Source organism: Hyperolius riggenbachi, chromosome 10, assembly GCF_040937935.1.
Source record: "Hyperolius riggenbachi isolate aHypRig1 chromosome 10, aHypRig1.pri, whole genome shotgun sequence".
NCBI lineage: Eukaryota > Metazoa > Chordata > Amphibia > Anura > Hyperoliidae > Hyperolius > Hyperolius riggenbachi.
The window spans coordinates 214,440,906-214,512,994 of NC_090655.1; the positions used below are offsets into that span (position 1 = coordinate 214,440,906).

At 46.5% G+C, this 72,089-nt stretch overlaps 1 protein-coding gene across 5 annotated transcripts; it reads right to left on the reverse strand.

Annotated features, from left to right (window-relative positions):
• Window positions 1-29,661: 29,661 nt before the first annotated feature.
• LOC137534452 (zinc finger protein 84-like) lies at window positions 29,662-53,346 on the reverse strand. 5 transcript variants are annotated; one of them, XM_068255947.1, is made up of 8 exons: window positions 53,262-53,315; window positions 49,240-49,392; window positions 48,051-48,173; window positions 46,739-46,806; window positions 44,309-44,420; window positions 37,151-37,239; window positions 35,302-35,365; window positions 29,662-32,902 (listed from the first exon to the last, which is right to left on the reverse strand). In XM_068255947.1, the coding sequence occupies exons 3-8, from the start codon at window positions 48,082-48,084 to the stop codon at window positions 31,701-31,703; spliced, it is 1,569 nt and encodes a 522-aa protein (XP_068112048.1). In that variant the 5' UTR covers window positions 48,085-48,173; window positions 49,240-49,392; window positions 53,262-53,315; the 3' UTR covers window positions 29,662-31,700. The 5 variants fall into 5 exon arrangements, with proteins under 5 accessions (XP_068112048.1, XP_068112049.1, XP_068112047.1 ...); XM_068255948.1 differs by lacking the exon at window positions 53,262-53,315 and adding an exon at window positions 53,186-53,218; XM_068255946.1 differs by lacking the exon at window positions 49,240-49,392 and having other exon boundaries at window positions 53,262-53,346.
• Between the last annotated feature and the right edge of the window lie 18,743 nt (window positions 53,347-72,089).

The following is a 72,089-nucleotide window of genomic DNA, read 5'->3' on the forward strand; positions in this document are numbered from 1 at the left end:
AAAATCTTCTATGAACTCGTCATACACCTAACAGAATACATTGGGGTGTCTTTTTTCTAAAATGGGGTCAGTTTGTTGGGTTCCTATACCGCCCTGGCATTTTACGGGCCCAAAACCGTGAGTAGTCTGGAAACCAAATGTCTAAAAATGACTGTTCAGGGGTATAAGCATCTGCAGGGTGGCCTTTTAGATGACAGGTTGTATTGGGCCTGATCTGATGGATAGGAGTGCTAGGGGGGTGACAGGAGGTGATTGATGGGTGTCTCAGGGGGTGGTTAGAGGGGAAAATAGATGCAATCAATGCACTGGGGAGGTGATCGAAAGGGGGTCTGAGGGGGATCTGAGGGTTTGGCCGAGTGATCAGGAGCCCACACGGGGCAAATTAGGGCCTGATCTGATGGGTAGGTGTGCTAGAGGGTGACAGGAGGTGATTGATGGGTGTCTCAAGGTGTGATTAGAGGGGGGAATAGATGCAAGCAATGCACTGGCAAGGTGATCAGGGCTGGGGCCTGAGGGCATTCTGAGAGTGTGGGCGGGTGATTGAGTGCCCTAGGGGCAGATAGGGGTCTAATCTGATAGGTAGCAGTGACAGGGGGTGATTGATGGGTAATTAGTGGGTGTTTAGGGTAGAGAACAGATATAAACATTGCACTTGGGAGGTGATCTGACGTCGGATCTGCGGGCGAACTATTGGTGTGGGTGGATGATCAGATTGTCCGCAAGGGGCAGGTTAGGGGCTGATTGATGAGTGGCAGTGCCAGGGGGTGATTGATGGGTGGCAGTGACAGAGGGTGATTGACAGGTGATCAGTGGGTTATTACAGGGAAGAACAGATGTAACTAATGCACTGGCGAATTGATAAGGGGGGGTCTGAGGGCAATCTGAACGTGTAGGCGGGTGATTGGGTGCCTGCAAGGGGCAGATTAGGGTCTGATCTGATGAGTAACAGTGACAGGTGGTGATAGGGGGTGATTGATGGGTAATTAGTGGGTGTTTAGGGTAGATAACAAATGTAAACACTGCACTTGGGAGGTGATCTGACGTCGGATCTGCGGGCGATCTATTGGTGTGGGTGGGTGATCAGATTGCCCGCAAGGGGAAGGTTAGGGGCAGATTGATGGGTGGCAGTGCCAGGGGGTGATTGATGGGTGGCAGTGACAGGGGGTGATTGATGGGTGATTGACAGGTGATTGACAGGTGATCAGTGGGTTATTACAGGGAAGCACAGATGTAAATATTGCACTGGCGAATTGATAAGGGGGGTCTGAGGGCAATCTGAGCGTGTAGGCGGGTGATTGGGTGCCCGCAAGGGGCAGATTAGGGTCTGATCTGATGGGTAACAGTGACAGGTGGTGATAGGGGGTGATTGATGGGTGATTGATGGGTGATTGATGGGTAATTAGTGGGTGTTTAGGGTAGATAACAGATGTAAACACTGCACTTGGGAGGTGATCTGACGTCGGATCTGCGGGCGATCTATTGGTGTGGGTGGGTGATCAGATTGCCCGCAAGATCAGGTTAGGGGCAGATTGATGGGTGGCAGTGCCAGGGGGTGATTGATGGGTGGCAGTAACAGGGGGTGATTGATGGGTGATTGACAGGTGATCAGTGGATTATTACAGGGAAGCACAGATGTAAATATTGCACTGGCGAATTGATAAGGGGGGTCTGAGGGCAATCTGAGCGTGTAGGCGGGTGATTGGGTGCCCGCAAGGGGCAGATTAGTTTCTGATCTGATGGGTAACAGTGACAGGTGGTGATAGGGGGTGATTGATGGGTAATTAGTGGGTGTTTAGGGTAGATAACAGATGTAAACATTGCACTTGGGAGGTGATCTGACGTCGGATCTGCGGGCGATCTATTGGTGTGGGTGGGTGATCAGATTGCTCGCAAGGGGCAGGTTAGGGGCTGATTGATGGGTGGCAGTGACAGGGGGTGATTGATGGGTGATTGACAGGTGATCAGGGGGATAGATGCATACAGTACACAGGGGGGGGAGGGGTCTGGGGAGAATCTGAGGGGTGGGGGGGTGATCAGGTGGGGGCAGGGGGGGGGATAAAAAAAATAGCGTTGACAGATAGTGACAGGGAGTGATTGATGGGTGATTAGGGGGGTGATTGGGTGCAAACAGGGGTCTGGGGGTGGGCAGGGGGGGGGGTCTGAGGGGTGCTGTGGGCGATCTGGGGCAGGGGGGGGGAGAAATCAGTGTGCTTGGGTGCGACATAGGGTGGCTGCAGCCTGCCCTGGTGGTCCCTCGGACATTGGAACCACCAGGGCAGGAGGCAGCCTGTATAATACACTTTGTAAACATTACAAAGTGTATTATACACTTTGCATGCGGCGATCGCGGGGTTAACATCCCGCCGGCGCTTCCGTATCGCCGGCGGGATGTTACGGCGGGTATGCGGAGACAGGCGCCGGCGGAGGATCGCGTCACGGATGACGCGATCGCTCCGCCCATGCCCTTACAAGGACCGCCGCCTCTGTGGGTGAGCTGGTCCTTGCGGGCTCCACTTCCCGGCCGCCCCTGTGCGTTAGGTGGTCGGGAAGTGGTTAAATCAAACCAGTAATATCCCCCCCACCCCCCAAAAAAAAACAGTTAGATACTTTCTTATGTAGAGGGATATGACAGGTTTGCTTTCAAGTGTACCCAAGTCGAAATCAGATACTTATATTAAGAGAGGAAAGCCTCAGGACCCTATTGAGGCTTCCTTCGCTACTCCGTTGTCCCCCATCGCTGAGCGCGCCACCGCGTTGTCCTCCAACCGAAAGATTAGCGAGAAGGCGCTGCGCGGCTCCTCTTCCTGGATCATGGGCGTGTGATCCAGCCCGCACACGTGCAGTAAGCTGAAGCCGTGGGCTATATGCTACTGCACAGGTGCGCTCGCGCAAATTCTGCACGGTCATGATTTAGGAAGATTTAGGAAGAAGAGCTGCCCCGATGTGGAGGGGAGCCGCGCTTTGCAGCGGGGACTTCAATAGGATCCAGAGGCTTCCCTCTTTTCAGGGTAAGTATCTGATTTTGAAATTAACCTCTGAATCCTAATGAGGCTCACCCAGCGGTGCAGCCCCCAAATAAAATTTATAACAAATATTTACCTACCATGATCCTGCGCAGACCTGTGCAGTAGAGCGGACCCAATCAGGCTCAGCTATTTCCGCCTGAGCCCGATTGGAACGCCGCTACTGCGTCTGCGCAGGATCATGGTAGGTAAATATTGCAGGCTCTCCTGCTGTAGTTATGGGGGAGACAGCGCTGGAACCCTCAGGCTTAGGAGGATGGGGAAGCCTTATTAGGTTTCAGAGGCTTCGCCCACCTGATGTAAGTATCCCCCAGGGGTGTTTTTTTGTTACAGAGTCTCTTTAAATTTCCTTTTTGATTGGCATGGCAGTTTTCTTTTTCATACAAATAATGGTTTCAATATTGAGAACACCGGTAGTTCGGATTCTGAATGGTGTGGATGGATTGAAAATAATTTTTACATTCGATCTGAATGATCTGACAAAACGATAGATGATTTAGCACTTTGTAACTGGGTGTGTCTGAGTGAACTCCCCTCCCCCTCACTTCTCAGCAACAGCAGTGAGTGTGAGAGGGCCATATGGCTAGCGGGTAAATGAGGCGCTACAAGTAATTATATTTCACTTTATTACTGTATCTCCTATATACACAAAACAAAGTTCAGTATATTGTTTTCTGTGCCAATAAAATATTATTCACATCACTTTATGTAGTTGTCATTTTTACTTTGTTTTGGCTTTCTACAAGATGACGTATTTCACATCTAAAATGATATTTAACACGAGTTATAAATTCAGAAGTTTCCAGGGGTTGCTCCTATAATACACCCTCCACCTTCCTCCTCCTTACAGCTTAATGTGTAGCAGTGCACATTATGCACTCTTTATTTAGCAGCCATGTAAGGAGTGTGCCTCCCCTTAGTTATGCGCACTGCTTCCGTAGCAACGTGCGTAGCTTTAAATGTGGGCGGTCCTGTGAAATATTGCTACCGTGATACTTCATTTGCAGCCGCTACTATGACAATGAACATGTTAATTAACATAATAGCGGCCGCTAGCAAATCGCGTGAAACTAAGGGTAAGGAGTGCATAGCGCATGCTCCTGCACGTTAAGCTGCGCTGCTTTAGCAGCCCATAGTCTACTGCCAATTTAGGGGGAGGCCTGGAAACCAGAGTGCCCAGAGGAAACCCACGCAGATACGGGGAGAACATATAAACTCCGTGCAGATAGTGCCCCGGCTGGGATTCAAACTGGAGAGACAGCGCTGCAAGGCAAGATTGTTATCCACTACGACCCGGGTCATACAGTAAACATACAGCATGCAATATTTATACTGTACACAAAAGTGTTAGATGAAGGCAACAACAATCAGATAATAAATAATAAATAGTAGTAAAGGGCAACAATATTCATATAATAGGAATACAAGTGAATGAGCCCCAATGCAATGGCGGTGCAAATACTAGGATATGATACGACCTGCTGTATGACCATACAAAACCATAAGAGAAAATGAGGGCTGGAGAAGAGTCCATGCAACGATATAAATGCATAGCGTGGCTAAAACAGCCACTTCATCAGAAGGATCTGTGTGAATGACAGATTATTTATTATTTATTAACTGATGGTTGTTGCCTTCATCTAGCACTTTTGTGTACACTATAATTATTGCATGCTGTATGTTTACTGTATGACTCAGGTCATACTCCTGTATGGGCTATTGCACCCCCTGCTGGAGAGGTTTTGTCCTTGTTGTATCTGTATTATCCCCTGTGGTTGAATGAAATGGGCTGTTCAGTCCTTGTTATAATTGTAATTGTTTTTAAAGTCGAATGACACTTTTTTTGGCTATCAAATACAGTTCTGTAACTTTTTGAATATAATTGCATGGAATTGGTTCTTTGTTCTTTTGATCAAGGAATTCTAATATGATAGTGGTGCTTTTTACAGGGAAATTTCTTTCTTCAGTTCTATCCATATTTCTTCCCTAGCACACTGTGCATAGCCATAATTATTGTTCTTATAGTGGTGCGCACCTGTTGCTCTCATTGTTATACCTTACTTATTAATAGGGATAATCAATGAGATGCAAATACTTCCAAAATTATGCAATTTTTATGCAAATATATGCAGCTTGAAAAAGGATTAATTTAAACCTGGGTTTAAATTGATTGGTCCATTTTCAAAATGCTTACATTTTCATAAAAATTTGCATACATTTGCATCAACTCGGAAGAATCTGCAAATCATTGATCATCCCTACTTACTAACTTATATAAAAAGAGAGAACCGAGTGCCCAATATAGTGTAGTAAGTACAAAGATATACTCACAAACCAGGGTTACCTCCAGGCAACCACTGTATAAGCAGGTGAGGAGATTATCCTGTCCTCACTCAGGGTTAAGAAGTTGCTCTCTGTAGGTAGGAAGAAAAGACGGGGTATCCCCCTCCACCAAGGGTGGATATTAACCACTTAAGGACCAGCCGAATTCTGGCTGATCTGTGCAGCGTGGGCTCTCCAGCCCACAGCACAGATCAGCAGGCAGCCAGGGTGACCAGACTTGACCTCTTTTTTTCCCCACTAGGGGGATGTCCTGCTGGGGGGGGTCTGATCGCCGCCGGCAATATTTGTGTTGCGGGGGGGCTCCTCAAAGCCCCCCCTCCCCAGCGTTTTCCGCCCACCCTGGCTTTCCCTCCCTCCATTCCTTTACCTGGGCGGCTTAAGCCTATCATATGCCGGCGATCCCCGGGCAATCAGAGTCCGGGGATCGGCGATCTCCTTTACGGCGCTGCTGCGCAGCAGCGCCGTATGATGTAAACAGCGGGGATTTCTTCTCCGCGTGTTTACAATTAGCCTGCGAGCCGCAATCGGCGGCTCGCAGACTGTTCATGGAGACACCCTCCGTGAACTGGCATGGAAATCCATGCTATACCACTAACGACCTGCCGACGCCTTTCGGCGTTAGGCGGTCGTTAAGTGGTTAAGTATAACGTAACGGAAGACAGAGGTGCCAAAATAATAAAATCAGATATTAAAAAGTTTAAAAATGCTTTGGAGGCAGTGGTGGACTTACCTCCTGCAAACAGACACAACAAGCTGTGTATTCAAAATAAAGCAGATTTATTGGTACACTCCAGGGGGTATTTGACACGCATTTCGCAGGCTTAAACCCACTTCATCAGGCAATAGCTAGTAGGAGTACACAACAGCAATTTGTCGGGGTAACACCTGGGAGCAGATCATACAGAAACAGCCTTATCAGTCTGCAGACAGACTGTACACACGCACTACTGTTGGCAAAACGCCCGTTCAGCGGGAAGGTTTGACGGACCCGTTGTTCATTACAGTAGTGCGTGTGTATGCTCCTTAACAGAGAATATTTTTCTTTAAAGATTATTATGCTGTTGCTTATCTTAAGAGGGAGTTCTGAGTTCAGGCCCGCTTTAACTGACTAATGATTTATCTCTCCTTATCTAACTTACTTACTTCAGTATAGGTGCCTTCAGTATAGGTAGCTAGGTAAAGGTGCCTTCAGTATAGGTAGCTAGCTATAAGTGTCTTCAGTGTAGGTATCTAGCTATAGGTGCCTTCGGTATAGGTAGCCATATGTAGGTGCCTTCAGTATAGTTAGCTAGGTATAGGTGCCTTCAGTATAGGTAGCTAGGTAAAGCTGCCTTCAGTATAGGTAGCTAGCTATAAGTGTCTTCAGTATAGGTATCTAGCTATAGGTGCCTTCGGTATAGGTAGCCATATGTAGGTGCCTTCAGTATAGTTAGCTAGGTATAGGTGCCTTCAGTATAGGTAGCTAGGTAAAGCTGCCTTCAGTATAGGTAGCTAGGTAAAGGTGCCCTCAGTATAGGTAGCTAGCTATAGGTGCCTTTAGTATAGAGATAGCTAGGTATAGGTGCCTTCAGTATAAGTCGTCTTTCCTCCGCTCCCCCCTTGCGCTCCCTCCCTCTGTCCTCTGCTCCACTGTGTCTCCACCTCTCACCCCCCCGCATAGATAAAAGGATTGGCTCACCTAACCAGTGAATTCAGCACAGAGTGCAGACCTTCTCTATTACTCCTTTGCTCCCCTATTGACCAGTTTTTGGTGATGAGCGATTAGCAAAAGACAGTCACTAGGGGGAACAGAGGAGTAAGGCCAGGTCCACACTATAAGCATTTTTGTGAGCGTTTGCGTTTTAATTAGCGCTTGTTAAAAAATCACTCCCATTTACTTTCATGAAAATCGCAGTAAAAATTGCAGCGATTTTTTATTAAAGTAAATGGGAGCGATTTTTTTAACAAGCGCTCAGCAAGCGCTAATTAAACACAAACGCTCACAAAAGCGCTTGGTGTGGACCTGGCCTCAGAGAGAGGTCTGCTGTGCTTTTTAAGCACTGCGTTTGAAAAAAAAAAGCATTAAAAACACAATGTATACAATTTTCAATTGTGTTTTTTTAGGTAAACAATCAGAAAACCAAGAAAAGGTAGCCTCAGCAAAAACATAATCGCATCGCATCGCACTGCGTTCGCGATTTTCAGAGTGTAAAGGCCCTTAGTGGAAGAAATAAAAAGTTCATATGAATTTACAGTGTATTAAATGAAATTGCCTTCTCCCAGCCGTAAAACATGGTGGGGGTTCTGTGATGATCTGGGGTGCTATTTCTTGGAAATCCACCGGGCCAATGATGAAGAATTAACAGCCGAGACTATTTAGGAATTTTGGACGACCAAGTTCATCCTATGGTTCAAGAACTGTTTCCGGAGGGGAATGCCATCTTTCAAGATGATAATGCCCCATCCATACAGCTAGAATTGTTAAAGAATGGCATGAGGAACATTCTAATGAAGTTGAGCATCTCATCTGGCCACCACAATCCCCAGACCTCAACATTATTGAGCATTTATGGTCGATTTTAGAGATTCAAGTAAGAAGTCGATTTCCTCCGCCATCGTCTCTAAAATAACTGGAGGGTTTTTTAATTGGCTAAAATTCCTTTGGAAACAATTCACAATTTCTATGAATCAATACCTCGGAGAATTGAGGCTGTAATTGCCGCAAAAGGTGGACCTACACCATATTAAAATACATTTTGTTGATTTTCAAGGTGTTTCCATTATTTTGTCCAACCCCTGTATATGTCTTATGCATGGATTTTTATTTTTTTTTTGCAATAAAGACAACTGGCTTTTATGCACTCAACTGAAGTTTGTGGATCTTTTCCTTGTTGCTCACTATGGTGTAGCTCACCAGATCCTGCACCAGTGAGTATATGTTAATGACCCGTTTTACCTTTAGGGTGCGTTTCCACTCACGCGAATTCGCATGCGTTCCCCACATGCAAATTCGCATAACCAATAAAAGTTAATGAGCCTGTGTCCACTTGTCAGGAAAACGGAGCGTTTTCTTGTGCAGGAAAAATCTGCACAGCAGAGCTATCCGAATTTGGACACCGCACATACCGCATGCGATTCGCATACAATGTATTTAATAGTGAATTTGCATGGAGGTTTTGTATGCGAATTTTCATGCGAATTCGCATACGATTTCGCATGGAATCAATGAAAAAGCACACAGGCACTGACATGGTTAAATTCGCACACAGCGCCATCCATGCGAAATCGTATGCGAATTCGCGGTAAAATTCGCATACAACTGCATGCGATTTCGCTCCTGCATGCGAATTCGTCTGCGGGGAATCCGCAACGATTCTGCACCGCACTAGTGGAAACGTACCCTCATACATGAGTGAGTGAGTGTGGCTATTTGGTGAACCCCCATATAAAAGGTGTGACCAGATAGGACTACAAGACCCCCTCAATGTATTACCCACACCTCTTACATAGGTCATGATGGAGAAAAGCCTATTGTCCATAACACTGTGACAAGAGTGTATTCACTCCCAATGGGTTGGTATTGGCCAATGGCCAGGGGGCAGGAGTCTTGAGAGCTGCACATTTCTTCAGCACAACACTTCACATCTCAGTTCCGCTTTTCCACCATTTTATCAAATGAGGGAAAAACAACACATAATTCCCCTCTACCGTCTTTAACCTCGTGTCCCCTATGAATCAAAACCCAACAGCAAACTCAAAGATGCTTTTGCTGGGGTTCCTATTACAGCAGAGTAAAGAAAATTCCAGCAAAAATGACTTTTGGATCTGCCATCAGAATTCCCCAGGGAGGATGCTCACTGATCCAGCTAATGGGAAGCCCTGCATCATATGTTAAAGGGAACCTGAAGTGAGAGGGATATGGAGGCAGACATATTTATGTCCTTTTAACCAATACCAGTTGCCTGGCAGTTCTGCTGATCTCTTTGGTTGCAGTAATGGCTGATAGAGATGGCCCAAACCTCCAATTTTCGATTCGCGAACCTCCCGCGAAAGTTCGGTTCGCGCGAACTTTTGCGAACCGCAATAAACTTCAATGGGGAGGCGAACTTTGAAAACTAGAAAAATTTATGCTGGCCACAAAAGTGATGGAAAAGATGTTTCAAGGGGTCTAACACCTGGAGGGGGGCATGGCGGAGTTGAATACACGCCAAAAGTCCCCGGGAAAAATCCGGATTGGACGCAAAGCAGCGCACAAAGCAGTCACAACAGTGACTGTCCAGCTGATCAAATTTGGTCTGTCCACAATGAAGCAATGACTTCATTATCTTTGGTGTGCCACCCCCTGAGACACTCATATAGCCGGCGATCATTGCTTCATTGTGATACGCAAGCCCCTTCACCGCAGCAAGGTAATGATCACGAAGGGGAATGGGCACATGTACATGCCTTTTGTTTTGTTGTTGCAGCTGCAGTGCAGCAAAAAAAATTAGGCAGGCATGTACATGCACCAGAAAAATGATTATAGCGGCCGCTGCTAGCAGCGGCCTTAACAATTCAGTAATCCACCTGGAGTCCTGGACCCTGTTGGTGGTGGCGGAGAAGGCAGTCAAGCGGCCTGCAGGCAGAGATGCTGTGTGGGGACTGGAGCGACTTAGTCTTGGGGCAGGCAGCCAGTCACACGGCATGCAGGCAGAGATGCTGTGTGTGGGGACTGACTTAGTCTTCGGGAGGGCAGTAGCCCTCCGGGACCCATGCCTCATTAATTTTGATAAAGGTGAGGTACTGAACATTTTTGTGACTTAGGCGACTTCTCTTCTCAGTGACAATGCCTCCAGCTGCGCTGAAGGTCCTTTCTGACAGGACGCTTGAGGCAGGGCAAGACAGAAGTTGGATGGCAAATTGGGACAGCTCTGGCCACAGGTCAAGCCTGCGCACCGAGTAGTCTGAGGATTCATCACTGCTCACAGAGTCTACATCCAAACTTAAGGCCAGGTATTCGGCTACCTGCCGGTCCAGGCGTTAGTGGAGGGTGGATCCAGAAGCGCTAAGGCGAGGCGTTGGACTAAAGAATGTCCGCATGTCCGACATCACCATGAGATCGCTGGAGCGTCCTGTCCTTGCCTGCGTGGACATGGGAGAAGGATTACTGGCAGTGGTACCTTTATTGCGTTGTGCTGTGACATCACCCTTAAATGCATTGTAAAGCACAGTTGCCAGCTTGTTCTGCATTTGCTGCATCCTTTCTGCCTTCTGGTGAGTTGGTAACATGTACGACACTTTGTGCCTATACTGAGGGTCTAGTAGCGTGGCCACCCAGTACAGCTCATTCCCCTTGAGTTTTTTTATGCGGGGGTCCCTCAACAGGCTGGACAGCATGAAAGACGACATCTGCACAAAGTTGGATGCAGACGTACTATCCATCTCCTCCTGCTCTTCCTCAGTGATGTCAGGTAAGTCTCCAGCCATGAACAATACCCCGGGAACGTTGAGCAGCACAAGCCCCCTGCGATGCCTGCTGCGGTTGTTCTTCTGCCGCCGCCTCCTCCTCCTCCAAAGAAACACCTTCCTCATCATCGAGTCTGACTCCTCTTCCCCACACGACTCTTCCTCCTCCTCCCCCCCTGTGTTGCTGCAGGTGTTGAGGAAACATCTGATTCTGATGTAAATTGCTCCCACAACTGTTCCTGCCGTAACTGTTCCTCTTCACGCTCCTCCACAGCTTGATCCACCACTCAACGCATGGCACGCTCCAGGAAGTAAGCGTATTGGATCAAGTCGCTGATGGTGCCTTCACTGCGACTCACCAGGTTGGTCACCTCCTCAATCGACCGCATGAGTCTGCATGCATTTCGCATCAGTGTCCAGTTCGGGGGCCAGAACATCCCCATCTCCCCAGATTGTGTCCTTCTACTGTAATTGTACAGGTACTGGGTGACGGCTTTCTCCTGTTCTAGCAGGCGAGAGAACATGACCAGGGTTGAATTCCAGCGAGTCGGGCTATCACATATCAAGCGTCTCACTGGCAAGTTGTTTCTCTGCTGAATGTCCGCAAAGCGTGCCATGGCCGTGTAAGGCCGCCTGAAATGCCCACACAACTTCCTGGCCTGCTTCAGGACGTCCTCTAAGCCTGGGTACTTTGACACAAATCTTTGAATGACTAGATTCAGCACATGCCATGCAGAGTGCATGTGTCAGCTTTCCCAAATTCAAATTCGGAAATGAGATTGCTGCCATTGTCACACACCACGTTGCCGATCTCCAGCTGGTGCGGGGTCAGCCACTGATCCACCTGTTTGTTAAGAGCAGCCAGGAGAGCTGGTCCAGTGTGACTCTCCGCTTTGAGGCAAGACATGTCTAATATGGCGTGACACCGTCGTACCTGGCATGCACCACTGGCCCTGGGGAGATGGGGCTGTGTAGCTGGAGAGGAGATCGCAGCACCAGTAGAGTTGAAGTGCCACTCAGCCAAGGAGGAGGAGGAGATCGACAGTGAAGAGGACGTAGCAGGAGGAGAGGAGGTGGCAGGAGGCCTGCCTGCAAGCCGTGAAGGTGTCATAAATTGGTCCGCTGCACAGCCACCTACTCCCTGCTTGCCATCGGTCACCAGGTTGACTCAATAGGCTTTGTAAGTTATGTACCTGCCCTGACGGTGCTTGACAGACCAGGCATCCGTGATCAGGTGGACCCTTGACCCAACGCTGTGTGCCAGAGATGACACCACTTGCCTCTCAACTTCACAGTACAGTTTGGGTATCGCCATTTTAGAAAATAATTGCAGCCTGGTATCTTTCACTGCGGTGTTCCAATGGCCACAAATTTACGGAAGGCCTCAGAGTCCACCAGCTTGTATGGTAACAGCTGGCGAGCTAACAGTTCCGCCACACCAGCTGTCAGACGCCGGGAAAGGGGGTGACTGGCAGAAATTGGCTTCTTCCGCTCAAAGATTTCCTTCACAGACGCCTAGCTGCTGTGGGAAGAGGAGCAGGAACCGCTCAAGGGCAGAGGCGGAGTGGAGGAGGGTGGCTGTGAAGGTGCAAGGGAGAAAGTGGCTGAAGATGTTGCACCTGAAGGAGGAAGAGGAGAAGGAGGGTGGCTTGTCTTTTGGGTGCTGTTTTAGATGAAGTGAAAGGTATGCACTGACTTGACTAATACAATGTGCAGTCACACAGGTGCAGTTAACAGGTATGCACGGAGTGGTATATCACACTGCGTGCACTCACGTAGGTAGGTGGGTGTGAACACAACAGGTAGGTATATGCAGTACTGGGTATTACAATGTGCACCTGTCACACACAGACAGGTAGCAGACAGGCACAGTGACACTGCGTGCGCTCAACTCACGTAGGTAGGTGGGTGGGTGCACTGTGAACAACAGGTAGGTAGGTATATGCAGTGATGGGTATTACAATGTGCACCTGTCACGCAGACAGGTAGCGGACAGGCACAGTGACACTGCGTGCGCTCAACTCACGTAGGTAGGTGGGTGCATTGTGAACAACAGGTAGGTAGGTATATGCAGTAATTGGTATTACAATGTGCACCTGTCACACACAGACAGGTAGCGGACAGGCACAGTGACACTGCGTGCGCTCAACTGATGTAGGTAGGTGGGTGCACTGTGAACAACAGGTAATAGGTATATGCAGTAATGGGTATTACAATGTGCATCTGTCACACACAGACAGGTTGCGGACAGGAACAGTGACACTGCGTGCGCTCAGCTCACGTAGGTAGGTGGGTGGGTGCACTGTGAACAACAGGTAGGTAGGTATATGCAGTAATGGGTATTACAATGTGCACCTGTCACACACACAGGTAGTCACTGAATGTGCTGGGCCTGGCAGTGGCACACACACAGTATGAATTATCAAGGCTGTCTATGCAACACAAGTGTCAGTGGGACACACAGAAAAAAAAATAGATCACAAGAACAAGATTAGCTCTCAAAAGAGCTGTTGTGGGGTGCTATTTTAGCAATAAGAATCAGCAAGGAGCAAGCTAACGAGCCTACAAGAGCCTAACTAATCTTTCCCTATGAGAGTCTGCAGCAGCAGCTGTCCCTTCTCTATTTACTGCAGGCACACAAGTGAGTAAAATGGCCGGCGGTGCCTGCCTTTTATAAGGGGGGGGGAGTGGCTCCAGGAGGGAGTGTAGCCTGATTGGCTGCAATGTGCCTGCTGACTGTGATGTAAAGGGTCAAAGTTGACCCCAATGTTGCATTATGGGGGCGAACTGAACTTCCGGAAAAGTGCGCGGTTCTCCGCGAACGCGAACCACCGGAAGTTCGCCGGGAACCGTTCGGGCCATCTCTAATGGCTGAAGCACACACCTAAAACAAACATGCAGCTAATCCAGTCTGACTTCAGTCAGAGCATCTGATCTGTATGCTTGTTCAGGGTCTATGGCTAAAAGTGTAACAGGTAGAGGATCAGCAGGGAGGGCTGCCAGGCAACTGGTATTGTTAAAAAAAGAAATCAATATGAGTTCCTTATGAGGTTTCCTTTCCATGGGCAGTTGAATTGTGTGCTCAGCAAGCAGTTACCAGGCAGCAGTAAGCAGTTGTGAGAGTTTGAGAGGCATTTCACTGCCTATCAACTGCCTGTGGAAAAAAGGTCTTATGGTGGTAGTCCAGCAGACAACAGTAGAGGTGACAGTTCCCGGGGTGCAGATGTAGCTTGACAAGAAGGCAACCCTCCACAAATAAGATAGAAGTAAGAAAACGAAGGTTAGGAGGTGAAAGAAGAAGACATAAGTGTACAGATGAAAATGTTGTAACAGGATACAAGTACTGTATACAGAAAGAGATGATGCCATAAAAAGTATACAAATAAAGAAAAAGAACACTGCTTTATTTTGAATACATGTGAGCGGGGAGCTTCTCACCTGGCTAAAGCATGTGGCAGGCTTCTCACACACCTTCCCTTCATTTTGCTTGGAAACATCACTCCCTACATCTAAAGCCAGTAATTGAAACAGTGAAAAAGAACTCGGGAGTACAAAAAAAAAAAAAACAGGCGAGTTATTTTTCAAACTATGAGCTAAACTAATATATGCCAGTAGAGCAGTTCCTGGCCCCTTTTTAGGGCTTTCTACAAAGCCATTTTTGTTTCAGTTAATGGCTATGCATCAACCTTCATATTCAAATTATGATCATTAGCACCTGTTTGGTATGACTGGTCAATCATACTCCTGACTAGAATACTACAAAATTCCTGAATTTGTATGAGTATACTTAAAGTGGATCCGAGATAAACTTTTACTCATTGCATAATTGTGTTCCTTTCATATAGTTTATAGGGCATTCCTCAAGCCAAATACTTTTTTTGTTTTGTTATAATGCTCTAATTCCCTATAAACTAAACAAGCCTCGCCCACAGCTCCTTTTGTGCCTGTAGCGAGGGCTTATGGGAGCTCAGTCTGGGCAGGAGGTTACTAGCCATTGATTTCAGAGGCAGAGGGGAGGAGGGAGGAGAGGGGACTGAATTTACACACAGGCAAGCTGATAGCATCTCCAGCCCTCAGCCTGTGACAAATTCAATGTGACAAACAGAACATGGCTGCCCTCGTATCACAGGAATACATAATCATAAACTTTTGCAGCTATATATGCTGTGTAAACTATCTAAACTTTAGATAAGATTATATAGACAAGTTACTTGTTATAGTTAGTTTTTCATCTTGGATCCGCTTTAAAAAGAACTGATGCAGTTTCGAAGTGCCCAGATTTCTGTACAGCCCACCAATCCAGTGTAGGGTCCCTCTTCATCTTCTAGTTGCGCATCCAGTCTGGGTATGCGCAAGTAGGGTCCGCACATGCACACATATCTACGAAGCTGCTAGTACCAGGGCCGGCCCGCCCATGAGGCGGGGTGAGCCGGGTTCCTCAGGCGGCAGGAAGTGGAGGGGCGGCAGCAGGAGGCATAAAGAGGAAGTGACTGGCCTGGTTTTTGCCGCCTTCGGGAGAGACTGCTCAGACTGGAGCAGAGCCGGCGCTACAAGTAAGGGAAAAGGGTCAATTTTCCCGGGGCCCCCTTTGCCAAGCAAAGATGATGTCTGCGCAGCCTGATGCCTGTCTAACCCGGCGGGTAACGCCGCCAGATACTTGGCTGACATGCCGCTTGCGTGTGGTCTACCCGGGTGCCGGTGGCTGTGCTGGCAGTGGCAGTGAAGTGATTGAGCCGGGAGGAGGGAGAGACTGGGACCATATATATACGTGTTTACTGTTTCCTTCCATCTAGCAGTGGCATCTGGTCTCTGGTCTCTATGGTCTCCTTCCTCCTCCTAGCTCGCTCTTGTAGTTACATACATGCCAGGCAGAGCTGCACTCCACCTCCTTGATGTAACGCAGGCATGGACGTCAGTGTGTGGACGTCTATGCCTGCGACTCGCTGCGAGAAAAGAAGAGGACAGCGATATTAATGCTGGCTGCTCTGGCGGGATTATTAATGTGCGTCTGAGCCTGACTGAGCTGTGCAGCTGGTAAGTCAGTCAGGCAATTGGTTGCAGGTCACTCTCAGGGATGCTCAGCTATATTATATATATATATATATATATATATATATATATATATATATATACATACATACATACATACATACATACATACATACATATATACATATATACATACATATACATACACAAATAACTGACAGGGAGAGGGAATGCTGGAGAGGGAACATGCAGTTTACTGTCCAGATCTGTCAATAGAAGGTGGGGGGGCATTAGAGACATGGGGAGAAGGAGGGGGGACATTAGAGACATGGGGAAGAGGGAGGGGGGACATTAGCGACATGGGTGAGAAGGAGTGGGGTCATTAGAGACATGGGGAGGGGGGACATTAGCGACATGGGGGAGAGGGAGGGGGGATATTATTAGTAGCATGTGGAGGAGGGGGGACATTAGTGACATGGGGGAGAAGTGGGGGGGACATTAGTGGCATGGGAAGGAGAGAGGCATTCGTTTCATGGGGTGTGTGCAGTGTGCACCGATCTTTGCTACCTCCAGTATAAGCTATTACTCTGTGCCTGTACTGATAGTAATCCAGCTGCAGTGAATGATGATATCTGCTACCTCCAATATGTACAGTATAAGCTCTGACTCTTTGCCTGTACTGATAGTAAACCAGCTGCAGGGTGTGCTGATCTCTGCTGCTTCCAGTATGTACTGTATTAGCTGTTACTCTGTGCCTGAACGGATAGTAAACCAGCTGCAGTGTGTGCTGATATCTGCAACCTCCAATATGTACTGTATCAGCTGTGATTTTGTGCCTGTACTGATAGTAATCCTGCTGCAGTGTATGCTGATATCTGCTACCTCCAATATGTATAGTATAAACTCTGACACTGTGCATGTACTGATAGTAAACCAGCTGCAGGATGTGCTGATCTCTGCTTCTTCCAGTATGTACTGTATGAGCTATTACTCTGTGCCTGAACGGATAGTAATCCAGCTGAAGTGTGTGCTGATATCTGCTACCTCCAATATGTATAGTATAAGCTCTGACACTGTGCCTGTACTGATAGTAAACCAGCTGCAGGGTGTGCTGATCTCTGCTGCTTCCAGTATGTACTGTATCAGCTGTTACTCTGTGCCTGAACGGATAGTAAACCAGCTGCAGTGTGTGCTGATATCTGCTTCTTCCAGTATGTACTGTATTAGCTATTACTCTGTGCCTGAATGGATAGTAATCCAGCTGCAGTGTGTGCTGATATCTGCTACCCTCAATATGTATAGTATAAGCTGTGACTCTGTGGCTGTACTGATAGCAAACCAGCTGCAGTGTGTGCTGATCTCTGCTGCTTCCAGTATGTACAGTATAAGCGGGTACTCTGTGCCTGTACTGATAGTAAACCAGCTGCAGGGTGTGCTGATCTCTGCTGCTTCCAGTATGTACAGTATAAGCTATTACTCTGTGCCTGTACTGATAGTAAACCAGCCGCAGTGTGCGCCGATCTTTGCTACCTACAATATGTACATTTTAAGCGGTTTGCCATATTATCTGTATTTTGGAGGAACCTCTGCCAAATTACGTGTATTTTTGGTGAAATGCTGTCATATTACATGTATTTTGGGGGTAAACACTAAGGCAGAGCTCAAACTCATGACCATGCCCACATTCTGTTGTGTGCCCATGCCCATTTTTGGGCGTGAGCCCTGCCTGACAGCCATTGAGCCCCTTTTGAGCCCCTCCAAAAATCTGAAACTGGATCCGCCACTGCGCTCTGCTCTGCCTTTCACGGTCGGTCGGATTCCTTTTTTTGTATTTTGTAATGTGACGTCATCATAATGATATATAAATGTGGTAGTCAGACTTACTGGTATTTATTTGTGTAATGTGTGGTAGACAGACTGGTAGTGTCTAGTGGGTGTGGTATTGGTATATGCAGGCCAGGCTGCATATACAGGCTGGGGCCCTGCATTGCAGGGGGGTGTATATGTCATCCTGTTGCTGGTAGTGTCTAGTGTGGTATTGGTATATGCAGCCAAGTACTACCCCCTGCAATGCAGGGCCCCAGCCTGTATATGCAGGGCCTGCATATACCAATACCACACTAGACACTACCAGCAACAGGATGATATATATCCCCTGCAATGCATGGCCCCAGCCTGTATATGCAGGGCCTGCACATCACAAGGTATGTGATAGTTCACTGTAGAGCAGAAACTGAAGCGGTCTTCTTTAATCTTGTTTTAAGGAAAAGGGGGGGAGGGGAGGGGGGGTCGGCGGGGGGGGGGGGGGCGCCTTCATGATCTTTGCCTCAGGCAGCAGAAAGTCCAGGACCGGCCCTGGCTAGTACATAACTTTTTTCATCCGTGCACATATGTGGTTCTACTGGGCATGCACATATTTAACTCAGGCATTGCCAGTCCAGATGTGCTCATCCACAGCCCGAAGTGGGGTCAGAAGATGAAGAGGCACCCCGCGCTGGAACTCTGGGCTCTATAAGGATCTGGGAAGCCTCTCGATGTCTCCTAGGCTTCCAACTACCTAGGTAAGTATCTTTTTCCCCACTTCAGGTGTGCTTTAAGTTGGAACATAGTGGAGGCTGCTAAAAGGTCACCCTAGGGCACACTTGAGGTCGGAAGAAACCTATTCAAGTCGCCTTTGTCAATTAGGTATAGAGGGACTCTGCATTGGTGGGCTATAGGAAGATCCGAGAAGCCTTTGGGTCATCCAAAGAGTTGCATATAGGGTTGGGGTGAGTAGCATTACCTACAGAGGGCTGCTCCTGTGGCCTCTCATCTGTATGGGGGTTGCCCTATTCTCCACGAATCAACAACATTTTAATTTTCCCGGCAGTGTCGCCTGCGCTCGCCACAATGCATGTCAGGAGATGTAGTACAGAGATGTACTCACATCCACAGACTTCATCTCCCAACATGCATTGTGGCGGGCATGCTAGCAAGCCTACACTGGGAAAATAAAAATGCAGCAATAAGCAAGCTTTCCGTGGAGAAGATGGCAACCTCCATATGAATGGCAGGCCACAGGAGCAGCCCCTGTAGGTAAGTAATGCCACTTGACGCAACCCCCTCTCCCTCCCAGTTGGGCACACGCCACTAAGAACCTCCAATTATAACTGGTAATACTTGTCGATCTCTGAAGTGACGTTAGCAAATCAGACCCATGGCCTTTGTAGGCCATTTATCACCTCAGACAGGAGCCATGACGAGAAGAGCAGTCTCTGTGTTACACAGCAATCCATGTAAGAAATAAACCACAACTACATAAAGCGATGCAAATAACGTTTTATTTACACAAGAAGCAGTATATTTTAGTACCGTGTCTTTTGTATACACACAGCAAAGACCAATTCAATTGTTTGTAGCCTCTACCTAACCTGCTAGTCACATGACCTCGTATGGCAAGGTGTCACAGCCTGTGCTATTACATTATCCCATACACAGTCTGCTCTCTCTACGCCTAATCCTACCATCCCTGATTTCTCCTCCTTCCAAAAGAAGAACTTGTGAAAACAGAATGGCAGACTTGTTTAAAGAAGAGTTTATCCTATGTAGCTGGGGCACAGCATTCCGATCCTCCCCTTCAAAGTTCTGGTACTGCATCTCCCAAGAATCCAGCAGTGCTTGCTGGGAGAATTCAGGCCAAGAATACCCCTAATAAATATGGCCGCCATATCCTCTCCTTCCAGTTACTGTGACATGAATGGAGAAATGTTGCGTCAGTCTCGGGCACTCCTCCTCATCTCTCAGTAAGGCCCCATTTATACTTATCAGAATTCTTGTGCATTGTGCATTTTTGCAAATTCATGTTCATTGCGTATGTGTGATTCGTGTTAACTGCAAGGCAATGGGAATGCAAAAAAAGACATGCAATTTTGAAGTTAATTAGACACAATTTCAGGTAGTCACTTCATTGGTATGCAAGAAAAAAAATCCATTCATTCACATAAAAACATGCGCAAAAATCGCTGCAAAAAATCCAAGAAATAAATCTGAATAATCGTAAATTGCAGATTTGCACATGTGGAAATCGTGGTAAATCATGTATGGAATTTACACGGTTAAAGGAACACTGTAGGGGGGTCAGGGGAAAATGAGTTGAACTTACCCGAAGCTTCTTATGGTCCCCCACAGACATCCTGTGCCCGCGCAGCCACTCCCCAATGCTCCGGCACCCTCTGGTTCACTTCTGGAATTTCAGACTTTAAAGTCGGAAAACCACTGTGCCTGCGCACCGTCCAAGGTTCAGTTGGATGTGCCAAGGCCGTCCGGTAACCAGCCGGATGTAGACATAGCAAAAGATTAAGCCGGCACCATCTGCTTCAAAAATGCTCTTTTATTGAAATAGCTTCATAATAGGCCGTCACACTGAGTGCGACGTTTCGAGATGTCTCTTTTTCAAGCATGTGACAGACTAAGGTAACATATCAATTTACAGGTATTTATACAAACCCACCATATCATCAACCAATCAATGATCGGCAATTCACCAACCACAGTTACTTACTCAAGTGTCCCTGTGGGCTTATTTATGTAGGTCAACCCACCTCTAAATTTAAGGTGAAATTATCTTCTCACAAATCAGCGATCCACAATAAATTAATTGGACAGGCGGTTCCAGCCCATTTTGCTGCGCACTGACATCACGTCAATCAGCTGCGGTGTCAGATCATCGAGGGTGTCCCCCCATTAAAAGGGGTGGCAGTAGACTTAAAAATTTACATGTATAATCACTGCTGCGCTCCTCAGATATGTGCCTTCAAACCTGCAATGAAAACTTCACATAGGGTGATACCGTTCTATACCAATAAACAAGTCTCTAAATTTGCATGCAAGCTCCACCAGGGTGACACTTCACATCCGTGTATAGTGCTCTCATTCAGTGCTCATTCCGTGAAAATCCCCAACTGGTATATGCCAAAACGCTCACCAGATGCAGCCCACCTCAGATTGCAGGTGGAAGTTTCACTTTTGGCCCACTGCCAGTCAATAACATCACCTCAATTCGTCATAAATCTTCATTTAATTCCATAAAATCAGCTCCATAAAAAACATAAAACATAACATAGCGTAATCCTGTCACATAAACGTTCCGGGCGCATCTACAATTGCACTTACGCGTCCCGGTGTTTAAAATCGCATATCACAGTTTCCTTAGCCAATGCCCATTCGCCTGTAGTGTGTAGAGGATGTCCGCGTTGATGCCGCTCCTGATCCTCCCTCTCGCCGCAGGGTGTATGCCGCTAAGCGTACTGCTCACTCCCGACCGGCCGGTCAGCTAACTTCCGCGTGTACGCCTTGACGCTCTTGCTCTGCTCCGCCCTACGCACGTTTCGTCCTTACGTCCGGACTCATCAGGGGCTCCGCCTCCCGTATCAACGTCGCCTAACATACTCCCTGCTTACTGGTGATTGGTGAATCACCCGTGGCTTGCAAATGGGCATTGTTTACATTTTAAACACATTTATCCTAAATCTAATGCCCAAACTCCCAAAGACTGAGCATTTTTTTCTAAAATAAACTTCCATCCTTATTTATATATATAAAATAGCACCACCTAGTGATTTTTGTGCAAACATTCCCGTATCTAACCTTATAGGGGGCTATATGTGTGGTGATATACTGTGTCTCTGCCATCTAGTGGTCAATGTTTATATGACTAGTGAAATACTCAAATGCATCCTACCCATCTCTTGTTACAACCACAGCCCTGAATTTTGTGATATTGCTCCCTTAGTGCAAATACAATTCCTCTCCTCAATCTTCTGCACCTATTTAGGGGTAAATCCTTTGTATTTTACATTCAATCATTAGAAATATGGCAATTTAGATCAAACTCTATATTGAGTCCTCCTGGACTAAGAGTATTCAGATTATATATCCATTTCCCTTCAGCTTTGGAAATCTCTTTCGTAAGGTTTGAACCTCTCCATTTCTTTATATATTTTTCTACCCCCATGAATTTCAAGCCTGCTGGCTCCTGATTGTGGTGTGTTTTAAAATGCTTTGAAACACTATGGGTCTCAAGACCCTTCTTAATATTGTTCACATGTTCTCTGATCCGCTTGTATAGCTCCCTTGTTGTTCGCCCAACATATTCTAGTCCACATGGACACCATAGAATGTACACTACACCTTTACACCTACAGGTAATACATTGTTGGACCTTGAAAGTTCTCCCTGAGTTCCTTGAAAGCACTTGGTTCCCTCTAACACCTGTGGATGTTCTGCATCCCATGCAACTCCTGCATGGAAAAAAAACCCACCTGTCCCAACAGATCACCCCCCGAAATAATTGGTAATTCAATGCAACTCTTGACCAGAGAAGATTTCAATGTGGGGGCCCTTCTGTAGATGAACTGCGGTTTATCTGGTAACACTTTTTTTTAGCACTCCATCAGTCTTTATGATGTTCCAATTTTTCCTAATGACCCTCTCCAGATCCCTATGTTGAGAGTTATAATCGAATATAATTGCAAATTCTTTCTTTTCTCTCTCCTTTCTGGATCTATTCACCAATAATTGTTCTCTGGGGAGTTTAGCCACCTGCATCACTTCTGTTCTCAACTCACTTGCTTCATATCCCTTTTCCCAGAATCTTTTTGCAAGTGTTTCACTCTGCGTTATATAATCTTCCATATGGGTACAATTGCGCCTGATCCTAACAAATTGGCCTCTGGGGATGTTCCTCAGCCAATTGTTATGGTGGCAACTCTCCCTTGGGATATATCCATTATGGTCTGTACTCTTAAAAAATTACTACTTAGAGAGGCCTATTGGATTATGACACTTGACTGTCTATATCCCAGAGGTTTAAATAGGGAATATAATCTCACTCCGCTGCTGTGATGTTTTTCCGTGCGCAGGAATCTATGTGTGTATAATCATTTCTTTCATCTAAGCTTTCTATTTATATAGTTGATGCTATTCATGACAATGCACCACTAATTTGTGCTGTTTGCCTGTTTCTTTATACAGATCTGGCTTGTCGTGACTGTATCTCAGTTGCCATGGCGCTGCCCACCCCGGAGTCCTGTTGTCATGGTAGCGAGGGAGTGACGCATCGGCATCCCGATGAGCCACGTGCCGCTGACAGTACCCCTGCTCCAATGCAGTGGCTGCGCCTGCCTATACGGGCGTAGCCAGGCCGCAGATGACTGCAGGTACTTCCTGGATGGACAACAGTGCTGGAGGTGGCGGGGTGGGGGGCAGTCACAGGTGAGTTGCCCATATCTTATTGGTCCATTTGAATAGTTCTCAGTCTCCCATCAGGTCCTCTTTGTTGTTTAGGATCTGTGATTGGTTGGTGAATCGCTGACCATTGATTGGTTGATGATATGGTGGGTTTGTATACATACCTGTAAATTGATATGCTACCTTAGTCTGTCACATGCTTGAAAAAGAGAGACATCTCAAAACGTTGCACTCAGTGTGACAGCCTATTATGAAGCTATTTCAATAAAAGACATTTTTGAAGCGGATGGTGCCGGCTTAATCTTTCGCTACTCCCTCCCACTGATGTGACCAGGAGTGTATTGCACAGGCCCAGTATGGTCTGGGCCTGCACAGTACGCTCATGGTGACGTCAGCGGGAGAGAAGACACGGCAACGCAGGCACAGTGGTTTTCCGACTTTAAAGTCGGAAATTCCAGAAGTGAACCAGAGGCAGGACCGGAGCATCGGCGAGTGGCTACACAGGCACAAGACGAGGGACCATTAGAAGCCCCGGGTAAGTTCAACTCATTGTCACCCGACCCCCTACAGTACTACTTTAAAGAGACACTGAAGCGAAAAAAAAATTATGATATTATGATTTGTATGTGTAGTACAGCTAAGAAATAAAACATTTAGATCAGATGCATCAGTCTAATTGTTTCCAGTACAGGAAGAGTTGAGAAACTCCAGTTGTTATCTCTATGCAAACAAGCCATTAAGCTCTCCGACTAAAGGTGCCCATACACTCGTCAGATTGGCAGCAGATAGATAAGAAATGCATCTGATGATCTATCTGATGCGTTTTTAGAACATTTTTTACCAGGATAGAATTCCAATAGATTTCAGTTTGAAATCTATTGAAATTCGATCTGATGGCATTTTTTTGCCATTAGATTTCCATTAAGGCCAATGCAAACTGATAAGCAATCTCATCAGATCGACCTAAATTTTCCACCCTGCCAGTTCGATAGAAATCCATCGAAATCGGCCATCGATCGGTCGATTGGCCAACCGATTTGCAATCGATGGATCGATCGGGATTGATCGGTCGGCCAGAAAATCGGCTAAGTGTATGGGCTGCTTAAGTTGTGGAGAGGGCTGTTATCTGACTTTTATTATCTCAACTGTAAGTGAACTGTTTACTTTCCTCTGCTAGAGAAGAGGTCATTACTTCACAGACTGTTCTGAAAGACTCATTTTGAATGCTGAGTGTTGTGTAATCTGCACATATTATAGAATGATGCAATGTTAGAAAAAACACTATATACCTAAAAATAAAAGTATGAAAATATTTTCTTTGCTGCTAATCTTCTAGTAATTATTCATAGTACACAACCAATTCACTATATCATTTTTTTTTTCGCTTCAGTGTCTCTTTAAGTGTGAATGCTGCCTAAAGCTGGATCCACACTTGTCTATCAGTTTCTCTGCATGCATTTTCAGACAGTACTGCATTGCTGTTTTTCTCCATGTGAAAAATGCACGCAAGTGTGAACTAGACAGTGCTGCATTGCTGGTTTTCTCCATGTGAAAAATGCACGCAAGTGTGAGCACCCATGAACAATAATAACGTGTGTACCCTGACCTGTGTCCCAGTACCGCTGGTATTACAGATACAATGAGCATGGAGAGGGTCCACACCACGTGAAAAACAGACAATGATAGCAGCATCAGACCACTGTTCTGGATTATATACTTTTTCAGACGCTGCCGTCATTGTCCATTGAAGTAAATATGGTAAACCCTCTTCATGCTTATAAGGGAAACAGAGATCAGAACGTGTGGAACATGCACCATTCATTACACCGATGTAGAAAAAAAAAAAAAAAGACCACTGCAATTTATTTTTCAATCAGCATCTTCTGTGTACACACGAAAGATCAAAGATCATCTGCAGATAATCTTTGTAAAAGATAAAAAAAAAAAATTACAGAAAAGACCTTTAAAGTGTACCAGTGACGAAGCACCCTCATGTATTTTACCATATAGATCAGTGGGAACATTAGAGAAAACACCTACCCTGCTCTCTGTTTCATCCTTCACTGCTCAGCCTGCTCGTTATCAGCCCTGATAAAGTCCCTGACTGAGCATTCAGTCTGACTTTGCTCAGGAATCATTAGTCTGTCTGTCTTCCCTGATGTCTTTTCAAGCCCAAGCCTGTCCCCTTGTGGCTCTGCTATAATGACTCAGCTAAAATGATTCCTGAGCAAAGCCAGACTGAATGCTAAGTCGAGGATTTTATCAGGGCTGATAACAAGCAGGCTGAGCAGAGAAGGATGAAACAGAGAGCAGGGTAGGTGTTTTCTCTAATGTTCCCACTGATATATATGGTAAAATACATGAGGGTGCTTCGTCTCTGGTTTCCTTTAAAGATAGCGATGAAAGATATTGGTCTATCAGATCCATCCCGGTGGATCTGATCTGCAGACTATTGTTTGTTTTAAATAAGATGTGTATTAGATCGAAAGATATTTCTTAACTTTGTGTGCACAGCGCATGCCTGAAAAGAATGAAGTAAATAGACTACAGAAGCATTTCTTGGGAGTTTTGCATGAACTGATCTTTTGCATGTGTACAGAACCTTTAGGCTTCTTGCACACCAAGACGTTGTGTTAGGTGCCACGTTAAGGTCGCATAACGTGCACCTAACACAACGTATGGTGCTGCAAAAGCCGACGGTAGAGTGAGCCGCGTTCGGCGGCTCGATTCCTATAATGTCTCCCAGAGTGGCGCTGATTGGCCAGCGGGACCACGTGATGCGGAGCGAGACACTCCGCATCACGTGGTCCCGCCGGCCAATCAGCTACCGCCAGTGCAGTGAATATTAAGTAGCCATGTGCGCGGCTACTGTAGCTGGCTCTTCCCGCCTCCTCTCCGCCCCCCACTGCGCATGTGCAAACAGTCTAACGCGGCTATAGCCGCTCCAACGCCGTAGCATGCTGCACTTTGCACCGAACGTGCAGCGTTACATGTAACGCAACGTGGGCTGTGTGAACAGCCCACTTGTGTTACATTGCTGTGCGTTGGGGGAGCGTTACAGGCGCACTAACGTGCGCCTGTAACGTCTTGGTGTGTAAGCAGCCTAAAAGACACCCGAGGCGAAAATAAACTAATGAAATAAACAATTGTATCTATCTTCAGTCTCCTAAAAATGACTTTTTAAGATATTCCAGTTTTATTTTATGTTTAAATCTACTTCAATCTACTACTACAATGTGACCCTCACCTGTCAGGAATACATTGGGGTGCTGATGCTGTTAAGGATTATACAGTAATAAATTTTCATTTTCCCATTTTTATATCTGCTGTGGTATGTCAAAGGTGTATATATGCAGGCTAGATTCATGGACTGTTCATGTATGTGTGGGTGGGTCACTAGACCTACATTTGCATCTAAAGAGGTCTTCAGTGAATAAGACCAATCACCTTCAATAGGCAAGGAAGCGGCTCATTAGGCCACTAGCAGTCACTTTTGATCTGCTGTCCCAGGTGTGATTGTCTGCGTCTGTCTACAGGCAATTACAGGCAAACTGCTACCTGTAACCAAAATGCAATCTTTTCATGTATGTGCTAAAATACACTTTAACCTAGGAAATAATGTTGAGGAAGCCTTTTGATGTCTGGTAGGATACAATCTTACCTATTGAATCTGCCAACTTCATAGGCTATCAGGAAACTCAGTAATTTACATAGCACAGCCTGATGCAATGTTGAAAAGCCTCACTACAATCTTTTGATGTATAGACTTTTTACCTGCGGGAATGTTGAGGAAGCGTTAATCAATTGTCACCTGCCGTGGGGGAAGTTCTTTTTGATGATCTGAGAACTGAGACAGGAAAGGATATGACGCGCGTTATGTAGGAAATTGAATTATTCCTGGATATGGACATGTGAGTGGCCTCAGGCCATCCAGGGGACTATATAATCCCAGCCTGGGACCGTCACAAATCGTAGTTCATGGAGGTAGCTCACACGGCTAGAACTAACCTGGTTCCTGACCAGAAGTGCGTACCCCCCACAACGCCTGATCGATACGCTGGTACGTTTATTTCCCGTTTATTTTGGTAAGCAAAATCGCTTTTGTGTGTATCTTTGTAACTCTTAATTTTGTAACTTTTTTACTTTGTTTTTTGTAATCTTTTGTATATATTCTGTTCTGCATTGTTCCATGTTTTTCTGGAATATTAAATTATTATTTAATAAGCTTGACTTCTGCTGTACTAAACTAACACTCACAGCCTAGAGGAGACTGCAGTGTAGCTGTGTATAAGTCCGTGCCTAATTGTATGTTTGAGCAACACTACCATATGAAATTGTAATTGCATTGCATGTATGGGGCACTTCTGCGCTCGACAGCCGAGTGGGAAGTCTAACAGTATCGTTCGAAACGACTGTTAGTGGTTTTGCTGCACGACAGTGTAACTTGCATTACAAATCATTGTCTGATTGTGCTGTGTTACTGTACAACTGTACTGTGTGTGTGGGTGCCTGGCGTTCTCGTATTCGGCCTAAGCGCAAAGCTGACCCAAATACGAAAATGCAGATTGCGTGTTTAGCCCTCGACAGCTGAGGGGACGTGTCTAGCAACGCTAGTGGTGGCAGTGGGAAGTGTTTGAGGGGTTCCAGCCTTGTTTGTAGCTTAAATAAGGCTGTTTCCCGCTTAATCTGGTCAAACCCGCAGTCGGGAACCGTATACGCAGGTGTGCCGCGGGCCGGTTCCTGACATCACCGATAAGAAATTCCAACTATAAAACACTTTCCTAGCAGAAAATGGCTTCTGGGAGCAGGAAAGAGATAAAAAGGGTCAATAGTTCATAGATTTTAGCTCTGGCATACTTCAATGACCATGTCATTGAGCAAAAACAATAAAGCAGTTAAAACTTAAAAAGTAGATTTAAACAAAATAAAACTGTAGAATATCTTAAAAAGTTATTTTTAGGAGAAGGAAGATTGATAGTCATTTATTTCATTAGTTTATTTTCGTCTCGGGTATACTGTATACACCAGCTAGATGGATTCCTTGGGCAACATCGCTGGGCCGAGGTTGTACAGACCTGGAGTTAGCCTGCAGGTCAACATGTTCTGTTGCTATGCGGGGGGGGGGGGAGGGGGGGCTAGTTGCGACAATGCGGCACAGATGTGATGTCACGCAGCAGGCGGGGCAAAAGCAAAGCCATCGGTTGCCACTCGGCCAAGTTGATCCGCCTGCCAGATCACTGACCAGGCAGCTGTAGGGGCTGCTGTGCACACACCAGAGTATTGCTGAGGTGGTCATATTCTCTCCCTCCCGCTGTCTCTCCGACTCTCTCTTTCCCCCTCTCTGTCTCTCTCTTTCCCTCTTTCTCTCCCTCTGTCTCTCCATCTCTCCCGCTCTCTCTTTCACCTTCTGTGTTTGTGTGTGTTCAGATGTGTGTGTGTATGTGCAAGTGTATGGGGTGTGTGTGTGTGTGTGTGTGTGTGTGTGTGTGTGTGTGTGTGTGTGTGTGTGTGTGTGTGTGTGTGTGTGTGTGTGGGGGGGGGGGGCAGCTTAAGCTTTCCTCAGGGCCCCTTAAACCGGCCCTGCAGGGAAAGTGTGGTCTGGATAGAGAATCACCAAATCCAGAGTCAGTCCCCTCTGGAATGACATCAGGAGGAAGATGAACAATCACAGCCCATAAAGCAAAGCTGAGCTGTTTGATTTCTGCAAAAGAATGTTATGAAGTTACCCGACAGCAATGTGCTAGACTGGTGGACAGCGCTCCAAAACGCATGATAGCTGTGACTGCATATCGAGGCATTTCCACCAAAATACTGATTTCAGAACATTTAGTCGCATTACTACTGACATTTTGTGTGAGAGTGAATTACAGATAGCTCCCAATTATAAACAGCAGAAAGTTTTTAAGTAGGTTAGCACACCTTGGGGTTTGTTCACTAAGCTGCGCTGCTAGAGTAGTGCAGCTTAGTGACAGCAGCACAAGGTAATAATTCTCAGTGTACACTGCAGTCATAGCGTGCGCAGCTAAATTATGCTCGGCTCTGATAGTTAAAAGAGTGCTTCGTTAAACTTAACGAGCGCCCCACTGAACCTGCCCCAAGCCCCGGCCCCTGTCACTTGATAGTCAGCCTACTGGGCCAATTAAAGTGCAGGAATCTTGTCCTTTGAAGCCCCTGGACCTTCCTGGGCTCCGGGCGGGTTCAGTGGATCGCTCATTAACTTTAATGATGCGCTTGTTAAACTATCAGATTCAAGTGTAATTTAGCTGTGCACACCATGGCTGCATAGTGTACACTGAGAATTATTACCTCGCACTGCTGTCATTAAGCTGCGCTAATGTAGTAGCTCAGCTTAGTGAATCACCCACATTGTTAGTTGCTGTATCCAGGTATTGCATTTGTCAACACAAATTTCACAATCGTTTTGTGGCCTTGTAGGGTCCCCTTTTTCAGGAAGTGCCAACAAACACGCGTTCTGAAGAAGGGAACACTCCATGGCCTCCGAAACAATTGTAAAATTTGTGTTGACAAACTAATTAAACAGATACAGTAGCTAACAAGTTGTGCTAGCCTACTTTGGACTTTCTGCTGATATTTTGGGCGACGTGGCTTAGCACCCACGTATTGTGTAAGGTATGCCACACCAAAAACCCACTACTTTGACTATTTACAAACAGGTTTTATTATGGAAGATTGTTTGCTTATACATAGTAATATGTGAATAAATTATTTATGTTTGGACATATAGTATAAACTATGTTTTTGGGTTGTTTTGAACTACTTACAACAGTTTATATAATACTGTAAAATGTAAGAACAAACATATGTAATAACAAAAACAGTACAGTATATTTTATAAATAGAGACAAACTTTGTATGTATGAAAAAGTGTAACCTGAGTTGTTTGTAGGTAGGGGACAGTCTGTATTGAACTTCTGCAAACACTGTATGATTGCTCTTATTTTGTTATTATTGTCATTTCTTATTACTGTCTTATAATTGTTATTCCCTTTAACATTATCCTCTAAAGATCAATGCGGTTGATTTATTAAGATGTCAAGTGAGAGGCAGCCTATTGGGCCATTCATAGTGCGAGGATCACGTGATATTAAACCACTTGACCAGACAGGGATCACGGCGGGATTAGTGGAGCAGCTGTTATGTGAATGGAGTGTGAGTAAATTACCAGCGCATGGTAGCTGCACCACTGTGCGTAGCGTGCTGACAACTCGAGCTCCTCACATTAAGCTGCACGCATCTCTCACATGTGACTCGGCGGCAGCTGCTCTGCGGTGGCGGCGCTGGAAGTGCTCCCGCTCTCTCTTCGTGTCAGAGCGGTCAGCTGTTTGGGGTGAGCATATATCGGCACCTGGTCCTGGGGGGGGAGAGGGGGGTCGGGCAGACATAGGCATGCTATGCATGCTCAGCAGTATCTGATATGCGGCTTTGCGTCCGGAGCTTGGGGAAAAGGATACATAGTAAAAAAATTATATTGATTTTTAACTTCTACAATGCCTTTTTGGCTCATTTAAACAGTAAATAAAATATTGCAATAGAGATTACATTTTCAGTTTTGGGGCTAACAGTTACTCTTTAAAGTGATCTGAAAGCCAGCATTACTACTTTACTCTAAAAGATTCCTCACAGCTTGAAAGCTACTATCCCAGAAAAAAATTCTAGCAGAACATCATTGAAATGGTTAAACAATGCACTTTCTCCTGCTATTCAGCTTCAAATCCGCATCCAAACAATAGATAACAGTATCTTTTTTACTTGTTAAACACAAATGTATCAACACTGGAATGTAAACGAACACTCTCTGAGAAACTGTCTCTGCTTCAGGCACACACGGTGTTCAGACTAGCTCATTAGAAGATTTTAATATATAAGAAAAAGCAGTTATAATAGAAAAATAATAAAATGCAATGCCAGCTTTTAGGGTAAGAAAAACTACACTTTAGAAACTTGTAATTTGTAAACAGACAATATTACGTGTGCACAAAAGCAAATATGAGAACTGTATGAATAATAAAAAATAGGAAAACACATTTTTATTGAATGTTTTGACAGTTTCAGACCACTTTAATAAATAAACCCCAATGTTTTCATTTGGTAGTTGAGAGAAATGTCAGCGGTTCTTGAAAACGAAGGCAAAGCTGTTTAGTTTAATATTCGCATCAATACAAGAAACCTAAGAAGCTGATTATTTTTGCAGTGGTCTCTTTTTTGTTCTTCTACAATGTATGGTCACTTTGGACAGCAGTTCTCCTCTCACTCCCCAAATGAACCAATCCCTTCTTCTATGGCATCCCACACTCTTGGACAATGGTTGCAGCCTGTGTGGCCTTTTAAAAAAAAAAATCCGGCCCCACCTCTTGCTCCAGGCTTCCTATAAATGTATTTCATAACGTGCAGGTCCTATATAAATGCATAATAATATTAATAGTGATATGGAAAATGTAACAAGAGGAGAGGCCGCAGGTAATAAAACAGGAAAGAGTCAGGAAGTATGAACAAGGGGATCTCACCACCAGAGGCTCCCAAGACAGAAAAGAGGACAACAGGTAAAAGCTTCCACCATGCCCCGCCTATAACATCTGGGTGGGCGGAGCTTTACAAACTCCATACGCTTATCTACAATGTTTCTTTAAAAGGAACAATTTACCTTGTGAAATGTCCCCACACTAGTCACCAGGCTCAGCGGCTGTGTGTTCGCAGATGCTTATTCAGACTGTTTTTATCTATAAAACCTTCATTGCACTCTGAACATGGGAAAGGATGCTTGTCTGTATGAATCTTCTGGTGTTTAAGGAGGGTTTCCTTCCGAGTGAAAGCTTTCTCACACTCTGAACATGAAAATGGACGCTCACCTCTGTGACTTCTCTGGTGTATTAGAAGGTTGTCCTTTTTTATGAAACATTTCCCACACTCTGAACATGAAAATGGCCGCTCCCCTGTGTGAATTCTCTGATGTTTAAGGAGGTTGTCCTTCTTAATAAAACATTTCCCACACTCTGAACATGAAAATGGCCGCTCCCCAGTGTGGGTTCTCTGGTGGGTGGTGAAATCGTGTTTATGAGAGAAGCCTTTACCACACTCCAAACATGTAAATCGCCGATCGCCTGTGTGAATTCTCTGGTGTGTAAGGAGATTTCCTTTCACAGTGAAGCTTTTCCCACACACTAAACATGAAAAAGGACGCTCACCTGTGTGGATTCTCTGGTGTTTAAGGTAGGATTCCTTCCGCGTAAAAGCTTTCCCACACTCTGAACATGAAAAAGGCCGCTCACCTCGGTGACTTCTCTGGTGTAAAACGAGAGCCGCTTTCTGGACGAAAGCTTTCCCACACTCTGAACACGAAAATGGGCGCTCACCTGTGTGAATTTTTTGATGTCTGAGAAGATTTTCTTTCTTAATGAAGCATTTCCCGCACTGTGAACATGAGAAAGGCCGCTCCCCCGTGTGGGTCCTCTGGTGGGTGGTGAACTCTTGTTTGTGTGAAAAACCCTTACCGCACTCTGAACATGAAAACCGCCGATCGCCTGTGTGAATTCTCTGGTGTGTAAGAAGGTTTCCTTTCACACTGAAACTTTTCCCACACTCTGAACATGAAAAAGGCCTCTCGCCTGTGTGAACTCGCTGATGCACAACAAGTTTTGCTTTCTCCGTGAAACATTTCCCACATGTAGAGCATGTGAAAGGACGCTCTCCTGTGTGCTGCCTCAGATGTAAAACAAGATGTGAAGTCTTTGTGTAGCTTTTACCACATTCAGAACAAATGACTAACTTGCCACGTTTCTGTCTATCACTACAAGCTTGCCTGGCAGAGGATTTCTCAGGGTTAGATGGATCTTCTGATCTCAGCTGTCTCTCCGATGTGTTTCCGGCGTCAAGTTGATCTGTTGAAGAAAATATATGTATATGAAAAACAGTCATGGCTTTTACTTTGTGCTGTGAGCTGTGGTGGAACTGTGCAGAGCATCAAGGCAAATATCAAGTGTAGAGCACAAACAAATCAACTCTTAGCACCCGTTTCCATTGCATGTGCATTGCGGAAATCTGTGCAATGTAAATCTATGGGACGGTTTCCATTAACTGCATTTTTTTTCATGCATATCCGTTTTTCATGCATATCCGTTCAGGAAAAGAAAACAAAAAACAAAATAACGAACAGCCTGCTGCATTTTTTATGCACCACACAGTGTTCCACATGCAATTCACATACAATGGGCTTGATTCACCAAGCTTAGCACGAGTTAGCTACTGTTATGTGCGCTAGTGAATCAGCGTGCCTTAATACAGTGTCCCTGCATGCTACGCATGATATTGGCAGCATAGCCTGTGTAATAGCGCACGCTATGCTGTTGAATTGCAGCAAATCGAATGCTAATAACTTAACATTGGCGCCTATTGGGCCAATCAGAGTGCAGGGAACAGGTTGTTTAATATGACTGGAACCACTGGGCTCAAGGCGGGAGTAGTGGAGCCGAACTTAAGTTATTAGTGTTCGCTATGCTGCAATTCAGCAGCATAGTGTGCGCAGAGTGCCCGCTCCCCGATTACGCATGCTACGCTGCCAATAGCGCGAGTAGTGTGCAGGGACACTGAATTAAGGCGCGCTGATTCACTAGCGCGCGTAACAGTAGCTAACTTGTGCTGTTACGCGGCTCTATTCTTAGTGAATCAAGCCTATGAAACTAAATGATCCTAAGTGTTATGTGATTTTTCACACCTTTAATGTGACAAATGCATGTGTTTTATTACGTTTCCCATCAAACATACTTCTTCCTGTTTTACAATGATGTCATGTTGCTATGAAACGGATGCAAAAGTTCACATAAAAAACGCAGGTCTGCAACTGTACGCACACCGCATGCTAGACAGGTCTTATCAGTGGAAACGGGGAATTATACATAAAATACATGTGAAGGGCAGAGTCTGCACCATGCTAATTCATCCTGAATAAAAGTCCTTAAAGCACACCTGAAGCAAGAGGGATATGGAGGCTGCCATATTTATTTCCTTATAAACAATGCCAGTTGCCTGGCAGTCCTGCTAATTATTCTGGCATTAGTAGTGTCTGAATGACACACCTGAAACAAGCATAAGACAAATCCAGTCAGACTTCAATCAGAGCACCTAATCTGCATGCTTGTTCATGGTCTACTGCCAAAAGTATCAGAGGCAGTAGATCAGCAGGGCTGCCAGGAAACCTGTATTGTTAAAAAGGAAATAAATAGGTCAGCCCCCACCTCTCTCCTACTTCAGGCATGCTCAGCACAGCACACCACACCAGAGACAGGTAAATGCATTTCAAACTCTACTGAGTTCTTAAGTCTTTCTACACACTTATGAGTGTCACCCACAGGAATTGGGCTTGAATTGTACTCGGGCGGCAGTTCGGTGCCAAATTCTACAGATGTGTCCCTAGCCCGGAAGCTAGAGATAGGTATCGCTACTGAGCAGGGAGGAGGGACAACATGGGGAGCACAGTAGAGGCGCTTCTGGCAGGCGGGGCGAGTAGGAGGAAAATGCACTCGGACATAGCTAAAGATTTGGCATTCCATATTCCCACCCAAGGCGGTCCTCATCGGCCACCTAGGAAGATTGTATGTGCAGCATCATAACCTGAATGTGCTTCATATATGTATATATTCTTGTAAGTTAACCAAACTAACTAAGAATCTCAGTCAGTGCTGGCGCAACCTTATGGGCAACTGACCCACGGCTGTCTCCCCTCCAGGTGACCCCCCCCCCTCCCCAACTTAAAGAGAACCCGTAATCAAGAATTGAACTTCATCCCAAATAGTAGCTGATACCCCCTTTTCCATGAGAAATCATTACCTTTTCTCAAACGGATCATCAGGGGGTGCTGTATGGCTGATATTGTGGTGAAACCCCTCCCACAGTGTGATGTCAGCGCCTCACAGCTCTGAGGTGCTGACATCACACTATGGGAGCCTTGTTGTATTGTGGGAAATAACAGCGGTTTCCAACTGCCAAAAAAGCAAACAACATCTCCTTCCAGTGACATCACCTGCCAGCAGTAAAAATGTCGCCATGTGATAGATTTCAGGGAGAGGAAAGATTTTACACCCGAAAAGCAGTAACCCTGGTGTCTCTTTATTTTGTAGATGTGAATTCGCATCTAATGTAAACAGGCACATAGAAATTCATTGGTGTGCGAATTTGTGCGCTTGCAAAAATACACACATTCACATCTTGTGGAAACAGGCCCTGAATGAACTTAGCAAGTGGTCACTTTCATATCATCCTTCCTCCACTGAATGTTACTCACCCATTATGTCTGTCTCTAGGTCTTCATCCTTAATCTTAACTTTCATAATAGTAAAATCTTCTTCCTAGATTCACAAAGTGACAGAAAATGAAACATTTGCAGCGTTAGTACTAATAAACTGATATTGAAATACTTACATTTGCATTGTGCTTTTCTCCCATCGGACTCAAAGAGCTTAAAGGACAACTGAAGTGAGAAGGATATGGGGGCTGCCATATTTATTTCCTTTTAAACAATACCAGTTGCCTGGCAGCCCTGCTGATCTATTTGGTTGCAGTAGTGTCTGAATCACACCAGAAACAAGCATGCAGCTAATCTTGTCAGATCTGACAATGTCAGAAGCACCTGATCTGCTGCATGCTTGTTCAGGGGCTGTGGCTAGACATTTTAGAGGCAGAGAATCAGCAGGGCTGCCAGGCAACTGGTATTGTTTTAAAGAGGAGCTGTCAGCCATACTATCTCAGAAAAAAATAAATTAAAAAAAATTATATATATATATATATATATATATATATATATATATATATATATATATATATATATATATATATATATGTAGATAAATACTTGCTCTTCTTACACAACATATGTATTGCACTGTCCACGTGTTATGATTCCTGTGAATTTTATAAAGGAAAAGTAGAATCCTATTCTAGACAGTTTCCATATTTACTGTGGCTATTTTGAAGCCAGCCATAATGTAATATCCGCCCTTAGTCTCCTCTGCCTGAATTGCCCGCCCTTCACTATAGAAAGTGCATTGTTCAGCCTGAGAAATTTTTGCCAATTAGAGAGAAACAGAGGTGTGGGAGGGGAAAACAGGAGGGAAAGAGGCTTCAGCCAATCAGGCTGCATTAGTTAAGTCTGAGAGGAAAGTAGAGAAGCAAAAAAACACAACCCAGCATGCCCTGCAACTTCTCTTTTGTGTACCAAATTTTCTGTGTACCAAATAAGAGTCAGGTAAACTTGGGAATGATCATTTATCAACAAGAAAAGTAATAGTGATTTTAACTTTTGGATTGCCCGATTAGCATCCTTATTACTTGTTTACCAGATAAAAATAAAGAATTGATTTTTGATTTTATGCCCGACAGTTACTCTTTAAAGAGTAACTGTCAAGCTGCAAAAGCTAATTTAAACCTCTATTCTCCTGTGTTAAACAGTTTAGAAGGAAGCCACAAAGGCAATGCTGAAGTTAAAAATCTCTCTTACTTTTGATGTGTGCTGACAGCAAGGCTCTGTATTCCCAAGCCCTTAAAAAGGACGAGAGGCCGCATACCATACAGCAAAGCATTCTGGGGCCCTCCCCTCGGCTGCTAGTGAGAAGTTACAGGCTCAAGTTACAACAGCATGTAATGCAGCCCAGCTCACAGCACTGATAAATCTCCGGGCAGAGTACACTGCAGGAGTCCGCTATTGTTCCTAGCCACATGGCTAATTAATATTCACTGCACAGTGGTGTTATTCATTACGAGCTTTTTTGTGAGTGGAATCATCAGGAAGCAGGGAGGATATGACATCACAATTGGCTTCATAGGAGACAGACAAACATGGAACCTGCCATGAGCTGTCAGGAGCATCATTCTCTGCAAATACTATATAAAAATTCTGTGAAGTACAAACGTGGACAGTGAAATGCATATGTAATGTAAGTACAGCCAATATTTAGCTACTGATATATGTGTTTTTTTTCTCTGAGACCTTATACCTAACAGCTCCTCTTTAAAGGAAATAAACATGGAAGTATCCATATACATCTTGCTTCAGTTGTCCTTTAAGTTATACGGACAAATCTTGTCTCATGCAAACTGTAGTCATCTTTGAGTATCAGACCCTCGGCTCCACATACCTCATCAGTCTCATGATCTTCCTGTGTACAATCCTGGGAATCAAGAGGACCTGTACATTTCTCTGCTTTGGCTCTGTTATTGGAGCTATCTGAAGGCGACATACAGATTGAGAAAGGAGAAGAGGGAATTGTTGTAAAAGTTGAAGAATTAGAATCTTAAGGAACCCATACATCTTGTGGTGAAGAGCAGATTCCACTAAGAGACAAATCTATCTCTGATCAAATCTGATTAGAGAGAGATCTGTCAGCTGCCTATACACCACAGGCAGATTCCCAATTGATTTCAGCATGAAATCTCTCAGGAATGGTTCAAGTCTGCCGCCTCTCCGCTACCCCCTAATGATAATGAATAAATGTGCCCACGAGTGTGCATTTATACATAACCTGTCCTATGTCGCCCACCATGAGGTGTACACTTACCATCTCTTCCCACTTCCCCATTTGCACTTCAAATGCCGGCGGCGTTTAGTGTGCGGCATGTGTGACTTCACACACATGCCACGTGCTATATCCTGGCGAAGTGTAAGGCGCAAGACAGATGGGTACCCTGCGGGGGGCAACATAGGATAGGGGGTTTTGTTGCGTTTGTCGTGATAACGATTGCCGTTACTGCCACGCACGCAATCGACCATGACGGCCCGACATCTTGCTGCAAGTCTAATCAATACATGCGGACAATTTTGGCCCACAAATGTTTGTATCATCGATCATGTAAGAGAGAGAATCGCATACCACCTGAGAGGCGCAGGATCAGAGCATTAATCCATGTAAATCCAAAAGATCCACACACTCTATGAACGAAGTCCACTTTATTCAAGCATAGTGACACATAGGCATGAACGGTTTTAGGAAGATTGAATTGCACGATTTCTGTCTGAAATTGCGATTTCGATTCGATCCACAATTTTCAATGCGCAACGATGGATCAGAACACTGATGATGAGTATGAGTGCCTCCAGTATAGGTCGCAGTACAGGTTAGCCAGAACAGCAGAGATATTATTATTATTGATTTATGAATGCACCGGCACATTCAGAGATATGTTATTACATAGCAAAACACAAACGTCAAAACTTTCCAACCAACTAACAAAGTGGTGCCAATTTGAGAACAGTTGGAAGTAGTAGGGAAAAAGTGTAGATAGCAATATGCACAGAATCCAACCTCCAAGGTTGTACAGGATCAGTAAGCTATGAAACATCCCCATTTAATGCAGGTGTTACCTAAAGCTGTACTTGTGGCATATCCAGCATATTGTACAGAGACTTGGCTGTTCAGTGAAGGGGACCCTTCATGCTGCAGTCTCTTTAGGGGTGACAGTACAGCAGGTAGCGTGGCAGCTGGAGAGAAGCTTCTCCTATCATCTGCAGCCTCACATTTAGAAAAGCTCCTACTCTTAGCCAAGCTGTCTGCCAGAGACAATGCACTGCAGGCTTGTCAGTGCATGCTGTACTGGCTGTGGCTGGAGGTGAAGCATTCCTCCCAACTTTTTGAGATGAGAAAGAGGGACACTGTAGGACACGCCCCCGGCACACCCCTCACCATGCATAGTTGCAGAACACTAAAAATTAATAAGCAAAAATGTATTTTTAGAATACTGAGAGCAGATAAGCCTGGCTTGTTTGACTGTACCCAGAGTTCAGCTTTGATGCACCAGTCACTAAGTGCACCATCATGTGGACCTTATGCAGCTGACCATAGGAATTTTGTTGTCAAGCACCTCAGCTGACTAGTAAATCAAGTACACAAGAAGAGCTCCTACATGTCCTGTATAAGATGTTACATCAGATCTTGCACCACTATAGATTTTTTTTTACAAGAAATTATAAATCAGAAGTAAAGTAAAGGCCTAACAAACGCTGCAGTCGCTTGTAAGCCACCTTTACACCCAGTCTACCAATCAACAGGACAACCACCTGGTGTAAAGTTTCTATAGGGAGATTGGATGCTCTGAACAGAGATTACCCATTTCACTGCAGAGTCATCCACATGGCACAAGGAGAGACAGCAGGCTTCTGTGCCCATCCCCTCCTCCGGTAATTGTGCAGATAGTGTTTTTCCGATGAGGAGGGGGAGGGAGGGCACGGCTGCTGGAGTGCGACAGCCTGAGCAGAGGACAGCTGAGAATTCCGAAAAAGACAAGTGATGAGAAGCAGACACCGTGCAGGAGAGGAGACTGTAGAAACGAGAGCAGAGCAGTCACCGCGGGGCTTTGTACTGACGTCATTCATTGCTCTCTATAGGAAGCATGCCCCGCGGTGACTGTACTCTGCTCTCTTGTGTGATCCTTCTGCCGCTCTCCATCCTGATTTCTCCCCAACCCAGGACACAGGCTGGCTGTCGCAGGACGCAGGATCAAGCCTTCCAAAGCGGGAAATCTAGGCTTTTGCCAGGTTTGTGTGAAGGCTCCCGGTTGCCTGGCATTCATGAGGTCAGAGAGCAGCGGGCAATGCGCAGCGTGTGGGGGCGGAGCTTCAAGAAGTTTGCCCCTGACACAGCTATGGGAGCGAGTGAAGAGACTTTAGTGAGCCGCGTGGTAATGCGGTGCCATGACATCAGCGGGGACACTGCTCTAGCGTTCCCCATTACGAGAACTGCAAGCTGGGTCCCTGTATTCAATTAAAATAGATCCAGAGAGAAAACCGCCGCTGTGACGATCTTGAGATCGTCATGCCCCTGATCACGATTTTCGGTTTTAAATCGAAAATCGTTCAGCCCTAGTGACACAGTTCCATTCCATAGACCAACGATTCGTTTTGGGGCCCCGTGGGGTCCCCTTTGTCAAGGTAACAAAACAGAATGCTGACCACCATTCACTATTCTGTGTTGTTACCTTAAAGGATACCCAAAGTGACATGTGACATAGACATGTGTATGTACAGTGCCTAGCACACAAATAACTGTGCCGTGTTCCTTTTTTTTTTCTTTCTCCACCTTGAAGAGTTAAATATCAGGTATGTAAGTGGATGACTCAGTCCTGACAGGAAATGACTGCAGTGTGACCCTCACTGATAAGAAATTCCAACTATAAAACACTTTCCTAGCAGAAATTGGCTTTTGAGAGCAGAAAGGAGATAAAAAGGGTCAATAATTCATAGATTTTAGCTCTGACATACTTCAATGAATGTTCCACACAAAAGTCTGGTGCAAAAGTTGAGGATGCAAGGACTGGGGAAGGATCTGTGTGTATGGATAGGGAACTACCATGGACAAGGTCTCCTCCTACCTATCTGCCATCTCCTCCTGGATATCCGCTAGGTTCCTGAAATTAAATCTAGACAAAACGGAAATTATGATCTTCCCACCCTGGTCATCCCTGGACCTCCCCAAATGTGCAGGTCACTGTTAACCACACTACCATTCACCCTACCTCTCAAGCCCGCTGTCTGGGTGTCACCCTGGACTCCGCACTCTCCTTCACTCCCTACATCCAAAACCTCACAAAGTCCTGCAACTTCCACCTTCGTAACATCTGTAAGATTCACCCTTTCCTGACCCCTGCCACCACCAAACTCCTCATCCATGCCCTCATAATTCCCCTCCTCGACCACTGCAATGCCCTTCTGTCTGGTCTCCCTATGACCCAAATAGCCCCACTGCAGTCCACCATGAATGCGGCAGCCAGAATTATCCACTCCTCCCATCGCTCCACCAGGGCGGCTCCCTTCCGTGAATCCCTCCACTGGCTTCCTATCCAGTCCAGAATCAGATTCAAGATATTGTGTCTGACCTACAAATCCGTCCACAAAACCTGTCCAACCTACATTTCTGATCTTACTCAGAGATTCACACCAAGCCGCTCGCTCTGCTCCTCCAATGAACTTCGCCTGACCGTCCCCCGCATCACCCAGTCCCATGCACGCCTCCAAGACTTCTCAAGAGCCGCTCCGACACTATGGAACTCCCTACCTCCACCCATTAGGGCAGCCCCCTCCTTCAACACCTTCAAGAAGGCCCTTAAAAACTCACCTTTTCACTCTGGCCTACCAACCCTCACAATTGCTCTAAACCCACAGCTGAACTCTGGTCCCCTACCTCTCCCTCTAGATTGTAAGCCTTTGGGCAGGGTCCCCCTCCTTTTGTGTCCTACCTGATCATGCACCTCCATTACTGTGCACCCATGCTATGCATTTGAGTGAACCTAACTTGCCTAATCTCCATGCTCCCATCGAGTGACTGACTAAGCATTACCTTGTACTCATACTGTGCTGTGTGATCTGGTTTTCTTGTATTCCTGTATTGTCCTATTGCTGTTTGTCACCCCTAAATATTGTCTGTAACCTAAATTAATGTCCAGTGCTGCGTAATATGTTGGCGCTTTATAAATACAATAAATAATAATAATAACTGGCTAATGGACAGAAAACAAAGAGTTGTAGTCAATGGATCATACTCAAAATGGGTGACTGTAAGCAGTGGGGTCCCACAGGGGTCTGTACTGGGTCCAGTGCTCTTCAATTTATTTATTAATGACCTAGTAGATGCAGTAGTAAGCAATGTTGCTATTTTTGCAGATGACACAAAATTGTGCAGAATCATCAACTCACAGGAAGATAGGGACATACTGCAACAGGATCTGGATAGGATGGCTATATGGGCACATAAATGGCAGATGAAATTCAATGTTGAAAAATGTAAAGTCATGCATTTTGGTCGTATCAAAGGTCTAGCACCATACAAAATAAATGGGATACAGTTGGGGACATCAAACTTGGAGAAGGACTTAGGAGTACTCATTGACAACAAGTTAAATAATCATACTCAATGCCAAGCCGCTGTAGCTAAAGCTAACACAATTTTGGGATGCATTAAAAGGGAAATAAAAACTCGAGATGCTAGCATAATATTGCCCCTGTTTAACTCTCTAGTAAGGCCACATCTAGAATATGGAATTCAGTTCTGGGCACCACATTACAAAAAAGATATTGCAGTTTTAGAGAAGGTGCAGAGACGAGCAACAAAATTGATATGTGGGATGGAAGGTCTCAATTACCAAGAAAGGTTAGATAAACTGGGTTTATTTAGTCTAGAGAAAAGACGCCTTAGAGGGGATCTAATTAACATGTATAAATACGTCAGAGGGCAATATAAAAGCTTGGCGGATGAGCTTTTTGTCCCTAGGCCTTCTCAAAGGACTAGAGGACATGATCTGCGCATGGAGGAAAAACGTTTTAGCCATTTAATTAGGAAAGGGTTCTTTACAGTAAGAGTGATTAAGATGTGGAATGCATTGCCACAGGAAGTAGTTATGGCAAATTCTATACCTGCATTTAAAGGGGGCTTAGATGATTTCCTTGCGTTGAAAGACATCCATGGCTACAATTACTAGGAATGCCCAGTGATGTCGATCCAGGGATCTTATATGATTGCCATCTGGAGTCAGGAAGGAATCTTTTCCCTTTTAGGGCTAATTGGACCATGCCTTGTAAGGGTTTTTTCTGGCTGGAGTTGTACTGTATTTTCTGGTTGAACTCGTTGGACGTATGTCTTTTTTAAACCCAAGTAACTATGTAACTATAATATTATATATATATATATATATATATATATATATATATATATATATATATATATATATATATATATATACATACATATATATATATATGATCTTCTCAAAAAATTAGCATATTGTGATAAAGTTCATTATTTTCTGTAATGTACTGATGAACATTAGACTTTCATATATTTTAGATTCAAATACACACAACTGGAAGTAGTTCAAGCTCTTTATTGTTTTAATATTGATGACTTTGGCATACAGCTCATGAAAACCCAAATTTCCGATCTCAAAAAATTTGCATATTTCCTCTGACCAATAAAAGAAAAGTGTTTTTAAAACAAAAAAGGTCAACCTTTAAATAATTATGTTCAGTTATGCACTCAATACTTGGTCGGGAATCCTTTTGCAGAAATTACTGCTTCAATGCGGCGTGGCATGGAGGCAATCAGCCTGTGGCACTGCTCAGGTGTTATGGAGGCCCAGGATGCTTCGATAGCGGCCTTAAAGGGATACTGTAGGGGGGGTCGGGGGAAAATGAGTTGAACTTACCCGGAGCTTCTAATGGTCCCCCGCAGACATCCTGTGTTGGCGCAGCCACTCCCCAATGCTCCGGCCCCGCCTCCGGTTCACTTCTGGAATTTCTGACTTTAAAGTCAGAAAACCACTGCGCCTGCGTTGCCGTGTCCTCGCTCCGGCTGATGTCACCAGGAGTGTACTGCGCAGACCCAGACCATACTGGGCCTGCGCTGTGCGCTCTTGATGACATCAGCGGGATCGAGGACACGGCAACGCAGGCGCAGTGGTTTTCTGACTTTAAAGTCAGAAATTCCAGAAGTGAACCGGAGGCGGGGCCGGAGCATCGGTGAGTGGCTGCGCGGGCACAGGATGTCTGCGGGGGACCATTAGAAGCCCCGGGTAAGTTCAGCTCATTTTCCCCCGACCCCCCTACAGTATCCCTTTAAGCTCATCCAGAGTGTTGGGTCTTGCGTCTCTCAACTTTCTCTTCACAATATCCCACAGATTCTCTATGGGGTTCAGGTCAGGAGAGTGGGCAGGCCGATTGAGCACAGTAATACCATGGTTATTAAACCATTTACCAGTGGTTTTGGCACTGTGAGCAGGTGCCAGGTCGTGCTGAAAAATGAAATCTTCATCTCCACAAAGCTTTTCTATGCTATGATCTATGCTAAGATCCTGTGTATGTGTGTGTGTGTGTGTGTGTGTATGTATATATATATATACATATATATATATGTATATATATATATACATACATAACAATAAAACTGGTAGAACTTAAAAAGTAGATTTAAACATAAAACTGTGGAGTATCTTAAAAAGTCATATGAGAAGGAAGATGGATACAATCGTTTATTTCATTAGTTTGTTTTCGCTTCGGGTGTCCTTTAATAAAGGGGACCCCACGAGGCCCCGAAACAAATTGTTGGTCTATGGAATGGAACTGTGTCACTGTGCTTGAATAAAAGTGGACTTGGTTCATCGAGGGTGTGGATCTTTTGGATGTATATGCATAGTCGATCAGGCACCAATTTTAATCTGATCCGATAATTATCGAATCAGATGGTCGATTGGCTAGCAAGTCAAGAGATGTATGGGCACAGATTTTTTTTCTACATTAAGTGTTTATTCCTGACCTGTGCTGATCTGTGAAGGAATTTCCTCCTCCTTACACGGCTCATCACCCCAAACATACGTGTCTTCTGGTTCTTCTTTCACTTCTACTTTAATAGAAATCATATCTTCCTTCTAAAAAAGGAGCACAGAATACAGTCACTTAATGAGCTCCACACTAGAGGCCTGCACGGGTCCACTTTCTCATACCCGCACCCGACCCGCTTTTTGGTGAGTTTGATACCTGCACCCGACCCGCAGGCCCGCTACCCGCTTTTTAAAAAAATGTCTTCTAAAGTGCACATTTGCATAGTTGTCCCCAGTGTAGCCAGCATAGTTGTCCCCCCGTGTAGCCAGCATAGCTGTCCCCCAGTGTAGCCAGCATAGCTGTCCCCCAGTGTAGCCAGCATAGCTGTCCCCCCGTGTAGCCAGCATAGCTGTGCCCCAGTGTAGCCAGCATAGCTGTCCCCCAGTGTAGCCAGCATAGCTGTCCCCCAGTGTAGCCAGCATAGCTGTCCCCCAGTGTAGCCAGCATAGCTGTCCCCCAGTGTAGCCAGCATAGCTGTCCCCCAGTGTAGCCAGCATAGCTGTCCCCCAGTGTAGCCAGCATAGCTGTCCCCCAGTGTAGCCAGCATAGCTGTCCCCCAGTGTAGCCAGCATAGCTGTCCCCCAGTGTAGCCAGCATAGTTGTCCCCCAGTGTAGCCAGCATAGTTGTCCCCCAGTGTAGCCAGCATAGTTGTCCCCCAGTGTAGCCAGCATAGCTGTCCCCCAGTGTAGCCAGCATAGCTGTCCCCCAGTGTAGCCAGCATAGCTGTCCCTCAGTGTAGCCAGCATAGCTGTCCCCCCGTGTAGCCAGCATAGCTGTCCCCCCGTGTAGCCAGCATAGCTGTGCCCCAGTGTAGCCAGCATAGCTGTCCCCCAGTGTAGCCAGCATAGCTGTCCCCCAGTGTAGCCAGCATAGCTGTCCCCCAGTGTAGCCAGCATAGCTGTCCCCCAGTGTAGCCAGCATAGCTGTCCCCCAGTGTAGCCAGCATAGCTGTCCCCCAGTGTAGCCAGCATAGCTGTCCCCCCGTGTAGCCAGCATAGCTGTCCCCCCGTGTAGCCAGCATAGCTGTGCCCCCGTGTAGCCAGCATAGCTGTGCCCCAGTGTAGCCAGCATAGCTGTCCCCTAGTGTAGCCAGCATAGCTGTCCCCCAGTGTAGCCAGCATAGCTGTCCCCCAGTGTAGCCAGCATAGCTGTCCCCCAGTGTAGCCAGCATAGCTGTCCCCCAGTGTAGCCAGCATAGCTGTCCCCCAGTGTAGCCAGCATAGCTGTCCCCCAGTGTAGCCAGCATAGCTGTCCCCCAGTGTAGCCAGCATAGCTGTCCCCCAGTGTAGCCAGCATAGCTGTCCCCCAGTGTAGCCAGCATAGCTGTCCCCCAGTGTAGCCAGCATAGCTGTCCCCCAGTGTAGCCAGCATAGCTGTCCCCCAGTGTAGCCAGCATAGCTGTCCCCCAGTGTAGCCAGCATAGCTGTCCCCCAGTGTAGCCAGCATAGCTGTCCCCCAGTGTAGCCAGCATAGTTGTCCCCCAGTGTAGCCAGCATAGTTGTCCCCCAGTGTAGCCAGCATAGTTGTCCCCCAGTGTAGCCAGCATAGTTGTCCCCCAGTGTAGCCAGCATAGTTGTCCCCCAGTGTAGCCAGCATAGTTGTCCCCCAGTGTAGCCAGCATAGTTGTCCCCCAGTGTAGCCAGCATAGTTGTCCCCCAGTGTAGCCAGCATAGTTGTCCCCCAGTGTAGCCAGCATAGTTGTCCCCCAGTGTAGCTAGCATAGTTGTCCCCAGTCGGGGCCAGAGCCCCCCCCCCCCCCGACCTGGGTCCCCTCCTTCAGAATAGCGGCGGCGCTGCGGTCGGATTACTCACCTTCTAACTTCCGCGTTCCAAGCGCTGGCAGCGTCCCCTCGTCACAGGTCTCCGCCTTCAATGCCGCCCATTGTGCTTCCGCCAATCAGGAAGCACAGTGGGCGGCATTAAAGGCAGAGACCTGTGACGAGGGGACGCTGCCAGCGCTTGGAACGGAAGTTAGAAGGAGAGTAATCCTCCGCCCGCCCACCCGCAGCACCGCCGCTATTCTGGAGGGGGAGGGAGATGGAGGGGACCCAGGTGAGGGAGTTCTGGCCCCCCTCCCTGTTGCTGTCCCAACTGCCCCTCCTGGCGCTGCTTCCCCTCCTCACTACCTGCACCCGCAGACCGCTACCCGCAACCCTATCCGCACCTCGCTACCCGCACCTGACCCGCAACAAAAGTCAATTCCCGAATCCGACCCGCATTTCGGGTTACCCGCGGGTACCCGACCCACTGCAGGCCTCTACTCCACACAGCTCACTACAGAGTATACAACATGGAATCACTTTGTTATTTGGAACAATGCTCTGCCCCATCTACCTTATAATGGTGGGGGATGGTGTGATCTACCTGTGTGCAATCCTGGGAACGAAGAGGACCTGTAAATGTCTCTGTTGGGTTCCTCTTCCTGGATCCACCTGTAAGATACAATATATTTAGGCAGTGCGCGTTTAAATTTTGACATAACGGATGTGTCCTTCACAGAGAAAAAAAAGCCTTTTCTTATCCAGTGATGTAAGAATGACTGAATCTCTATCATGATGCCTTGTAAAGATATTAATATCCTTCTAAATACAGATAGTCCCCGGTTAACGAATGAGATAGGGACTGTAGGCTCGTTCTTAACCTGAATCTGTTCTTAAGTCGGAACAATGTGCTATCTCTGTCCCCTGTACCTCCTCTGTGCCCCCCATGTGTCTCCAGTGTCCCCCACTGTGTCACCTCTGCACTCTGTGCCTGCTTATACAAGTGTAAAAGTCATTTTTTCTTTGATTTTTTTAAAATCGATTTTCTCAAAAACGACAAGTCCAATTTGAAATTTCTTTTGGCTTGTTCCCATGGAAACACTGAATCCATGCCGTTCGTAAGTCGGGCGTTCGTAAGTCGGGGACTACCTGTACTGTTATATTAATGGAGAGGGACTTCTTACATGGTGTACAGTAATTTGTTGAGAACATGGGGGTTGGGAACATAATGTTATACTGAGGAATGGAGATGGGCCTTTCATATGGTGTACAGTATCTCCTCCCCATTTGTTGGGAACATGGTGTTATACTGAGGAATGGAGATGGGCCTTTCATATGGTGTACAGTATCTCCTCCTCATTTGTTGGGAACATGGTGTTATACTGAGGAATGGAGATGGGCCTTTCATATGGTGTACAGTATCTCCTCCTCATTTGTTTGGGACATGATACAATACCGAGAAATGGAGATGGGCCTCTCATACGGTGTACAGTATCTCCTCCTCATTTGTTGAAAACAATGTTATACTGAGGAATGGAGATGGACCTCTTGTATGGAGTACAGTATCTGCTCCTGATATGTTGGGAACATTATGTTATACCGATGGAAGGAGATGGACCTCTCATCTGGTGTAGTTTGTCTATCTCAGTTGGGCATATTAGGTGGTTGATTTGGTATAGTGATGATGTTCTGATGGACAGCAATGGTGACATGTATGAGTCCTATCACAACTGAATGGGGCACTGTATGACTGACACATACACATTTAGGAGTCAGTTAACAATTAAAAGGGTCCACCGATTTCCAGACAAACTGACAGTATAGGCACTTGGCCAGCGTTTACCATGGTGTAAGGGAAACATTGAGAAGTCTCCCTGTTTTGTATGGTTCCCATTGATAATCCACTCTCCTCTTACCCGATGAATTGAAGTTCTGTTGTTTCTCCATCATGACGCTGTTCTCAGAGTTCTTGCCACGTTCTAAATATTGCCCTTTGTCCTTGAAGGAACTGTAGTGACATCCTGACACCTTATAGGAACCTGACACACAATGATAAGAGTCACCATACAGACCAGCTTGCCATTACTGGATATAATAATAAACCAAACATTTGTATAGCGCTTCTCTCCTGTCGGACTCAAAGTGCTCAAGAGCTGTAGCCACTGCGACGCACTCAAGAGGCCACCCTGCAGTGTTAGGGAGTCTTACCTTGAACTCCTTACTGAATAGGTACTGACCCTGAGCTCTGACAGAGGTTGTCATACCTGGCAGTTTGATTTTTGCTGTGGTGGTGGGGGGTTGTTGTTATTCACTAGTTCGCTGTATTTCTCCTGACGAAGCTCGATTTTAGTATCGGGTGAAACATGTCAAGTGTGTGTGCGGTATAAAAGGTGAAACACCCATCTCACCTACTTCCTGCTTTGATGTTTGTAGGAACAATACCTATCATGGGTCAGGTGTATGTACACCATTTTTGAGTGCGTGCGTGATATGGCGACAGCTCCTCTCTATTATAAATGTATGTGACCTGGGGAAGAAAATCAGAATAGTGTGATGCAAGTATATTATTTGACAACTTGCCCCACTGCTACATACTCCTCTGTGTCTATGTATAGGTCACAGGTATGTACAGCACTGTGTCTACTTTACATGTGTGTAATGCTGCCCTTATTTTTTAATTGACCCTAAAAAAAGTTATATTTTAAGTGCGTTTTAGGGGGCCCTCTTAAATTCGGGACACGTAATTGATGTATGAGTCCAACGAGTACTCATTTTCATAATTGCTAGGTACTGACCCTAGCCAGGATTAGAGATGTTGGCGAACCGTTCGCCAGCGAACCTCTATGGGCCGCTACTACGTCCGGGTCGCTATGACCCGTAGTAGTACGGCTGTTGCCAGGCACTCTCTGCGCATGCGATCAAGGACGTGCACCGCCGGCCCAGCGCAGCCGTACTACTACAGGTCATAGCAACCTTGAAGTAGTACAGGGTGAGGGGTTCACATCTCTAGCCAGGATTTGAACCCTGGCCTCCCATGTCAAAGCTGGTGCCCTTAACCAGTACACTATCCAGCCACATCTTCCCATTGTCCACTGCACTGCTCACCTCCCCTGCTTAGTCATCTGGATGATGACTTCTAGAACCTTCTCACGGTTTCTCTCAGGAGTAGTTAAGGGAGTGAAATGAAGGCACAGAGATGGGGATGGGCCAGCTGGGTTTCAACAGCTCAGCAGGTGTATTTCCCACCAATTCATAATCCTGTGAAATAACAGAGTAACAGTCATTACCATCTGTGTTGCCCACTGAGAAGTTGCTGTTAATTTTCTTAGCAGTCTGTGTTCCCATTGGGGAGATTCCTTCACTTCATGTCCTTATACCAAAGTACTTGCTATGCTCACCAGCAATGGAGTCTCAAAGATTCAGGTAGACAGAGGAGCACATCATGAATGTCCATTGGTAGAAGATTAAAGAGGCTAGTGTTAGGCAAATAAGCCCTGTCTATCACTAACGTCTACTTAGCCGAACACTAACCTCTCTTCTCTCCTCTGCCTAACACTAACCTCTTTTCTCTGCTCTGCCTAACACTAACCTCATCTCTTCTTGCTGCCTAACACTAACCTCATCTCTTCTTTCTGCCTAAAGGTCCGTACACACGCCGGACTTTAGGCAACGACGGGTCCGTCGTTGCCTCCCGCTGGGTGGGCGTGCCAGCGATAGTCCGGCATGTGTACGCTCTGTCGTCAGACTGATACGGCTGTTTCTGAGCGATCCGCCCGGCGGATCGCTCAGGAACAGCCGTATCAGTCTGACGACAGAGCGTACACACGCCGGACTGTCGCTGGCACGCCCACCCAGCGGGAGGCAACGACGGACCCGTCGTTGCCTAAAGTCCGGCGTGTGTACGGACCTTTACACTAGTCTAACCTCTCCTCTGCATAAAACTAAACTCACCAATCCTCTACCTAACAATAACTATCCCTCTCCTCTGCCTAACACTAAGCTCCCCTCTCCTTTGCATAACACTCTCCTCTCCAATTTTCTGCCCAACACTATTATCTACTCCGTCTAACACTAACCTCTATTCTCACCTCTGCCTAAAGGTGGCCACACACCATACAATTTTAAAAAAAATCTGTTCAATGTAAGAATTGCAATCATTTTTTTCTGACTGATTGTAACATTTCAAAAATATGACCAATGTACCATACACCTGTGTTCAATTTTTCCGCAATTATGATAAAAATGATTGGAACTCTGAAAAAATTGCTAGGGTGTGTATATTAATAAATTGACAATCTAAACACACACCATACAATGTTTTGAGAAATTGAAGAAAAATATCTGGCATTCCGGATAGATAAAAATCGAAAAAAACAAACAAAAAAAAAACGGAAAATCCGATTGGATTTTTCAGTCGAATAAAAAAAAAAAACCCTTTCGATTCTTTTCAGGAGATCTGATCGTTTATCGAATTTCTGTAAAATTGGATTTTATTGTATCGTGTGTGGCCACCTTTACACTAACTTCCCCTCTCCTCTGCCTTACACTAACCTACCCTCTCCTCTGCCAAACACCAATATCTCCTCTGCTTAACACTAACCTCCCCTCTGCTTAAAGCGGACCCAAAGCAAACATTTTTTTAATTCAAAATATTTAGTTGCACCACTCTGACACACACAAAGGTAAATAAACACTCCATCAAGCCTGTGAGCAATTTAGTGCATGCTTTTCACCTCTCTCTTTCCATAACTAGGGTTATACAGGTGGCAGCCATTAGGAATTCCTCCTTTGCTGGACACCATCTACTTCACCAGTTTGCCGGATTCTGTCCCGGCAATATGAAAGGAGGGGAGGGGTTCCTCCAATAAGGCTACTTGCACACCAAGACGTTGCGTTAGGTGCTACGTTAAGGTCGCATAACGTGCACCTAATGCAACGTATGGTGGTGCGGGAGAGGACGGTAGAGTGAGCCGCGTTAGGCGGCTCTATCCATATAAGGTCTCCCAGAGTGTCGCTGATTGGCCGGCGGGACCACGTGATGCGGAGCGAGACAATCCGCATCACGTGGTCCCGCTGGCCAATCAGCGGCCGCCAGTGCAGTGAATATTAAGTAGCCATGAGCGCAGCTACTGTAGCTGCATCTCCCCGCCTCCTCTCCGCCCCCCACTGAGCATGTGCAAACAGTCTAAAGCGGCTATAGCCGCTCTAACGCCGTAGCATGCTGCACTTTCGGCAGAACGTGCAGCGTTACATGTAACGCAACGTGGGCTGTGTGAACAGCCCACTTGTGTTACATTGCTGTGCGTTGGGGGAGCGTTACAGGCGCCGTAACGTCTTAGTGTGTAAGCAGCCTAAATGTAAAATATTTTATTTTTGTCATCATGCAGCTGAAAAAAGCCTGCTATTTATTATTATAATTTAGAAAATAGATTTTATTTCTGAAATCTTGTATTTTTAATTTGGGTCCACTTTAACACTAACATTCCCTCTGCATTGCCTAACACTAACCTCACCTCCCCTCTCTCCTCTGCCGAACACCAATATCTCCTTTGCCTAACACTAACCTCCCGTCTTCTCCGCCTAACACTAACCTCCCGTCTTCTCCGCCTAACACTAACCTCCCGTCTTCTCCGCCTAACACTAACCTCCCGTCTTCTCCGCCTAACACTAACCTCCCGTCTTCTCCGCCTAACACTAACCTCCCCTCTTCTCCGCCTAACACTAACCTCCCCTCTTCTCCGCCTAACACTAACCTCCCCTCTTCTCCGCCTAACACTAACCTCCCCTCTTCTCCGCCTAACACTAACCTCCCCTCTTCTCCGCCTAACACTAACCTCCCCTCTTCTCCGCCTAACACTAACCTCCCCTCTTCTCCACCTAACACTAACCTCCCCTCTTCTCCGCCTAACACTAACCTCCCCTCTTCTCCGCCTAACTCTAACCTCCCCTCTTCTCCACCTAGCACTAACCTCCCCTTTGCGCTGCCTAACACTGACCTCTCCAATCCTCTGCCTAACAGTAGCCGATCTAATCATTTGCCTAACACTAACCTCCCCTCTCTCTTCTGCTTAACACTAACTTCTTAATTAAAAACCGTGACCAAGGATTGAACTTCATCCCAAGCAGTAGCTGATTCCCCCTTTCCCATGAGAAATATTTTCCTTTGCTCAAATGGATCATCAGTGGGCTCTGTATGGCTGATATTGTGTTGCAACCCCTCCCACAGTGTGATGTCAGGACCATGGTACTGACATCACATTGTGGGAGCCTTGTTGCATTGTGGGAAATAACAGCTGTTTCCAACTGCCAAAAAAGCAAGCAGCAGTTACTTACACTGACATCACCTGCCAGAAATAAAAATGTCACCAGATGATAAATGTCAGAATGTAAATCAGGGAGGGTAAAGATTTTACAATGGGCAAACACTGACTAAATCATTTATACACGACTGTAAAAATTAAGCACTTTTGTTCATTACATTATTTTCAGTGGAGTTCCTCTTTAAGCCTATGCATATAGGCTGCTTCGATGTATTAGCTTAAAGGACAACTGAAGCAAGAGGGATACGGAGGTTGCCATATTTTTTTCCTTTTAAGCAATACCAGTTGCCTGACTATCCTGCTGATGCCTCTAATACTTGTAGCCATAGACCCCAAACAAGCATGCAGCAGATCAGGTGTTTCTGACATTGCTGTCAGATCTCACTAGATTAGCTGCATGCTTGTTTCTGGTGTTACTCGGTCACTACTGCAGCCAAATAGATCAGCAGAACTATCATGCAACTGGTATTGTTTAAAAGGAAATAAATATGGCAGCCTTCATATTCTTCTCACTTCAGCTGTCCTTGACATTTTGGTTCAGGGCACTAAATCTCCACAATTCACTACAATGGCACTAGAAAGCTACTACACTTAATATTGGCTTTGATGTCCTGGTAATGGAGAGACATTAGATTGTAATCTCCCCAGGTACTGAGAGGATGCAGAGCTCTCTGTACAGTGCTGTGGAATCTCTGCAGCAATATAGATTAAAAGAACAAATCCTTGTATACTTGGAAGCAGCTGCTGGTGTTAAGGAAAACGACACAGAGGGATACTTGCAGTAACTATAAAGTAATAACTTATTACCTGCTCTGCTGCCAGTTTCATCAACGGCTCCTCTCTTCTACTTGCTTCCACCCAAAACTCCCTGTGTGTAAATCCCGCCCCTTCCTGTCCCGGTCACATGGTGCTAGGGAGATCGCCATCTTGTGGCAAAAATAAAAAATGCATGTTTTGTAGAGATGGGAAGTTCGGATCTTTTCAATGATCCGGATGATTCGAATCGGATCATTGAAAAGATCCGGATCTTTGATCCGAATCTAGGATCATTTTACTACCGAAGCATTCGGGGGTGAAATGAATAGCAGGACAGGTCTTTCCCTGCTGTGAACAGGAGAAGGGGAGGGGGTGGACACACAGAGAAGGGAAGAAGATGGACAGAGGGCAGGGAGTGGACAGAGAAGGGAGGAGGGACGAGCAGAGAGCAGAAATGTTTGCTTGCACACAATACCCACATGCTGTAATCATATGCTTTACATGTATTTCACCTATATGCTCATCTGTGTACTTTGAATGCAAACGTTGCACAGTAAAAGAAAGCATTCCCCACAGCATTTCCAGAAGATAAGTGCAGCTGTATAGAGCAGTGCAGGAGGATCATATTGCCCTGCAATCACAGTGCCTGCAAAGTTACTGAGCTGTGCTGAGCTGAGCCAAAAGCTTCCAATGTGTTCACTGTGCATAGCTACGGAACAGACAGCCTATAATCAGCAGCACGTTATAGCCAGTATGTGTGCTCTACACATATCTGGCAGTGGCACCCATGTCCCCTCTCTCATCTACCTGTCTCCCTGCAAGGCTGCCTCCCATCCAACAGAGAGATCCATCTCAGCTCTGCTTCCAGGACCCCGCTGCCCGCTGAGAGGGGGCGTGTCGCTCCTGGCCCGCCCCTTTTGCGATCCGAATCACTCATTTTGATGATTCGGATGATTCGACTCACAAAATAGATTCGGATCAAAGATCCGAATCGTTCATGATCCGGACAACACTAATGTTTTGTCATTTATAGAATTACTACACACAAGTCAATGTTTGCATATGCATCGATACTGGCCCGGAAAAAAGTTGGATATAGGATAGTCCAGAGGCTTCCCATTTCTTCCTTTGACATATCCTACATATTCGTTTGACATATTCCCGTGTCTTCCTTTGATATATCCTACTGTAGCTAGAGGGATATGGAGGCTGCCATATTTATATCCTCTTAAAGCAACACCAGTTGCCTGGCTATCCCATACCTCCCAACTTTTTGAGATGAGAAAGAGGGACACTTAAGCCACGCCCCTGCCACATCCCCGATCATGCCCCTGTCACACCCCTAGTCACGCATACCATATAGATCTCATAAGAAAAATATGTTGTTTTATAATTCAAACCACACTGGTCCTTTCTATCCTGGTTCATTTTCCTTCATATTAACATTTTAAAATTAGTCATATATCATTTTATAGGATGGGAATAAAGTTAAAAGTCAATCAAACACATTTTTTAGTAGAGAAATATATATATTTACATAGGAAGAGGTGTCACAGGAGCCCTGGTGGCTGGAACGCGAAATGCCTTCCAAACGGTTCCAGCGCACAAATTGTCCAAACTGTGGTCGCAGTCAATGCGAAGAAACCGTTGGGAATTGGCCGTAGACAAACCAGAAGGGAGCTGTGGGTTAAAATACACTTTACACACTATTTCATGGTATAACTGCCACCACTTCTGCTTTCCTGGGCCAGAAGCACCCACTGACTAGCTATTTCTAGACCTGCAAATAAACGGTTAAACACAATCTATTCTGTCTAGCTAACAACAAAACAATAGTAGCGTCTCTTCGGAAGTCTGGGTTCAGTTTCTGTGTATGGCTGTATAGCAGGTGTAGCGGAACAGTAAATGACTTTGATAAAGTCTTTATTTACGGGAAATATAAATAATTAATATATACGGAAAATCATTAAAATCAACAATTGTAGAAACATTAATAGCCAGTATGAAATAAAAAGGGGAGGAAATACTTAGGGTTTGTGGAAATATGTCCGTTCTGGGAAAAACTTGTAGAGTTCCTTTTGTTTCAGTTCAAAGTTCAGAGTTCAGACCAGGTGGATGCCAGCATATCCTCAAGCTGGCACAGATGTGATCAAGATGGAGTTTCAAGGTGGAGGACACTTGCGTTTCAGCCTGTCACTAGTTTTTTCACCCATCGCTGTGGGGAGTGGCTATGACAGGCACAAGTCCAGCCTCAGGAGGATGGAACAGGGGCTGTCCCATCCTTACAGACCCTCAGACTGGCAGAATTCTAGTTCAGCCCGTCTTGGGGTGCACATGGGGGCAGTTAAAACCTATTCCGCATATTCACACTCAGCATGATTGTACAAATCCTAGGACATGAAATATGACAGGTCTATCATGAGAATGTACCCCCTGTCTCTTCAAACCAATATTGCTATGAGAGTTTTGGGGACAGAGTTCTGGGAATTTCACAGAACCAGCACCGGGACTCATGCTACACTTTCCCCACATTTGGCGAAGCTGCCATCTCAGGAACCCCAGAAATATGACAGAACTGGGAAGTTATGGATTATGCTATGAGCCTCAGGTCATTCAGGGTGTGTGCTGGCAACTGGCTTCCCTTTGATCCTTCCCAGGGAGCAAGGTGTCAAGACCTCCCGGGGATTCGTAGCCTGCCTGGCTGAATCTAGGCCTCCTTATCAGAGCTTAAACAGCTGGCATATCCTCTGAGAGGGGCCATTAGCTCTCCAGGGGGCCGGGGAACCAGCTTGTTACAGCTATGTATTAAAGGGACTCCGAGCTCAAGTAAAAAAAGAAAGTTGTACTCACCCAGGGCTTTTTCCAGCCCAGTGCTGGTCGGGAGGTCCCACGACGGCGTCCTGGCTCCTCTCCTAGTCCCCGCTCCGGAATGGCTGACCGTCCGCAGCCCGGGCGACACTCTGCTGAGTGTCGGGCTGTTCCTTCTGCGTATGACGCGGCTGACGTCACACGCCGGCCGCCTCGCGTCATCACGGCGGCCGGCGTGAAAGTACTGCGCATGAGCGATTAAAGCGTGCATGCGCCGTACTGCCACGCTGGCCGCCGTGATGTCGCTAGGCGGCCGACGTGTGACGTCAGCCGCGTCATACGCGGAAGGAACAGCCCGACACTCAGCAGAGTGTCGCCCGGGCTGCGGCCGGTCAGCCATTCCGGAGCGGGGACTAGGAGAGGAGCCAGGACGCCGTCGTGGGACCTCCCGACCAGCACTGGGCTGGAAAAATTCCCGGGTGAGTACAACTTTCTTTTTTTACTTGAGCTCGGAGTCCCTTTAAACGCAATTAACTTCCTTTCCCAGAACTGTCTATCTTAAAACCAAAGTTTGTCATTCTGAGCCCTGCAATAGATGTGCGATCGATTATGGTGATCAGAAACGACTGCTGGATCTGCGATTTTTGTGCGTTTTGGACGACTGGGCGTCGCCTTGCGTCACAAGAGGGACAAAGTCTTGAAAGAGGGACAAATGAGGGGGAAAGAGGGCCAGAGGGCCAGGCTCCCAAAGAGGGACTGTCCCTCCAAAAGAGGGACAGTTGGGAGCTATGCTATCCTGCTGACCCTCTGCCTCTAATACTTCTAGCCATAGACCCTGAACAAGCATATGCAGATCAGTTTTTTTCTGACATTATTGTCAGATCTGATAAGATAAGCTGCATGCTTGCTTCTGGTGTTATTTATTATTATTTATATAGCACCAACATCTTCCTGCAGTGTTATACAGAGTATATTGTCACCTCTCCCTCAGAGGGGCTCACAATCTAATCCCTACCATAGTCATAGGTCATAGGTGTATGTATGTATTGTGTAGTGCATGTATCGTAGTCTAGGGACAATTTAGGGGGAAGCCAGTTAACTCATTTATGTTTTTAGGATGTGGGCGGAAACCACAGTGCCGGAAACAAACCCACACAGACACAGGGAGAACATACAAACTCTGTGCATATAGTGCTAACTACTACACCACCATGCTGCTGTTACTCAGACACTACTGCAGCCCAAATTAATCAGCAGGGCTGCCAGGCTACAGGTATTTTTTAAGAGGAAATAAATATGGCAGCCTCCATATTCTTCTCACTTCAGTTGCCCTTTAAAAGAGATATGATCTCATACAGGGACGGATCTAGGGGGGGGGGGGGGGGGGGGGTAGATGGGTCTCTTGCCCCAGGCGCAGTTTGTTGAATTCTTAAAAAGGCGGCAAAATTTGGATGGGGAATGGCAGTTTAGGCGCCAAAACCTGATCTTTAGGCACCAAAACCTGACCTTTAAGCGCCAAAACTGGATGGGGAATGGCAGCCAGGCGCCAAAACCTGACCTTGCCCCAGGCGCAACTTGGTCTAGATCCGTCCCTTATCTCATAGCTGTGCTCATCGCTGTGTATGAGAGCGGCCATAGTTACCTGCTGTGGACAGCTCCGCCTGCTCAGTGAGCCAAAGCCATTCATCCATGAACGTCTCTGTCCTACTGTGCTGTTGCGGCTGTATTTACACAGGTGCGGTTCGTCCGTGGTTGTTCACAAACGGAAGTGCAACCATGAACGTTCAGAGGGTCCCAGGCAGTGGTGGTGGTATTCTAGGAGGACACTGAAAGCCTGTGGACGATCCAGATTCTTCCCTCTACCTAGGTAAGCAATCTAAGTTTTTACAGCCAGTAGTTGTTTGCTTTAAAACTGAATTATTACAAATGACAACTTTATTGTAGATCCTCTTCCATGTGCAGCAGCCTTCCTTTCATTCGACGTGCAGCATATAAACAGCTTTATGTATCAGATTCTATGGCTGGAAATTAAGGAAACATACAAGGTACTTCCATTCTGCTAGATGTGCCCGCTCCCAATGCTATATATGTTGTTGTTGTTGTTGTTGTTGTTTTTTACAGTTACAACTATGTAGTAAAAGGGTAAATTAAGATGGATATAGATTGTGAAGTTGATTCATTAAGATAAATAGCATGAGTAACCTCCTGTTACTCCTGCTGTTTCATTAAAGTGCCTTAATTGCACTCTACGTGCGCAATCAGCCCTGGTAACTGGTTCAGTCACGTCAATCGGGGTCTTCTGCGCATGGTAAGTATTAATTCTTTGTATTCTAACAGCTCTGGTTTTCTTTAAGTAATCCCTTATATTACATAGAAATGGTAAGCTAGTGCAAGCTTAAAAGACCTCTGTCGCGAAAATCTTAAAATTTAAAATATATGTAAACTTATACAATTAAGAAGTATGTTTCTTCTAGAATGAAATGAGCCATACATTACTTTTCTCCCATGTTGCTGTCACTTGCAGTAGGTACTAGAAATATGACACAACCGACAGGTTTTGGGCTAGCCCATCTCCTCATGGGGGGGGGGGGGGGGGGGGGGCGGGGGGTTCCACTGGGATTTCTTTATTTTCAAAATGCACTTAGTGAATGGAAGTTTCTCCATCCAACTGCCAAAAAAAGTGTATGGTAAGCAGGGAGGCTGGTCAGCATCTTTGTATAAATCTTTTTTAGGGAGTTTCTTTATAAAGAATAAAGGCCATGCTGAGAATCCCCCATGGAGAGATGGACTAGCCCAAAACTAGTCGGTAATGTCAGATTTCTACTACTTACTGTAAATGCCAGCAACATAGGAGAGAAGTAATTTATGGCTCATTTTACTCAGCAAAAAACGTACTTCTTATTTTTATGTTTTACATTTTAAGATTTTTGCGACAGTTTCTCTTTAAAGGAGAATTGTAGTGAGAGGTATATGGAGGCTGCCATATTTATTTCCTTTTAAGCCATACCAGTTGCCTGGCTATTCAGCTAATCCTCTGCCTCTAATACTTTCAGCCATAGGCCCTGAACAAGCATGCAGCAGATCAGGTGTTTCTGACAAATTTAGACAGATATGACAAGATTAGCTGCATGCTGGTTTCTGGTGTGATTCAGACACTTCTTTAGGCAAATAGACCATCAGGGCTGCCAGGCAACTGGTATTGCTTAAAAGGAAATAAATATGGCAGCCTCCATATACCTCTCACTACAGTTCTCCTTTAACGTCAACCCAACCTTTTGGGGACCGCTGATAGTAAATCCTACGCCGCACTTGTGGCTGTCTAAGCCTGATGCAGTGTAGGATTTATGCCACCTGCCATTTTCGCTCCTGACACGATTGTGTGCACCCAAGAGGGGAGATTAAGCTCTCATATGACAGCTGACAACTCCCCTCAGTAATCAGGCACCATCGCGATTGGCTCCTGAACACGTGATCACTACAATTGCTGGCAGATCATAGTGATGACTATTGGAGCAGCAGCGGTAGTATAGGAAGAAGTGGATCCACTCACCTTCCTAACCTTCCCCTGGTGATCATTGCTCCCCTACGCTCTGGCCGGCATCTCTGCTCGCTCTGGCGTTAATGTCGGGTCCCGGCTTGATGACGTTATAAAGCTGAGACCCGGAACTTAACGGCAGTGCGAGCGAGGATGCCGGCCAGAGTGGAGGGGGCTAGAGCTGCTCATCGCCGGAACCTGGTAAGTGAGTAAAGGCTGCTGGCAAATACGGGGACACCTGGCCACACTGGAGACACCATGCCCAGCTAGCCATACTTGGGATCCGGGCCGGCTGCCTGACCCCCCAAATGCGTCCCCCCACATCTAAAATGGCCTAGTCCTTAAGAGGGGTTAGGCAGCATGTCCCCAAAGGGTTAAAGGACATCCTAGGTGAAAATAAACCGATGAAAAAAACAATTGTATCTATCCTCCTTCTCCTAAAAATAGGTAACCTTTTTTTTAGATACCCCACAGTTTTATTTTATATTTAAATCTAATTTGTACGTTTCTACTGTTTCATTGTCTCTGCTCAATGACACTTTCATTGAAATATGCCAGAGTTAAAATCTATGAATTATTGACCCTTTTTATCTCTTTCCGGCTCGTAGAAGCCATTTACTGACAGGGAAGTGTTTTATGGCTGTAATTACTTATCAGTGAAGGTTATGCTATAGTCTGACCCAGTGTGACCTGGACAGAAACTGTCACTTGCATACCTGATGTTTAAAGGAATACTATCGATTCACATATTTTTTCAATTGACACAGGAATTGTTTGGGAAGTGCTGCTAAGTACTGGTGTATACATTTTAGTAGCAACTTCTTTGTTTACTGTTAGGAAAATACATTCAAAGTTTACTGACGCCAAAACTGACGGCTGACTGAGCCATGAGGAGAGGGGAAATCCCCCTCACACTTGATCTGTTAACTCTATGTGCAGCTCTGTGTGTGACAGAGAGAGACAGGACACAGGAGCTGCAGCTGTTGGGAGCTCTGTTTCTGACTGAAGTGTTTGAAGAGAGCAGAGGAAATGTAACTAAATGTCACAGATTTTTCATATTGTTTTTCCTTTCAGAGTTTGATATGTTTGATATTTGCTTTCTGTAGTCTGATATGCAACTCTGGCTGTGCATTGAAGCAGACACCCCTTCTGCAATTGATTTGTCCCAATATAGCTAAATCCTACCCTCAATAAATTATAGTTTTTGCCTCTGATATTTAACATGAAAAGTAGGAAAATGTTTACATAGCTACTTAGACATTATTTGTACATTGTCATTTTAGAACACTTGGGGATTGATAGTATTCCTTTAAGTCTTTCAGGAAGAGAAAGGAAAAAAAAGGAACACAGCCTAGTTATTTGTGTGCTTGGCACTGTACATACACGTCTATCTCATCAGGCCATGTCGTCTCGGTTGTCCTTTAACTGTGGCAAAAAAAAGAGCTTGAAGAAACACTATCAATTAAAATTACTTTTTTAAAAATACTCTATATTAGGTACACATTACCACTAGTGCTAGGGGAACTTTATTTATTCAACCAGTTCTTTCTCTCCCTCTCTCCCTGCTTAAAAAAAAAATCATATTTAAATTTCTCACACAGCTCACAGATATACTTCACTGTGTCACAGTATACAGGAGACATGAGGAGGAGGCTGATCTGAGGTGGTGACGGGGAACTACATGAGCTGTAATATTGCTGAAATATAATTAGCAGGGAGATGTGTATACACTATTCCTGTCTGACTGGCTTGCTTGTGAAGTTACATTCCAGGCTGCATCTACTTCATATGCTGCTATGAGAGGGAGAGACATTGTTTACAAAGGCATTATCAGGATCTTTTTTAGTCGGAGAACAGAAGACAAGGAACACACATTGCCAGGGCTGGTTCTCTCATGAAGCGAGGTGAAACATTTGTATCAGGCCCAAAGATTTCAAGGGTAGCATGTTTGTACTGTGTGTATATACTTACTGCATGCAGTCACAGAAGAAGGAGAATCGACAGGAGCAGGGGCGAGCCTGGGGTGCCTGGCACCTGGGTGCAAGATTTTCTCTGGCGCCTATGGGAGTGGTTAAATTTACCGCGCCCAACCACATAACCACACCAGTGTCCTGCCTAATCACACCCACACCTTCCACCTCTTTCCGCATGCATGTGATACCCCATTCCTACCCCTCTTCCATGGGCTTGCTCCTGGCTGGCTTTGGCTTCCTGCGAGTCTGCTAGTCTCTGGACTGACTCAGGCTGAGAGGCTCTGCGAGTGCGACGCAGTCACACACTGCGTATTTATGGCTGCCTGCGGCCACCCTACTCTCGCTGTCGTAGGCTCCTCCCCCCGCCAAGCCCAAGCGTGAGGTGGGCTGCCTGTATCTTTCCCGTTGCGCCACGCAGCCTGCCAGTGTTACCAACCTTTCACGTTATTTTTTTACTGACAAATACCTAAAAATTTACTGACAAAAGATTATTTTTACTGACAAAATTTCCCCACTAAATGCACATAAGAGACAGCTTTTCCCCATGTAAATGCACATAACAAGAGACAGCTTTTCCCCATGTAAATGCACATAAGAGACCGCTTTTCCCCAGCAAATGCACATAACAAGAGACCGCTTTTCCCCAGCAAATGCACATAACAAGAGACCGCTTTTCCCCAGCAAATGCACATAACAAGAGACCACTTTTCCCCAGCAAATGCACATAACAAGAGACCGCTTTTCCCCAGCAAATGCACATAACAAGAGACCGCTTTTCCCCAGCAAATGCACATAACAAGAGACCGCTTTTCCCCAGCAAATGCACATAACAAGAGACCGCTTTTCACCAGCAAATGCACATAATAAGACAGCTTTTCACCAGCAAATGCACATAATAAGACAGCTTTTCACCAGCAAATGCACATAATAAGACAGCTTTTCACCAGCAAATGCACATAATAAGACAGCTTTTCACCAGCAAATGCACATAAGAAGACAGCTTTTCACCAGCAAATGCACATAAGAGAGATTTTCACCAGTAAATGCACATAATGACAAACAGACAGTGTCCCCAGAATATGTAGCCAGGGATATATGTCCCCAGGATAGGTAGCCAGGGGGTATATGCGCCCAGGATAGGTAGCCAGGCGGTATGTGCGCCCAGGATAGGTAGCCAGGGGGTATGTGCGCCCAGGATAGGTAGCCAGGGGGTATGTGCGCCCAGGATAGGTAGCCAGGGGGTATGTGCGCCCAGGATAGGTAGCCAGGGGGTATGTGCGCCCAGGATAGGTAGCCAGGGGGTATGTGCGCCCAGGATAGGTAGCCAGGGGGTATGTGCGCCCAGGATAGGTAGCCAGGGGGTATGTGCGCCCAGGATAGGTAGCCAGGGGGTATGTGCGCCCAGGATAGGTAGCCAGGGGGTATGTGCGCCCAGGATAGGTAGCCAGGGGGTATGTGCGCCCAGGATAGGTAGCCAGGGGGTATGTGCGCCCAGGATAGGTAGCCAGGGGGTATGTGCGCCCAGGATAGGTAGCCAGGGGGTATGTGCGCCCAGGATAGGTAGCCAGGGGGTATGTGCGCCCAGGATAGGTAGCCAGGGGGTATGTGCGCCCAGGATAGGTAGCCAGGGGGTATGTGCGCCCAGGATAGGTAGCCAGGGGGTATGTGCGCCCAGGATAGGTAGCCAGGGGGTATCTGCGCCCAGGACAGGTAGCCAGGGGGTATCTGCGCCCAGGATAGGTAGCCAGGGGGTATCTGCGCCCAGGATAGGTAGCCAGGGGGTATCTGTGCCCAGGATAGGTAGCCAGGGGGTATCTGCGCCCAGGATAGGTAGCCAGGGGGTATGTGCGCCCAGGATAGGTAGCCAGGGGGTATGTGCGCCCAGGATAGGTAGCCAGGGGGTATGTGCGCCCAGGATAGGTAGCCAGGTGGTATCTGCGCCCAGGATAGGTAGCCAGGGGGTATGTGCGCCCAGGATAGGTAGCCAGGGGGTATCTGCGCCCAGGATAGGTAGCCAGGTGGTATCTGCGCCCAGGATAGGTAGCCAGGGGGTATGTGCGCCCAGGATAGGTAGCCAGGGGGTATGTGCGCCCAGGATAGGTAGCCAGGGGGTATGTGCGCCCAGGATAGGTAGCCAGGGGGTATGTGCGCCCAGGATAGGTAGCCAGGGGGTATGTGCGCCCAGGATAGGTAGCCAGGGGGTTTGTGCGCCCAGGATAGGTAGCCAGGGGGTATGTTCGCCCAGGATAGGTAGCCAGGGGGTATGTGCGCCCAGGATAGGTAGCCAGGGGGTATGTGCGCCCAGGATAGGTAGCCAGGGGGTATGTGCGCCCAGGATAGGTAGCCAGGGGGTATCTGTGCCCAGGATAGGTAGCCAGGGGGTATGTGCGCCCAGGATAGGTAGCCAGGGGGTATGTGCGCCCAGGATAGGTAGCCAGGGGGTATGTGCGCCCAGGATAGGTAGCCAGGGGGTATGTGCGCCCAGGATAGGTAGCCAGGGGGTATGTGCGCCCAGGATAGGTAGCCAGGGGGTATGTGCGCCCAGGATAGGTAGCCAGGGGGTATGTGCGCCCAGGATAGGTAGCCAGGGGGTATGTGCGCCCAGGATAGGTAGCCAGGGGGTATGTGCGCCCAGGATAGGTAGCCAGGGGGTATCTGTGCCCAGGATAGGTAGCCAGGGGGTATGTGCGCCCAGGATAGGTAGCCAGGGGGTATCTGTGCCCAGGATAGGTAGCCAGGGGGTATCTGCGCCCAGGATAGGTAGCCAGGGGGTATGTGCGCCCAGGATAGGTAGCCAGGGGGTATGTGCGCCCAGGATAGGTAGCCAGGGGGTATGTGCGCCCAGGATAGGTAGCCAGGTGGTATCTGTGCCCAGGATAGGTAGCCAGGGGGTATGTGCGCCCAGGATAGGTAGCCAGGTGGTATCTGTGCCCAGGATAGCTAGTGAGTGACAGGAGCGCGCCCCGCCGCCGCCGCTCCCTCCTCCGCTCCCCCCTCACCTTTCAGCAGCCCTTAGTCAGACCTCAATCAGCGGGCGACCCGACCAGGAAAAGGGCGCCGGACGCACCCGCTCTATATGCGGAAGTGATGTCACTTCCGCATATCAGTGCGGCGTGCTAGGTCCTAGCGCCCGCCCGCCTGATCGAGGTCTGACGCGGCGGCTAGAGGGAGGGAGCTTGAAGCGGCGGCGGCCACAGGGGGAGAGCGAGGCCGGGCGAGCGGGGCCGGGCGGCGCCTCTCAGAGGCAGGCGCCTGGGTGCCTTGCACCCGCCCAGGCTCGGCCCTGGACAGGAGAGTGAGCGAGGTGAAGAGGTCATCATTGGGGAAAAGCAGCTTGTTGTTCTGTGTGAGGAGCAGCATGTCATGTCTCAGGTTGTTGCATATACTCCCTTGCTGACTGAGAACTAAACTTAAAGTGGATCCGAGATAAGCTTTTACTCATTGCATAATTGTGTTCCTTTCCTATTGTTTATAGGGCATTCCTCAAGGCAAATAGTTTTTTTGTTTTTGTTTTAATACTCTCTAATTCCCCATAAACTAAACAAGCCTCGTCCACAGTTTTTCAGAGAGTCTTGGCATTTTCAGACAGTAGCAAGGGCTCATGGGAGCTCAGTCTGGGCAGGAGGAGACAAGACAAATAACATTTATATCATGCTTTTCTCCTGGCAGACTCAAAGCGCCGTTAGAGCTGCATCCACTAGGGCACGCTCTATAGGCAGTAGCAGTGTTAAGGAGACTTGCCTAAGGTCTCCTACTGAATAGGTGCTGGCTTACTGAACAGGCAGAGCTGAGATTCAAACCCTGGTCTCCCGTGTCAGAGGCAGAGCCCTTAACCATAGGAGGAGGAGGAGGAGTAAGAAGAGGAAGAGGAAGAAGAGGAAGAGGAGGAGGAAGAGGAGGAGGAGGTGGAGGTATTACTAGCCAGAAATTTCAGAGGCAGAGGGGAGGAGTGGGGATTGGGTTTTTTCACAGGCTGAGACTGAAGATGCAGATAAGCTTGCCTGTTTGTAATGCTTACAAACAACATGGCTGCTGTCAGTGTATCACAGGAAGAAATAATAATATTCTATTGAAGCTGTTTGCAGCCAGATTTGCTGTGTAAACTATCTAAGCTTTAGATAAGATATATAGACAAGTATGGTTAGTTTTTCATCTCGGATCCACTTTAACAGCTGCTGGTAGAAGCCCCAGGCAAGTTAAACTTTTTTTTTTGCCACAGTTAAGGTTCACTTTAAAACTGTACTGCCTTATCTGTGGTGTAATACCATTTATGCCCAAATTAGCATATCAGCTTTTAATTGCCCCTGTTAGGCACATATTTTACATCCTACATCCACACAGAGCAAGTGTGCAGATTAGAGTTGAGCCGAAATTTTCGTAATTTCGCATTACTATAATTACGCATGCGAAATTTGCGATTACGATGCGAAATTACGGCAGCGTAATTGCCATTAAAATCGTAATGGAAAATACCGTAAGCGTAATTTTCAACGCGTAATTTCGCGTTTCGTTCATGCCGTAATTTCGCATTAAAAGCTACCGTAATTTCGCGTTAAACCGTAACGCTCCGTATAATATAAAAAAGCCGCCGACTTTAAGAGTTAATAGCAAAGCCCCCTTAAATGCTAAGAGCCTCAAATTTGGAGAATATATTAAGGAGATCAGGAGGAATAAGAGGAAACAAAATTTTTTGCAAAAAGACCTTATAGTTTTTGAGAAAATCGATGTTAAAGTTTCAAAGTAAAAATGTATACATTTAAAAACCCGCCGACTTTAACGGTTAATAGCAAAGCCTGCTTAAAGTTTAGGAACACCAAATTCCTAGGGTATATTAAGGGGATCAGTGGGAATAAGAGGAAGATTTTTTTTTTCAAAAAGACCTTATAGTTTTTGAGAAAATCGATTTTTAAGTTTCAAGGGCAAAAATGTCTTTTAAATGCGGAAAATGTCAGTTTTTTTTGCACAGGTAACAATAGTGTATTATTTTTATAGATTCCCCCAAGTGGGAAGAGTTTTACTTACTTCGTTCTGAGTGTGGGAAATATAAAAAAAAAACGACTTTGTTACATTGTAACTACGCCGCACCCGATGCCACTCGCCGCTCAGCCGCCGCATACGCGTCCGTGCTGCACGGACCCAACAGAGCTCTGAGCTATATAGCTCAGAGCTCTCTAAGCATCTTTGTATTTGGGCTCCAAGGAGCCCCATTGGTCCTTAGCAGACCAATGGGGTTCCTTCTGATTTGAAGGAACCCCATTGGTCTGCTAAGGACCAATGGGGCTCCTTGGAGCCCAAATACAAAGATGCTTAGAGAGCTCTGAGCTATATAGCTCAGAGCTCTGTCGGGTCCGGACTCCGTGCAGGACGCTAAGTTCCGCCGGCTCCGCTGCCCTCCCCGCCTCTCCCACATGTCACCCACATGTGGGTGACATGTGGGTGACAGATTTGGGCGGGGTGGACAGCGGGGTCCAGCGGGGACTTAGCGTCCTGCACGGACGCGTATGCGGCGGCTGAGGGGCGAGTGACGTCGGGTGCGGCGTAGTTACAATGTAACAAAGTTGTTACATTGTAATAACTTTGTTACATTGTAACTGATAGAACATTTCCGAGGATATTGCGAGTGATCATTTATTTAAAGGGACAGGTAAGTATTATTGGTTAATTAAGAATATTAAAGGACTTTTTTCGTGGTTATGTTTTTTGTTCAATTAAAATACTTTTTCTAAGTGTTTGTGTGTTTATTTACGTTTAACTCTTAAAGGAAATGGGTAAGGGGCACAAGTACCTCTATACTCATGAACCCCCCCCCCAGGAAATCGCTGCCTCCACCTCCACCGCCCATCGGAGGTGGAGAAGAGCCCCTTGTCCTTGGATTGGACAAGGGCTCGGAGGGGGAGGGGAAAGCTTGGCTGCCCCTCCCCTTCCGAGACCCCCCAATCCATGGACCATGCGGGCTGGTATAGTCAGGGTGCGGAGCCCCACGCGGCCGGTGCTCCGCATTCTGGCTATCCCAGCCTGCATGGGGGACAAGGGGTTAAAGAGGTCTGGGAGGGGGGACCCCACGTCATTTTTTTTTTATATTTCCCACACTCAGAACGAAGTAAGTAAAACTCTTCCCACTTGGGGGAATCTATGAAAATAATACACTATTGTTACCTGTGCAAAAAAAACTGACATTTTCCGCATTTAAAAGACATTTTTGCCCTTGAAACTTAAAAATCGATTTTCTCAAAAACTATAAGGTCTTTTTGAAAAAAAATGTTTTCCTCTTATTCCCACTGATCCCCTTAATATACCCTAGGAATTTGGTGTTCCTAAACTTTAAGCAGGCTTTGCTATTAACCGTTAAAGTCGGCGGGTTTTTAACTGTATACATTTTTACTTTGAAACTTTAACATCGATTTTCTCAAAAACTATAAGGTCTTTTTGAAAAAAAAAATTTTCCTCTTATTCCTCCTGATCTCCTTAATATATTCTCCAAATTTGAGGCTCTTAGCATTTAAGGGGGCTTTGCTATTAACCCTTAAAGTCGGCGGCTACCTAACATTGATCCATGCGTCAACTTTTCCGCTTGGGAGCATGGCCATACGCATTAATTTCGTAATACCCACAGTAATGCGAAAATTACGCGAAAAATTACGCTTACGCGAAATTTCGCGAAATCCTTCTTCATTACGATTATGTACTTACGGCCATAATCGTAATTACACTAATTACGCGAAATTTCGCGAAATCGTAATTACGTCATTACGCTCATCTCTATGTGAGAGCAACATGGAACCAAGTCTAATCCTATGTTCCTATCACATCTCCATTGTATTCCTGACCAGTGGTGCTCAAATACCCCTTTTAAAAATTCGAATTTGGTCGAATTCGAATAGTAAATTATTCGAGGTCAGTCGAATATTCGAGTCGAATATTTTTTACTATTCGATTCGACCTCGGACTTCGAGCTCACTATTCGAGTCGGTATTCGAGCTCACTATTCGAGCTGACTATTCGAATTGGCCCAAAATAGCTTCCAACACTTGTTTTGAGGGTGAATGATGCAAGAAACATCTTTTTTTCCAAGTAACAACAGCAAGTGATTATGTGGGGATGTTCCTTTAAAAAAAAATGTGGAAAGAGAAGTTGTGTCCTTAATTTGGTTCAGTAGTGTAGTGTTACTGTATATACTTGTTCTTCTTCTTCTTTATCTTTCTTAATCTTCTTCTAGATCTTCTTCTTCTTCTTCTTCTTCTTCTTCATCATCTTCTTCTTCTTCTTCATCTTCATCTTCTTCATCTTCTTCTTCATCTTCTTCTTCTTCTTCTTCATCTTCTTCTTCTTCTTCATCTTCTTCATCTTCTTCATCTTCATCTTCTTCATCTTCATCTTCTTCATCTTCATCTTCTTCTTCATCTTCTTCATCTTCTTCATCTTCTTCATCTTCTTCTTCTTCTTCTTCATCTTCTTCTTCTTCTTCTTCATCTTCTTCATCTTCTTCTTCTTCTTCTTCATCTTCTTCATCATCTTCTTCTTCTTCTTCATCTTCATCTTCTTCATCTTCTTCTTCATCTTCTTCATCTTCTTCTTCATCTTCTTCTTCTTCATCTTCTTCTTCTTCATCTTCTTCTTCTTCTTCTTCATCTTCTTCATCATCTTCTTCTTCTTCTTCATCTTCATCTTCTTCATCTTCTTCTTCATCTTCTTCTTCTTCATCTTCTTCTTCTTCTTCATCTTCATCTTCTTCATCTTCATCTTCTTCTTCTTCATCTTCTTCTTCATCTTCTTCTTCATCTTCTCCTTCTCCTTCTTTTTCAATATCGTCTTCTTCTTCTTCTTCACGTATTTCTCTTTTCAAATTTTTTTTTAAAGAAATGCAGCTATTTTTGAGCGTAACAAATAGCTGGTGGGCGCACGCATGTTGGAAGCGCCATTGTATGTGCTCCCTGGCAGTGGAAACACAAAGACAGCAGGAGGTAAATTCAGCAGCAGGAGGAGGAGGATGAGTGTGTGGCAGCAGGCAGTCAATGAGGCAGGCAGCTCGCCGTGACATAATAGCCCTGGTACCTAGCGGTGATACCAGGGCTGTAAATAAACACAACAGGAGGTCCCAGACAGCGGTCGTGCAGCCCACATTGTGTCCAATACACAACTGGGACAACACAGTTTTCAACCCGGGCACCTCAGAAAAATTAAACCTTTTTTTTTTTTTATTGGTTTTTTTTGGTTTTGGTTTTACAACCAATATAGCTATTGTTTTGACGTAATAGCTGGTGGCAGAGTGGCAGCAGAAGGTAATTCTGTGTACCCTGGCAGTGGGAAACACAGACAGACAGCAGAAGGGCAGTACACAGCAGCAGCCCACTGTAGGTGTGAAATGTGTGGCTGCAGGCGACGTAATAGTCAAAGTGAACCAGGCTGGCTTAGTGAGCAGGAGCCAGGAGGTGGTAAAGGGTGGTAAGGCACATTAACGATGGTACTAAGTTCCGGCAGCCAGTTCATGTCCCCCTCTCGCCGACAACAGGGGCCAGGAACTCGCCTTCCACCCACGCCTGGTTCATCTTGAGAAACGTCAGTCTGTCCACAGACTTGTGAGACAGACGTGAGCGTTTCTCGGTGACCACGCCACCAGCTGCACTGAAGCAGCGCTCGGACAGCACGCTGGAAGGGGGGCAGGACAGCACTTCCAGGGCGTACTGCGCCAGCTCGCTCCAGATCTCCATGCGCTTGACCCAATACTCCATGGGATCAACAGGGGCATCGCTGTCAAGCCCGCTGTAGGACCCCATGTAGTCAGCCACCATGCGGGTCAGGCGCTGGCTGTGACCGGAGGAGGATGCTGCTGCATGCATCTCCTCTCTAGTCACTGCTGCCGGAGCCTCTACAGTCCTGTAGAGCTCGTGGCTGAGAGACAGCAGGTCTGTGGGGCGCTTGCTGCTGCTGGATGCAGGCACCTGCTGCTGCCTCTGTGCTGGCTGCTGGACAGTGGGGGTGGAAGGCTGGGGGAAGGCTTCCTCCAAGCGCTCAACAAGGGCCTGCTGCAAGCTCCTTATTTGTTGCGCTGGGTCTCCTCCTGCAGGCGGCAGGAACTGGCTCAACTTCCCCTTGAGGCGTGGGTCCAACATCATGCTGATCCAGATGTCCTCCCTCTGCTTCATCTGGATCACCCTGGGGTCCCTGCGCAGGCACGTCAGCATGTGCGCTGCCATTGGGAAGAGGCGGGCCACGTCTGCTGGCACATCGACGTCAGTGCTGTCCTCCTCATCCTCCTCCTCTGCTGCCTCATCCTCTCTCCACCCCCGCACCAACTCAGCTGCACTGCGCTGATCCCCCTCATCAGCAGCCAGGTCAGGGACCTCCACCAAGTCCTCCTCCTCCTCCCCCTCAGAGGTGGACTGTGCAGCTGCTTGCCGCTCCTGCTGGTCCAAGGCTGCCGCTCCCTGTGCCAGCAAAGCATCGAGTGCCCTGTTCAGCAGAGAAACCAGGGGCACCCACTCGCAGACCATAGCATGGTCCCTGCTCACCATGTTTGTGGCCTGCAGGAAGGGAGCCAGCACTAAGCACACCTGCTGCATGTGCCTCCAGTCATCATCGGGGACGATGGACGGGATGTTGCTGGTCTTGTCCCTTCTCTGAGCTGCGGAAACAGTGGCCAGGGCAAGGTAGTGGTTGACAGCGTGCTTCTGTTCAACCAGACGCTCCAACATCGCCAGGGTGGAGTTCCAGCGAGTCGGAACGTCAATGATCAGCCGATGGCGTGGCAGATCCAGCTCCTTTTGCACGTCTTCCAGGCTCGCACAGGCTGCAGCCGAGCGCCGGAAGTGACGCACAACGTTCCTTGCCGTTTCCAGCAGCTCGTCCATCCCCTGGTAGGTGCGCAGGAACTTCTGCACCACCAGGTTCAGCACGTGGGCAAGACAGGGGATGTGGGTCAGGTTTCCCCTGTCTATGGCAGCAACCAGATTGGCCCCATTGTCGGACACCACCTCTCCGACTCTGAGGCCTCTGGGGGTCAGCCAAATCCGCTCCTGCTCCTGGAGTTTGGCCAACACGTGGGCTGCCGTCAGCTTGGTCTTGCCAAGGCTGACCAAGTGCAGCAGCGCTTGGCAGTGGCGGGCCTTCACACTGCTGCTGAGGCGGGGGGTTTGGCCAGGTGTGGCGGAGGATGGCAGAGGATCGGAGGAACCCGCTGCAGTTCCCCTGACCCTGCGGGGTGGCACCACCCACTGTGTTGCTGCTGCTGCTGTGCCCGCTGCTGCTCTCCCATCCTCACCCCCTTCCACCAAGCTGACCCAGTGGACAGTGAAGGACAGGTAGCGGCCTGTCCCGAAGCGGCTGCTCCAGGAGTCCATGGTGACGTGGACCCTTTCACCAACCGCGTGCTCCAGCCCTCGCTCCACATTGGCCATCACAAAGCGGTGCAGTGCAGGAATGGCCTTGCGGGCGAAGAAGTGTCTGCTGGGGAGCTGCCAGTCTGGGGCTGCACAAGCAAGCAGCGCCCGCATGTCGCTCCCCTCCTGCACGAGCGTGTACGGCAGGAGTTGGGAGCACATGGCCCGTGCCAGCAAGCCGTTCAGC

Bases quoted from the DNA above. Each gene is read 5' to 3' on its own strand.
- LOC137534452 (XM_068255946.1), bottom strand. From the start codon at position 48,084: ATGATGGAGAAACAACAGAACTTCAATTCATCGG. The intron at 46,807-48,050 runs GTAAGAGGAGAG...TGTATCTTACAG, and splicing joins ACAGAACTTCAATTCATCGG to GTGGATCCAGGAAGAGGAAC. The intron at 32,903-35,301 runs GTGAGTAACATT...TTTCTTCAACAG, and splicing joins CCTAGAGACAGACATAATGG to ATCAACTTGACGCCGGAAAC.